General features: G+C 42.0%; 1 protein-coding gene across 1 annotated transcript; it reads left to right on the plus strand.

Moving 5' to 3' along the window:
- The first annotated feature begins 16,542 nt into the window (after positions 1-16,542).
- On the plus strand, positions 16,543-60,696 carry ZDHHC15 (zinc finger DHHC-type palmitoyltransferase 15). Its single transcript, XM_067548256.1, has 12 exons — positions 16,543-16,750; positions 23,934-23,960; positions 27,873-27,967; positions 29,677-29,797; positions 30,868-30,937; positions 31,658-31,690; positions 32,875-32,995; positions 40,527-40,659; positions 42,202-42,328; positions 43,099-43,208; positions 55,499-55,579; positions 57,178-60,696. Exons 1-11 carry the CDS (start codon positions 16,633-16,635, stop codon positions 55,540-55,542), a joined length of 999 nt encoding a protein of 332 aa, XP_067404357.1. The 5' UTR covers positions 16,543-16,632; the 3' UTR covers positions 55,543-55,579; positions 57,178-60,696.
- Positions 60,697-60,948: the final 252 nt, after the last annotated feature.

Here is a 60,948-nt window from a genome sequence, read left to right on the forward strand (position 1 = left end):
AGGAAATTCACACAGCTCTTTGTGGCCATTGCAGATAGGATGAAAGGTGAGCCAGTCTCGGCTCAGAGGATTTCCTCATGGATTACGTTATGCATTCAAGCATGCTAGAGCCTGGCCAAGATTCCGCCGCCGCGGTTAACAGCACACTCTACAAGGTCACAAGCCTCGTGGGCTGCCTTTCTAGCACAGGACCCAATCTTAGACATCTGCAAAGTGGCAACATGGTCTTCCGTGCATGCGTTCTCTTCCCATTATGCACTCACACAACAAGCAAGAAATGATGCAGCCTTTGGTCAGGCAGTCCTCCAGTCAAGTCTACAATGAAACGCCAATCCCACCTCCTGGCGTATGGCTTGGGAATCACTTTAATTGGAATGGACATGAGCAAGCACTCAAAGAAAAGACGATTACTAACCTTTCCGTAACTGTTGTTCTTCGAGATGTGTTGCTCATGTCCATTCCAGAAACCCACCTACCTACCCCTCTGTCGGAGTTACCAGCAAGAAGGAACTGAGGGGGTGACAGGTTGGCAGTTCCCTATATATCACACCATGAAGGCACCACTCCAGGGAGCACCAGAGCTGACCTGGGCAGTACCACTGGGGGAAAAGCTTCTGGCAGTGGTGCACCCGACACGCATACACCTACATTGGAATAGACATGAGCAACACATCTCGAAAAATAACTGTCTTTGTAGAAAAGATGTAACAAAGTGACTTTACAACCGCATTCAAAATTTTTGCCTAAAGTAATTTCTCGATTTCATTTGAAGCAGGAGGTATATTTACCTGTGTTCTTTCCTAAGCTGCTTTCATCTCTGGATGAGCAGCTTCTCCATACGTTAGATGCCAGATGATGTCTTGCCTTTTATCTGGACAGGACTAAACTGTTTCATGCTTCACCTCGTTTGTGTCATATGCAGATTGCATGAAGGGTCAAGCTATCTCTTCAGAGATGATCTCCAAATGGATAACATCTTTCATCAAGACTGCATATGAAATAGTCTCGGCTATGACCCCTCAATGGGTGCAAGCTCATTCTACGAGGGCACAAGCAACATCCATAGCATTGGACATTTGCAGGGCTGCTACATGGTCATTGATATATATGTTCACCAACCATTATGCCATAACCGCTTCTTCCAGGGTGGATACAAACTTTGGTAGAGCAGTCCTACAGTCCTTGTTTAAGTAGACTCTCAGCCCTGCCTCCTGCGTGGGGGTACTGCTTCTGAATCACCTAGGTGGAATACATGGAATCTACTTGAAGAAGAAGAAACGGTTACTTACTGTAACTATGGTTTTTTGAGCTGAGATGCAGACGTATATTCCACAACCCACAGTCTGTCCCCTCTGCACTGGGCATTCAGAGAGAAGGAACTGAGGGAAGGGTAGAGTGGCGCTGCCTCATGTAGCCAGGGGAGGGGCTACAGCCACAAAGCAAGGATATTGCCCTTCTATGGGTATTGCTAGGCAAATTTCTCCAGTTCTGGTGTGCTGGATGCGCACACACCTAAATGGAACACACATCTGCATCTCATCTCAAAGAGCCACAGTTACTGTAAGTAACCGTGCGTTTTTTTTATCCCATTAACCTGTACTCAACTTCAGTAGTAAGTGGTGGTAAGAGTTGTGGATTAATCCAAGCCCTCGAAAATTATAGTTGTTTCATCAATGTATTTCAAATGGGTCTTTGGCACTGGGTAGTGATTCCCTCTCATAGGAGGAAAGTATAGATGAAAGGAGAGCTATCTAAGACACGGTCCAGCTGTGATAAAGTAGTAACAGGAAGTGATGTGCAACATCAACTGTAGCTCCAGCATCTAAATTAACAACTTGTTGAATTAGCGTAAGAGAGAAAGTTAAGGGAGTTGATTGCTCAGTTTATCCATTTCCAGAAGGACATGATTTTAATTTTGAAAATGTGAGTCAATCTAAAAACTGAGTCTCATACCCACTGCATGAGTGATTCTTAGTTTTACTTCAGAGTTTGAAGTTAAGAAAAATATGCACACACCTTTATATCTGGTGCTTTTATGAATCATTTCAAGGAACTGTTACTAAGTAGCAGTAGTAGCTATATCATGGCTACAACATTCTATGAAAAGAAAGAGCTGCACTGCTTATTTAGTTTCCAAAAAAATTGTTTTGTTTTGCATTCCCAGAAGGTACTTTTTTTCTTTCAAATAGGTCAAGCAGGAACATTGATGTAAGTTCTGTTTATGGTGATTTTGTTAGATTTCCAACAATTGCAATGGAACATATTTATAACAAGTATGTTTTTCTCTAGAGTGATACCATTAGTCAAAATAGGTTTTCTCATATTTCCACTACATAAACACAAATATCTCTCAAGAATCAAGCTTACTGGTCTTGAGGATTACCATAGTCACATCTCATAAGTGGTTCATAAGCCCATGCAAGCTGTGGTTTCCTCTCAGGATGGAGAGTGTTTGTTGGGAGAATTAAGTCCTACCAAACTAGAAGGCTTGACAACATAGGAAGATAATATTTTATGTGCTGGCTGGGCTGTGCCTTGATAGAACAACATCTGTGATGAGTCTGATACTTCAAGCATGTGACTTCTGATTGAATGTGCTAAAGAATGTGCTAAAGTTGTATATCCAGGGTACTTCAGTCTCGTTGCTATGTCATGTCATATTTATCTAGCTAAGGTACGTACATGGCTTCAGTGACATAGTGTCTTAGCATCTCATGATCTTTAATATAATGTGCCAACAATGGACCTGCTATCCCAGTGGTTCACAACCTTTTTGGCTTGAGAGCCACAGATATCATTTTTACAACCGTGAAGGGCCACCAGTCTCCACCAGCAGCTGACTCCCCTCCCCCCCTCCCCACTTCAGCCAGATGCAAAGAGTTCAGAGAGAAGGCTCCCTCCCGCCTAGCTGATCTCCCCTCCTCCCGGATGCAGCAGGGAAACCGCACCCTTCCTGTAGCCCTGTCCACTCCATCTGGGTCTCTAGACAGTGGCTCCCTTCTGCAGCCATTGCCAGGGGGACAGGAGATCAGTGTTCTCCTCCCTCTGGCTCCAGTAGGGTCTCCACCACCTAGCGCTTTGCTCTCTGCTGGAGCCAGTGGAGGGGAGCGCTGATCTCCCCTCCCTCTGGCTCCAGTAGGCACCCCAGCGCCTATGGGCCCAGATGGAGCACTTTGTCGTGCTTCCTGCTACAGCCACGGGGAGAAGCGCATTGATCTCCCATCCCCTTGGCTGCAGCAAAGAACCTATACCATCTTTCAGCCCCGCAGCAATGCGCATCGCCTTGGTCCTTAGACAGTGGCTCCATATGCAGCCAGTGGAAGGGGAGCGGCGGGCCACTTTTGGCCCCCAGGCCACAGGTTGGGAACCACTGTACTATCCCTACTGAAATGGAGTGACCATCCTTGCACATGCCCACTTAATTGTAGCGACAGTCTTTGCACACAATTCTGTACCTGCATTCCTAAACTAGTAGAGGCTGTAAAGAAACAAACTTTTCAGTGATTTGGTGAATGTGATGAAAACTAAAGAAAGAGATTTGAGCGATAAAAAGCAAATGACATTATTGGCAAGACAGCAGACTAAAAATAACCAGAAATTCTAAAGCATAGGATTGTAATGACAGAATGAGTTAGCATAAACCACCTTCTGTTCTCAGTCCACAGTCACTTTTATTTAGGTGACCATTAAAATGTATGCTCCCAAGATCAAGAGGCAAATATTGACTGAGATTGCAATGAGTTTGTGGCCCTCCAAAGTAGTAATAACCAACTGAATATGAATAAGTTATAAAAGGAAAATGTATAGGTTCTTAGACACATGAGAAGTCTAAATAGAAGTTGGCTTGAAATGTGCTTTATCTAGCTTGGTGGGAATCTATGAATAGTATAACAACTATTTTTTGAGAATTTCAGAAATAATTAAAAAAACAGATTGGAGCATTATTTTTTTAACCTTTACCTTGTTTCCATCTTTAAAACAGAAATGTTCAAAACCAGAGTCAGACCCTTAAAAATATGCTAAAAGGATCTGTGTCATACATAAACATGTACAACTACATTAAACAAACATGAATAAAACTTGAAGCACCAAAAATGAGCGCCTCCTTCATTCTTCCATGAGTCAAATGCAGCTGCAGACATATGTTTTCCCTTGTTGGGGTCCATTAGCAAGTGTAGTAACTATTTTCTGGCAGTCATAACACTAGTCGATCTATATGTCCATGGATCATAGTGAGCTGAAACAGAATTTCAGGGGTGAAATTCCAATGAATAGCATTAAGGGCGTTGTTATGTATCACCATGTTAATAAAATGAACTACAATTTAGCAGGAACAAAAGTTGGCAAAATATGACTTAATTTAGTCTGCCAGTATTTATGAGCACACTTGGGGCTCATCAGCATTAGGAAAAAGAGGGAACCTTGTGAGTTATATTATGTTCTGAAAATTCCAAGCCAAAACTTGTCATCCACACCGCATTTTTAGAAAATTCTGTTTTTCTCACAGATTATAACTGAATCGATAACAAGTTGTACCTTTCTTGGAGCCATCAGCTATTATTCATTGTCCATTATATTGTTAGCAGTCAGAATCCAGATGAGCTGAAGTTTATATGAAGTAAGAGAAATTTTACTTTGGATGGCAACAGCAGGCTGATCCAGGAGCAGAGTTGCTACACTAACTTTCTGCATTCTGAAGACTTACGGTGATTGATTTTAAAGGGTTGTACTGTGCTTATATGAAGGATAATTATTGTGGGATTAATGATTTTGTGTAAAGAAAAACAGGGAGTGGGGAATATTCGTCATCAGTGTAACTTCACTGTTGTTGATGAAATTGTACCACAGATTAATTTGGCTCATTGTTTAATGGTTGCTATTACTCTGAGGGAAAGCTGAGACAGATTACCTTGTGTATCGAGAGGGAAAAAGGAAAGAACAAAGATTTATGCTAGATAAATAAAGAACAATTTGAAATATATATAACAATCCATAAAATCGTCTCCACTATCTGATTAAATGGAGTATCTCATGAAGAATAATATGGTGGGTAATAAAGACAAAGTATAAAATTACGACACTATTGAAATTGATGGGAGTTTTGCTACTGACTTCAATGGAGCTAGGATTTCACACGAAGTCATGAAGCTAGAAAGGAAGTTCAAGACAAAAATTATACGGAGCATATTCTCTCTCTTTGTGAGTACTTTGGTTACTTCCTCTCTTCCTTCAAAAACCAAGGCTCTACATGAAATTATAAAGATCAAATCTGTATCAGACAATGAAAGTAAAGTGGATGTGCACAAGAATTTAAGAAAACAAAAAAATAAATGAAGAAAGTGGACACTATCTTTAGAATAAATAAGGAAAAGTTCTGGAATAGTTTAGCTGGGGAGCTGTATTAGAAAAGAGAAAGGTAAGTGACGTAAAGAATAATGTCACTAACTGAAAGGGTCTTAAAGGACTATAGAAGTTGTTCTGAAGAAGACATGTCAACTATACATAATGACCCACACGCACACAGCTTGTGGTGGAATACGTCCTTCCCAGCTGAGGTGGAATGACATGAGTGAAAAGCAGGAATGTGATCAAAACAGCAGGCTATGGCAGGAAGAAGGTCATGACTGACTTATGAGAAGAGTTTAAAAGACTAAATAGGTTCTTTTCCTTTGCCAATGACACTGCTTGCACATAACCCAAATCTTAACCCAAATCCCAAACCAGGGACTTTTAAAGAATGGGAGAGCCATGGAATACCAACAGTTGGCCATCTGTTCAGCCAGGAATTTTTCTAATTTATTTGGAAATCAAAACTAACTTTAACTGGTCCACTCTCCCATGGTAACAGTAACTTCAAGTTAGGTATTATATTTCTCAACTTTCTGGAAAAGTTGTTTTATACAAAAAGCTAGCTTTAATAGAAGTGATTGGTGTCTGGTGTCCAGTCAATTAGGAAACAAAAAAAAACCAAAAAACGAATTTATATCAATCTTTGCAGACAATTTTATTAACAAAAAAAAAGTCCATATATGACACGCTGGGAAAAGACAAATTACCTCAGAGGAATGGGATTTGATCTGGAAACGGGGACTGGTAATCTCAGTCCGTAGCACAATAAAAGAAAATTTCTTTAAGATACACTGTTTCAATGGTACTTCACACCAATCAGGGTAAAATAAAGATATAGGTTGAATGAGGATAAATGTTGGAGGAATTGTGGTGAAAGGAGATTTTATGCATATATGGTGGACATGCACAATCATTGGAGTATTGGGGTGTAATTCTTAATCAGATATTACAAATTGTTGGGTATCCCTTACAAAATGATCCTTTGGTAATTATTTTTAAAAATAAATTAAGAATTAATCTTTCAGATGCTAGTTGCTGCTAGACTGCTGATAGCGTCTCACTGGAAAAAGAATAATAGTCCAAAACTAAAGGAATAGTTATAAAATAGGGCAAGTTGTTGTTATGGAAAAAATCAATGCATTAATTATATACCCAGTAAAATAGAGGATAAATAGATATTTGATTACCATTTATTCAATATTCAGACAAAGATCATTAGCCAGAAGAAACAAAAAGCACACCTGTCCAATTTTTTTGAATATTAACATTTTATAAGGTTTCACTCAATTGAATAAAATCACAAGAAACAACATATACTGTGTAGGATAGAGAGGCTCACTCTGATACAGAGGCATCAGATATTTGTATTGTTGCATAATGTTTTTCTAAGCAAAAGCTCAATTTTGTAATGATTATTGTTTTGTCTCTGATATTTACATGGCAATTTTTTGTGAATCTGTTAAAACTTCCTAAATACATTAATAGATTTAAAAAAAAAAAAAAAAAAAAAAAAGACTAAATCAGTATAGTTTGGCTAAATGACAAGGACATAGGTAATCTTTTCTAAATATTTGAAGGGTGTGAATATCCAGGAGAGAGTAGATGTGTTCAATGGGACTATACCTAAGAGTAGCAGGATTAAACTGAGAAAATGATCATTTGAATATCAGAAGAAAAATTGAACTTTGAGGTCTATAGTGGATCAAGTCTTCCTGACAACATCTAATGTGAAATTTATGATTTTGTATGGAGTAGCAATAGTGAAGAGGAATAATGGCACAAGTAGGAAACATCAGAAAGAAGCTTATAGGTGCCTACAAATTAAAATCCACCATTAATAAATTAAATCTCTTCTTTGGGAACAGGAATGCAGTCAAAGGCCACCTCTACAGAAAAAAGACAGGACAGAAAAGCAGTCTTGATTTCCCAGGCTGGGCTCCAGATCAAGTACGTACAGGTAGATAAGCCTAGAAAATTGATTTTTGACATTTAAATGGCATGTACTGTCTATGGGAATATGTACACGGGTAATGAAATCTGCTAACTTTCCACCTCTAGGATGCCAGCTTGATCACAGACCAAATGAGTGAAAGCCATTACCATCTGGTCTTTGGTGACCTATGTGAAGTAAGTTTGCTGACCTCAGTCCAATTCCCAGGGGCTGCTGAGTGTGTGGACCTCCTCCTCCTCAAGCCCCTGCTGCACAATCCCCACCTTCATGAACAGATGGAGAATGGGTTCACTGTGTGTCAGAGTTAGGCTCTGGCCACCAGACTCTGAGACCTCCTGGATTATTGCCAGTGGGAATGGTTGGACCTTGAAGCACTCATGCAGCACATAGGGTTGCCCTTCCCTCATGACCTCTGCCATGTACGTCAGAGGCAGAAAGCTGCCCTGTCCTTTGCCGTATCTTGAGCAGGTACTGAGAGAGGGTCCTCCCATCCACCTGTATCCCTTGGCCCTCTAGAGCTTGATGTCAGGCCCTGTCCCAGAAGCCCCTCTTTCCTCCTCTCCATCCTTGCCCCCTTCTCATGCCTCTGGTGCACCTCCTGGAGAATGGAGGTGGGGGGGAAGGAGGAAGGTACCACCTGGGTCCTAGTGTCCCCTTAGTGGCTGCGTGAGTGAGTAGGTAGTGGGAGAACGAGAGGGAGATTCTTTTTTTAGAGCAATGGCTGATGATATATGAAGTCAGATTCCTGGTCCATTTAGGAACATAGATGATGTTGTTTCATGTGATTCTTCATCCATGCAAACTGATTAGAGAGCTATATTTTAGATGATCATCACTTTGTAAATAGGAAGAGTTCATCACATTTGCAGAACACAAAATATTAACACCAAGCACTTTCCCTCTGGCTGTGCATATCTAGATGTGGAATTATAACGTGCAGCATAACATTTTGTAAGCCCTATGAACAGCAAAATGAAGCCTCCATATCTGTTTGTTCCTCCTACAGCTTCAGTGAGAACTACAAGCACAGCCATGCTGTTCTCCTTCTGTCCTTGAGATTTCTCCTCACTTCAACTGCTTCGGGGTAAAGCTGGCAGTTTGAAATTTATATCCATACTGCCTACTGCTTTCCATACCCATACACACAATCCCCTAGAATCAAAGGCAAAGATACCATTATACTCAGATACTAACAGGCCAGGTGTAGTTAGAGAAATCTAGCAGCATGTTAATAAAAGGCCCTTGTAAGAATTGCAACCACTAGCAAATTTAAAAAATTGCTCATGGAATATGCTGCCTGCCTGAATCCATGAAATGCTTTTTATCATTGAAATAATAGCCATCATATCCAAAGAAAATTGTGTAGGTTGTGGTGAGTTAACAAAGTTGATCCCTGCTAGTAAATCCTGTGCATCACTGACATTGCTATACATTTACTAAAACTTTAAAGTGAACTTTACCTGTATTTTCATCAGGGAAAGACAACATTGAATTTTTTCTTTTTGCCTCATCTCTACTATGGTAAACAGACTTAAGTTTGCAGAAGCTTCATAAGAATCAGAGGATTAAACCTGCGTACATTATGCTAAAATATTGGGAAGGCTACAGTAAGCCATCGGATATAATTGTGTTTACCAAAGCTCAAATACAGCTGTGGGGGAAAAGACTAAAGGAGTTTAGCAAGACCAAATTACAGATTAAAAAAATAATACATGGAATACATATGATCCAGAAAGCACTGCACACGCTCCTGAAGTGCCTACAACAGTATTGGTACAAACCTAGGAACTAAGGGGTGGAGGCATAAAGAAAAAACAAAGAAAGGGTGCGTTTGTTCCCTGTGGCACAGTGGTGAAATACCTATTGATTTCAAAAGACATTTTACCTGCGTAGCTGAGTGCAGAATTGTGTTCACACAGTTATTATAAGGGTTGCTGGTGGTGACCCCTGTATTTAGATTGCCTAAATTTCCATTATAAGATTCTTGTAATGTTTTGGGGCGGTTTTTTTAGAAGTTCTGAGCACCTCCATTTTTTGCAGCAGGCCACTAAAATTCAGCAGGGAGGAAGCCATTGGACTATAGAAGTGCCTTTTCTTTGGCCCTGAAATTCCATTTTAATGTAGCTGAGTCATAAATTGCCATAAATCATCACTTCTCTTCTCTCAAGTGCATGCCTTAGGAAAATTTTGCACATTCTGTAGAGGGAGGGCCACCAAAGCAACAGCAGCAGATGCTCCCCTGGAAAAAGTGGGAACTGCTGTAACAGCTGTAGGAATGGGAGAGAAAAACACTGTATTCCCTGCACCCCAGCTACATCTGCATGACTTGGAAAATGGCCCTAGAATCCCATGCCACCACCACCAGAGGCACCACCTGGGACAAGAGCTCCACCAGCTCCTGGGCAGGTGCAGAGATCTAAGCCATGCTCTCCTCCCTGTAATCCCCTCGGGACATAGCATATTTCCTCTGTAGCCCATTTCCTCCCACTCTGGAGGTACCACATGGGAGAGGATCCCCCATCCTCCCATTGGTCACAGAGAGAAAGCTGGACCAAGTTCTCCCAAGCCAACTATTGGCCCAGCATCCAGAAGGATAACAGCCTTCTGCTGTTGCCAACTAGTGTAATTATTCATATAGATCAAGTGGTAGAAGTCTAAGTCTATGCTGTGATAGGGATATTTAGAATTTAATTGTGTAGGAAATTACATTAAATAAGTATGTTAAAAGAATGTTATTTAGATTGTGAAGTCAAGCACTTAGAAGTTAGTAAATGCTATATTTACGGTTGCAACTGTCTTCTAACTTTCGAGTGCTTGACTTTGCAACCTAATTATCTAGTGCAAGTGTCTCTAAACAGATTTCTTAAACCCCAAGAATATATGACAACAATAATGACAAAACTGTTCTGAGAACTATCACTGGGAAAAGGTATAAAGCATGATAGAATAGGTGGTCTTTTTCAGTATCTAGGATTTATTTTAATGCACCAACCACCACTGAAAACTGCATGTTTAAATTTCATGTTAAAAGAGACCTATCAGCTACTGGACTATGGTAAACTCTTACAGTGAATATTATGTGGACTCCAGCACCCTCTAATTGTCTGTTCATGTATTTTATTAGGGATGTGTTCCTTACGGTTACATGGTTGTTATAGTGTTGTTGCCGTAGCCACACTGGTTCCAGGATATTAGAGAAATAAGATGGGTGAAGTAATATCTTTTATTGGACCAATTTCTGTTGGTGAGAGAGACAAGCTTTTGCGCTTACAGAAAGCTCAAAAGCTTGTCTCTCTCACCCACAGAAGTTGGTCCAATAAAAGATATCACCTTGCACACCTCACCTCTCTTACAGTTACATATACAGTGATCATACTTGTAATATTAGGAGACAAATTCCTGTACTAACAGCCAATTTTCAGTTGGTGCCAATTAATACATTTTTAATACCCAAAGTAGTTTTGCACACAAGTGATACTCACAAAAATTCTGGTGTTTGCCAGAATTACTGTCAAATTATTATAAATTTTAAAGTGGTGGAAGAGAGGACTGAGGACTCTGAAAGAGCAGGAAGCGAAATAGAATAACAAAACCACATCCAGGTGCAAGTAATTTGAATTTAAATGTAAGATAGACTAGAGCATTGGGAAAAACTCAAAACTTTCTAACCTGGGGTGAAAATAAAATAAAAGTGCTAGTTACTGGCCTTCATAGCCTATCTCCTAAGCAGCTCTGCCTCTGCAAGCTGCTATGCCATTTCCATTTGTCTGCAATGCTTAATCTAACCATCCCAAGGATGAGACTTGAGGAAGCTAGGGCCATATCTCCTTCGTATCTGATCCAATCCTCTGGCTCAGTTTAGAAAGTGCTGTAAAGATGCATCTTGCTGTGCACATTTATTGCTGTTACAGGCTCGGGCTTCTTGGCACTCAGCTATCAGGTTTTCTTTGATTCTGTTTATTAACGTTGCAGTAGGGGCTGTTGAGGCCTAGAGCATATTCCCTCCTTATTCTTGGATAACGCTTTTGCTTTTAAGCAAAACTATGTAAAAGTCCCTCAGCTATAAATGTGTGTGATAATGAAAATGTTACTGCTTTGACTTTTTCTCTCTGTGAATATGCACACCAGGTCAACCTATGAAAGAATTCTCTCATTGGACCAAAACCAGGCAAAACTCACATTGACTTCAAAATGAGTTTTCTGAATAAGGTTCTCAAAGGATTTTCATGGATGTTTTTCTTCACAATTACCTCTCCATTTCCCCTCATGCTTATACGTTACAAATGTGAGCTGGTTTCAGGTTGGTGGCATAGTCGTGCGCACAGGGCTCAACAAAACCCTAATGGGATGCAAGCTGCTGCCAAAAAGAAGGACCCCTGTAGTTTTTTCAGCGGCAGGTAAGATGTCGCTAGCTGCCGCCGAAACAGATGATGCAGCGAGTTTTTTCAGCAGAGAATAAGGCAGCGAGGGTAAATCAATTTTAATCCAGTGTGGCCCGAAAATTCCCTGGGTGCACACCCTAATGTAATGTGCTGCGCACACCTATGGTTGGTGACATTTAAAACTCAAGGCATAAAATCTTCCACTTCCTGGATCCTTGGCACCCATGCCAGTCCTCACTATAAGTTTTCCCACTTCAGCCTTACCCAGCTGCTTTCCAAAGACACACACCTCTCACCCTGCTGCCTCACATTCACTCCACATCCTGAGGAAGCCTAAACCAGTTTGAAGCACTAAGGCCCCAATTCTACAAGGATTTACACATACTTTACTTTATGCACTGTGAGCAGAACCACTGAAGTCACTGCACATGCATAAATCCTTGCAGAATTGGGACCTACAATGGTTTAGTGCTAAAAGCTTGTGGCAGAAGGCTGATGGGGGATTGTAACTAAGCTGGGACAGGGTCTGAAGGGAAGGAAAGCTTTTGGTGCATACTTGAGGGTCTTGCTGTGGCAAGCAGTTTCAGAGGACAGTGTAAGGTGGGTGCTATTCCTTGATTATGCTGCAGATAAATAATACGTATTCACAGTGTTCTAGTTTCACATGGTAGCTTTTTTTCCCAAAGCATTTTCTTTACACTGCAGGCAGTTGAATGGTTGTGTAATCAGGTAACACGCCTGTGGAATTTAGAGCCAACATGCCAAGTATATGTGGCTTGGTCAATGCATGTCAGATAAGCTGGTTGAAAGTTTTCAAATGTACCTTGTACCTTCCCAGAATGTCCAGGTCTCCTATGTTTAAACCTGTGAAAACCAGGAAATACAGAATTAAGATATGCACCAGCCCCTAACCCTAATGCTGTGTCACAGCAACATTATGAAGTAATGTCACCACATTTCAGGGTACACCAGAATTTCCATTTTAACGGGTGAAAATGGTCTGCAAATGTTCTCTCTTTTGGGTTAGAACATCATTTTAAATATGTAGTGTAGTTTGTGCACAGCTTGATTTTTCTATAGCATTTTGGAGGGAGAAATATCATTTGAGGTTTGTTATATGACTGTTTTTAAAAGGGCAATGTGACTAAAAATTTTCCAGTGGCTGGTATTTCCTTCAGACCTCTTTTTCATGGGAACTACCACAGTTTAAGGAATGAAATTGATATTGATTCCTTGATTTGTGTAGACTGGATAAACTACTATAGAAAACTGAAATTTGTTTTCTGTTTATATTTCATGATAAATATAAGATACTGTTTTGACCGACAGCAGTATCCTGGTGCTACATAAATCAATGATGACTTTATACCAGTTCTTAGAACTTTACTATGGAGGCAGTTCCCGTAGTTATCCTGTAATCAAGCTGAAATAGTTTTTTCTTTGCTCACACTAAGTCCTGTTCATTAGGAAATTAGTGAGGCACATAATGAACAATTACATTAACCAAATGCTACTGCTGCCTAGTCTTTCTTCTTCTATTTAACAAATGCTACTGTTTGACAATCTTCTCATGTAAAATCTGAGTATGCAGGTGGATGAGCACTTTGAAATATTAGCTTTTAAACTGGAAACTTTGCCCTGAGGACTCAAATTAACCTGTGAGGAATGCAGGCAGGGAGCAAGTAATATGCACAACAGGCATTCTCAGAAAACTGCCAAGGCCAAGCAAGACTCAAAGTTGTGGTACACAGGTGCTGCTCAGGTTCAATAGCCACAGCATGTTACTTTAAAGCACCCATGTACTCTGATGTCAAGCAGCCTGCAGAACACTTTGTCTTAGAATCCCAATAGCCCTGCTGCATGTGCACAAAAGACTTTCTCTAGCCTGTCATCTTGGCTCAAGCTACATTGTAGATCCAACTTGTACCCTGAATAGCTTTCAAAGTATTGGGTCCCCAGAAGGGGAGTGGGTGCCAGAGAGTAGATGAGATCAATCTCAGGCAACTGTTATCAGTTTGGAGAGAATCAGAGCCATAGTTTGAGCCCTCCGTCCGAGTAAAAAAAAAAAGTAGCAAGAATCATAAAATGTTGATGTCAGATGATTTTTTCAGGGGTCTGTTTCATGAGAATGTCTTGCTCAAATGACCTAAAATTTGAACTACTAACCCACTCCCAGAGCCCCAGGAGTTTTAGACAGTCTAGGTAAGCCTGTGCATTTTAGAGGACTTAGAAAAACTGGCTGTTAATAAGTCAGTTAGTTTCAACCTTAACTATACAGTGCTCCTGTCTCACTGTAATGGTAAACTGCTGTTCTCTTTACAGTGTGTTAGTGCTATCTAGTGGAGAGTTTGCTTCCCTGTTGTAAATACCTAGCTACTGAAAAATCCACAATGGATCAGGTGTGCCTCACATTTAATAATTTATCATATGTATCTTAAAGATGAAATGATTTTGCAAGGTATTTTAGTGAGAGATTTATCTCACTGATAATTTTATTTTTAAATCTTATTTGTAAAAAGGAAGTTATTGCTGGTGACTTGTCAGCTCTGGAGACTACATTTATCTTCAGAGCAGGTACAACAGAGGCAGTAGCTCTGCAAGCTCCCCTTCCCCCGGTTTCACCTCTGAATTGCAAGAATCACTTCCAAAGGGTGACACGATTTGTCTCTAGGGCTCATTCAGCTCTCAGCTAACACTGCCAACAGGTGAGCCAAACTGTGCTAATTAAGGTGGTGTGGTCTTGTGCTATAATCATACTTATTTGACACTCACAGCACAGGGGCTATGATATAAATTCTTCCTTTGAAAAATTAATAGTACAGTGTGCTATACAAATTTTCTATAGTTTTGCTTTTATTATTTCATTGAATAATTTGCAAAATACAAAACAAATACTGTGCAAAGTACCCAACAGATCCAGGAGTAGTTGGTGCAGAGGTTTTTTTACGTATGGGAGGTGCATGGGTATTGGTGCTGACAGGTGTTACTTGTTCACTACCAATGGAGAGAGAACAGCAGTTCAAATTCATCATCGTTAGTATAGTTCTAGAGGGGTAGCCGTGTTAATCTGTATACAGCAAAGACGAGAGTTCTGTGGCACTTTAAAGACTAACAAATTTAATATTTGCAGACATAAGCTTTTGAGAGACTTAGCTCTCTTCTTCAGATGCAGTAATACAGAAAATAGGTAACACAGAGGTATCTTATAGGTATCAGGTGCATTGAGAACAATGGGGGAGGTGGAGTCCGGTACTTAAGACCTAATGACGACCATTGAGTAGGAGGTGAGAATGGGTGAGCAAAGTAATTTACTTTCGGTAGTGAGATAGCCATTCCAAGTCTCTGTTTAAACCCAGTTTGAATGTGTCAAGTTTGCAGATCATTTCTAATTCAGCAGTTTCTCTTTGAAGTCTGTTTTTGGAGGTTTTTTGGAGAAGTACAGCAACTTTCAAGTCAGAGACAGAATGCCCTGGGGAATTAAAGTGTTCTCCGACTGGTTTATGGATGTTATTATTTTTATGTCCGATTTGTGTCCATTTATCCTTGTGCGTAGTGATAGTCCAGTTTGGCCAATGTACATGGCAGAGGGGCATTGCTGGCACATAATGGCATATATAACATTAGTGGATATGCAGGTGACTGAGCCCCTTATGGTATGATTGATGTGGTTAGGACCAGTGATGATGTAATTAGAGACGATGTGTGGGCAGAGCTGACAACGGGGTTTGTTGCAGGGATAGGTCCCTGGATAGGATTTTTTGTAGGGTGTACGGTTGCTGGTGAGTATTTGCTTCAGGTTGGGGGGGCTGTCTGTAAGCCAGGATGGATCTGCCGCCCACTGCCTGAGCGAGAGATGGATCATCTGCTAGGATAGGTTGTAGATCTTTAATGATGTGCTGGGGACTGTAGGTGATGGCCAGTACCTATAAGATACCTCGTTGTTACCTATTTTCTGTATTACTGCATCTGAAGAAGAGAGCTACGTCTCTCGAAAGCTTATGTCTGCAAATATTAAATTTGTTAGTCTTTAAAGTGCCACAGAACTCTCGTCATCATCATGAGTGTTTGTTGGTGCTAGTTCATAGGCTTTCATCAAAAGCTCTTCAGAGTCGTCTAGGAACTGTCCAAGCGGAGCTGTGATCTTGTATTTCTTTGACACAGTGTGAGTGTAGGGTTTTTCTCTTGTAAGACAGTGTGGCCATGCATTTCCCTGCTGCTAATACTACCAATTGTATTTCTTTGTTGTTGGTCCCTTCATTGCAGTGCTGCAGCAGGCCCAGGCCAGGCCAGGCCGAATGCAAACTCAGGTGCGACTAATTAAACAAAGGAGGGCCTTTCCTCATGCGGGGTCAGTGCAGCTGCTCCCAGCGCTGCGGGATTTCCAGGGGCTGGCCGAGCTCGCTACAGCATCACTGACGCGGTGGGCGAGGTAAGGGCTGTGGCTAGACCAACTTCTGGGGGCGAGAGACGAGCTCTGGGCTGGGACCTCCCCAGACTCGCCCCGGCCGGGCTGCGCGGCGCTCTCCGACCCAGACACCCTGTTACCCCCTCCGCCCGCCCCCATCCCGGGACCAGCGCGGCTCCCACCGCGGCTCCCACCGCTCCGCAGCCTGCCGCAGGTGGGGCAACGCCCCCAGGGTTAAGGGGAACCAGGCGAAGGGAGAAACCCCGCGGGTCCCGTCTCCGCTCCCGACACAGGCTGCAAACGCCCGCGCCCCCCTCCACTTCACTGCACGCGCCGCTGCTCCGCCTGCAGCAGCAGCGCCCGCGGGCCGGCCGCCTCCCGCATGGATCTTCCCCTCCGCCCCTGCCAGGTGGCGCACGGGCCCGCCGCCGCCGCGGCGCCGCTGCCAGGCTCCTCAGTGGAGTTCCGAGCCGCCGGCTTCCCCGGCCCCGCCCTGCGCCAGCCCCGCTCAGTGGATCCCCGATGCGGACGGGACGGGGTGGAAGATGGCTCTGTCTAGGGGGCTGCGGTGCTGCCAGCGGGTCTTCGCCTGGGTGCCGGTCGTGATCATCACCCTGGTGGTGCTCTGGTCCTACTACGCCTACGTGTGCGAGCTCTGCCTGGGTGAGGGGGCGGCTCTGCCCGGCCGGGCTGGACGAGAGGCGAATGGGGAGGGTGGGGCTGGGTGAGTGGGGGTCGGTGTGGCTGGGGGAGGGGCTGGGTGGGGATCTGGGTGAGTGGGGGAGGGGGAGCTGGGCTGTGCCTGGCCTGGGAGCTGAAGGTGCGAGTCTGGGGGAATGGGGGAGCGAGGCTCCGCCTGGCAGATGGAGGAGCAGGATCCTGGGGGGGGGCACTGGGTGAGTAAGTGTGATCTGTGTGAAGCAGCAACAATAACTTGGGGGGAGGTAGACGCTGAGCCCCCTCCCCCACGTTTCCCACTATCCCATATGTGAGTGGGGTGTGTATGTGGGTCTCCCAGAAGGAGAGGACTGAACAGAGGCTTGTAGGAGGTAAGGGTGTAAATATTTGACTGTAGCCTGGGGGGGGGGCGGGGTCATTGCCTTCCAGATTGGGCAGGCCAGGGGGAGGGGGAGACAAATATTCTATCTCATGATGATGGCAACTTGAAGCTTTAAAAAAAATCACCATTTAGGCCCCCCAAAAAATATGACTCTGTAAAAATAGCCTTTAGGGGATCATGTTCTCAAGCTTTTCCCTGAAACCATGAACCCTAGAATCTTTTTTAAAGAAATGAAAACGGATTCTTACATGATTTTGTGGCTCCAAGAGCTTGGGCTTGACAAAAAACACCAAATACTTTGAGACTTGTGATACCCTGGGAGTTGACAATACTATGGTGTTGGTAAAATCAGCATTAATATAAAGAGTGAGAGCAGCAGTGTTTGTGTTAAGCTGCACGCTTGGCTGTAAATAAGTTCTATGCCCATGGGCCCTTTACATTCTTGTTGGGTAGATTACACGGAAAAGAGACAATCTAGGTGCAGAACAGTTGGTCAGTATCTGTGGTCACTTGGACACAGCATCTGGAATCACTGGTTGTTGCATTGAGTCTCATCTCAGAAGCACAAGACAGTGGGTAGCAGTGACTAACTTTGAGTTTGTATTGTCCCATGCAAGAACAGTAGTATACAAAGACACCGTTAAGTTATTATGGGTAAAGACCCTGACTCCCCTAGTATTACTGTGGCCTGGTCTACACTGGCCATGGATTTCGGTGGCAGTTGACAGGAGATATGCAAGCTATGTACAGTAACTTACGTATAATATCTCCCGTCGATTTTCGTAACATCTACTTACCACGGTGTGTCCACTGCGCTGACAGGAAATGTCTTCCCATTGATGTAGCGCTACGCTTCTTGCCGGGGTGGATTAATGGAGTCAACTTCCAGGTGTAATGTAGACATAACCTGAGTCTTAATAGGATGATTCAACTTGTCTTGTGTTGGCACAGTTGGGTTGAGGTGGCTTTGCTTTTTTCATCTTAGGCTCTGTCTGTAAAGCTGCAGTAGCATGCGTGGGAGGGGGAATATATGTAAACGAGCTGGGGAATCACACCCCAACTCGTACTGTAGCTTAGCCATAGATGTAGAAAGTGACTTGTTCTAATGATAGGCATATTTGTGTTTCCCAATAGCATGCCAATTCCAGGATGGGATTAAATTGGGGAATTTTTGTAGTGCACTGGGCATCCCACTACACTGGATTCATGACTGAGTTCTTTTCTCAACTCATGCTGAGCTGGTATTGTTGGCTGTTGAATGTGGAGCTGGATCTGCATGTTATATTCCCAGATGCCGTGGTGGCGTGTTCAGAAAATAAATATGAATTTGGGTGGGGGAGGGGAGATAGCCCTCCTATGAAATTCCATGTTAATGGACCCTGAACCATATTTAAAGGTGATTTTCCATTTAAATTAAATAAAGGATAGTGAATGCTGCTCTGCAATGGAGACCAATTTCTTTTGTCTCTTTATCTAACCTAGCTTTTTGCTTTTTGAATGACCAACTCATAAGACCAATCAGTGCAGTCAGCACTAAAATGCTTTGTCATAACATTGCCTAGGAAGCTAAAGTGATGATTAGTAATTTGCAGGCAAGTTTAAAATAATATAATCCGGGTAAAAATATTTAACACTTCTATAGCACTTTGTGGTAGGGTGTATGGATGCAATCCATGAAGGTACTGACGTGCTTAAGTCCTGTTTCTAAGCACCTGAGTCCTGTTTTTAAGCACCCCTACAGTCCTTAAAACTCCTGCTTGACTGCTGCTTAACCTCACTCAACACTTAAGTTTCTGCCTCTGTGCATGCACACTGCAGCCTCTCTCCAGGTGCCGCAACCATTAGACTATGGAATATCTTGATATAGGTCTCCCTGAATCTGTCATATTGAAGAGATTCCACTTTAATTTAAATAATGAAATAATTAAATATTAATTGGGCCAGATAAAGTGTTAAAATGACTCCATAGCCTTGTGATTAGAGCACTCGCCTAAAAGGTGGCAGATCCCTGCTCAAATTTCTTCTCCTCTTCAGGAGGAAGGGGGGGACTTGAAGCAGGGAGTCTCCAGCATCCTGTCTACTATACTACATGTTATAGGGGGAGTTCTCCTTGTCCTTCTGTCTCCCTACCATTTTGTTTGGGGCCCCACACATAGCTTCAGTGGTCATGTGCCTGTCTTCCCCCCGTTCATGGATCATTAGTAAAAATAGATGCCTTCTTGCAGCCCAAAGTTAGACACTTATCTCTGTAAGAGGGGCCGGGCATAGCATACACCCCTCTGTTAAGCATCTCTCATTGCCTAGCTTAGATGGCTGCCCGCCTATCATGCTGGCTTTGTGGATCGCAGTCTGAAGTACCTATCCCTCCTCATCCATTGTATAGGGAACTCAGGTGCCTAAATCAGGCTTCCTGGGTCTCAGTGGCATTTGTGTGATTTTTTTCTAAGCACCTAAAAGTTAGCATTACAAAGCCTGAGTCCCTTCATGGGTCGCACTTTATGTGCCTATCCTGTTAACCAAGAAAGAGTTAAACCCCTTCAGTGGGCAGAAAGGAAGACAGGGCACCTGAAAGAGATGGCTGGAGCTGGCAGTCCTGGAAAGAGCTGGCAGCTGTGGTTTGTTAAGCGATTGGGAGGTGGAACTGAAGGCTGTGCCTCTTAAATGGAGTAAAGCCAAATAAAGGAAGCAGAGTTCCTTAAAGAGTTCTGAGATGAGGAAAGAGCTGCTTTCTGCTCCCCTCCTAATGTAGGAGGCTCTTGAATCGGACCCCAATGAGGGGAGTGGAGAAATAGAAGTAATATTTGCTTGGCTTGTACTCAGAAGGGCTATGCTGGTGGTGGCCAGGGCAGTAACCATGGTAAGATCTATTTTTGTTTTTGTACAGTTGTAGGTACAAGGAAATGTCCCTGCATTTGTTGTGTTTCATTTGAACATGTAGTTAAGAGAAGCCATTCCATGACTTTTTTTTATTTTCCTTTCACTGAGATTAGAACAACTTTATTCCTTTTAGGAATTGATTTAAAGGGACTGTAACCCCCAACTGCCCAGAGATGGTCAGTGGTCCTGCTAAGAACCTGTTATCCCAAATGCGATAAAGAAATTAACAAAATATATTGGAGTTTTGGAAAGTGCTTTAATAGAAGGGCTATGTAAGTTTAGGAATAATAATATTTAGTTCTTATTAGGTCTTATCCAACACCCATTAATTCTGCAGTGGGTGAAGCGTTTCAAACAGAGTAATAGTGAGGGAAGAGGACGTTTGTTCCATGTGTTCTTGGCCAAACCATTTACAAATGTGCTTTGGTCTCTTGAAAGCCCATGCAGAGCAGACAGGACCTCATGTCTAAAATTTCATCTGAAGGACACCCCTCTTCTCCCCGCCTCCCCAAACACAATAGCTGTATGCAATTTAGTTCCTGTACAGGAAGAATGATTAGCTGAATTGATGCTCTTTGGATTTGAATCTGCTTTTCCAGGGATTGCACATACCTGAAAACTGATCCTTAGAGCACCAAGTTGTCCCTTCTAAATGCTTAGCATAATACAATTTTTTTTTTCTGTTTCTTTAAAATAAATTCTATCACATCGCTTTTGAAACAGTGTGGCGGTGATGTTATCTATTCCAGAAGGAAAATCTCACGCTATTATCATTGCAGCTATTGCTGGCTGATTTGGATAGGAAGCCATGCTTCAGAGGGGGTCTGGTTCCAGTGACTGGCTAGCGGGTGCTGCCACAACATGAGAATGATAGGGAAAGAGTGTGCTGGAGGCTTGAACATAATGCCACCTCAGGGAGGAGGGAAAAGAACAAACTGTTGCAAAACCACAAGGTTAAAGCTTCCACTCCCACTAAAGCAGAACCCTAGGCTTACGATGCCAGAGCGGGTCCTACTGTGGGTATCAAAATGAGCCTTAGGAGGTAGCCAGGCAGCAGTTGTGTAATGCTAGAGTCGTCCTTTTGCTGATTTTCAAAAAACCAAAGGAAAGGGAATAGAACGTTGCTTATTCAAATGCGAATAGATGATCGTGCACAGACACGTGATCAATTTTGCTGTATTTTTCATCTGTGAAAACTTGACTACTTAGCAGATCTCAAATAGCTTATGGCTCAAAAGTGTCATAGCATTAACAAAAGCCATCTTCATCAACATAAGCAATACATCTCAGTTCCTATTCTAATTTATGTTTTCCATGTGAAGATGAGTGCACAACTGGTTGAAAGACCATACTCAGAGTAATTATCCGTGGTTTGCTGTCAAACTGGGAAGGTGTCTCTAGTGGGGTCCTGCAACAGTCAGACCTTTGTCCGGTGCTGTTCAATATTTTTCATTCATTAATTGGATAAAAGAATGGAGAGTATGCTTATAAAATTTGCAGATGACACCAAGCTGTGAAAGATTGCAAGCCCTGTGGAACAGAGGATTAGAGTTCAAAATGACTTTGACAAACTGGAGATGTGGTCTGGAATCAACAAGATGAAATTCAATAAAATGAAGCGCTGCACCTGAGAAGTAAAAATCAAATGCACAGCTAATAAAGGGGGAAGTGGAAGTAGGTAGAAGTACTGCTAAAAAGGATTTGGTGGTTATAGTGGATTACAAATTGAATGTGAGTCAACAATGTGATGCAGTTGTGAAAAAGGCTAATGTCAGTCTGAGGTGTATTAACAGGAATGTTGTATGTAAGACATGGGAGATAATTGTCCTGTGCTAGTTGGCAGGAGTACTGTGTCCAATTCTGGGGGCCCCACTTTAGAAAAGATGCTGTCAAATTGGGTGGAGTCCAGAGGAGAGCAACAAAAATGATAAAAGGTTTAGAAAACCTGACCTCTGAGGAAAGGTTTTTTAAAAAAAAAAACAAAAAAAAACCTGGGCATGTTTAATCTTAAGAAAAGAAGACTGAGTGGGGGACTTGTTAACTGTCTTCATATATGTTAAGGGCTGTGATCAGTTGTTCTTCATGTCCATTGAAGGTAGGACAGGAAGCAATAGGTTCAATCTGCAGCAAAGGAGATTAGGAAACCTTTCTAACTCTGAGGGTAGTTACGATCTGGAATAGACTTCTGAGGGAGATTGTGGAATCCCTGTTGTGGAGGTTTTTAAGAACAGGTTAAACAAATACCTCTCAGGGATGGTCTAGGTTTACTCGGCCCTGCTGTCAACAGAGTGGGCTGGACTTGATGACTTCTTGAGGTCCTTTCTAGCCCGATGATTCTGTGTACACATTGTGTATGAAAAGTGCTGGAGTGGCAATCCTGGAGACTAATGATCTCTATCCACAATAGATGCATCAAAAGCAAGATTCCCCATGTTTGCCAGCTAATTTGCTGTGTCCCTGCTCTGAAGGGACCCCGGGACAGTCAGGCATAGTAGGAGCTCCTTAATAACACAACATAGTACCAACACTGCTCTTAATTCATCAATATTGCTTTCTGTAGAACCATGTATTTTCCTTGGAGAATTCGCCCTTTTAAATACTGTCTTAACCCTACCAGATTTAGCTTGTTGGAGCAAATGAGATCACAGCCCAAAAGCTTGTAATGTCATGCTAAGTAATGGTTTATTTGTTTACTTATGAGTGTTTGCCAAGGGATGTTGAAACTTGGAAAAAAAAATCTGAGGTGTAATTACACATACTAAGCTGTATCAAACTGTCTGATCATATATATAGAGTTACCTGCACAACCTTATCTTTAATGTCCCAGACGTATTAACTATATTTTTATTCAACAGTCAGTTTTAGAAATACTTGCCATACTTGTAACAGAGTTCAAAAACACTAACATTTCTGCCACAGAAGTTTTAAATCTTGTTCTCTACCTAAAAAGAGAGAGAGAGAGGAGGTAAATTTGGAAATGAGGGAAGTATCGGCTAAAATGACAGGATCTTCTTGGACCTTGGTTTCCTTATTGAGGCTAATGGCACTTGTGCATTTCCTGAGAATTTGTTCTTTTTATCCACTAAAGAGGCTCAGCGTCATAGCCACTAACTGACCAGATCTCCTTTTGCAGCTTGCCAATTTTGCCACTTCTTAAATTAGGGAGTAGGATACTGAGCAACACAATGCTCTTGTCCCTCCTCTGACTAGGCAGGTACTCTTTACTCCAGTCAGGTCAGTCGGAGTATCTGTTGACAATGTACTTCTCCTCCCTGCACGCTGAAGCAGTGAACTCCATAGTGCTCTTGGTGTTCTGTTAATCCAGATTGCAGCTAGATGGATCCAAGTGAAACCGTTGTCTTCTGTCTGTCATTGCAGAGTACCGCTACCTGGCTAGGCCATGACAGTCTACTTTAATGTTACATTGATACAAAATTGACTGTACATCGCTGGGCATTAATAAACAAGTTTTCCAATGTAGAAACGAAAGCAGCTGGAGACTACTTCCAAGCAGGCATGTCTGTAAATAAGTGAAAATGTTATTTGGATAGGCTGTGAGAGGAGCTCTGATGATCTTCCAGGCATCAATTCCATTGGGATTCCTGAGAAAAATTACATTTTGTAGGAATGGAAAATACAGTGCAACTAAGATGATTGAATGTTTTATTATGGAGACCATTCAAGTGAGTAAACAAAAAGAGATGCTTTCCCAGGTGTAGGATTATGTGTGATCGTGATTTAACGATTAAAATTTGGGATAATTTCTTTTTGGTGTTCTAGCATATTGAAATTGAACTCTGGGTTTTGTTTTTTTTTTAATTTCCATTTTATTTTAGAAAAGATGATAGACTATTTTGGGAATTTCATCTGCTGCACAAAAATATACTTTTCTCTTTTTTTTTTTTCCAGTGACTCTAACCAACCCTGTAGAAAAAGGTAGGTGAATTTTCATTAAATAGCTTGGCATTTGGTCCATTGTTCCAAAAGTGCATGAACATCTATTTGAAAGAAAGCAGTTGAAAATCATTTTTGTATGTTTATGTACATACAGCTATCAAGGGAAACCGGGGGGGGGAAGGGCATTGCACACTCAATCTCCAAATAGTGGGATCTTTGAGTCAGATCTTTCAGTAACAAGAACATTTAAAAACAAAATATTTCCACACTCCAGCAGACTACAAATAACTTTGTGTAGAATTCCATTAAACCATCATACTCTTTCAATACTTCCTTCCCCATGATTGCAGATTACTAGGATATATACAGCATGTATCAAGAGAAGTGTTCTAACATCTTTCTGTGCTGGTGAAAGCTGCCAATTGGAAGTAGTAATCCTTTGTTTATTCCCAGAACAAGTACAACATGGGCAACAGGGCAGGCTCCCCTTGCTCCCACAGCACCTTCACACACATCATCCTGCTTTTCCTGTAAAAATACTATCTCTAAAGAGCAGTTCAGTGTCTATGGCCCCACTTAATTTTCTTCATTGCTGTACTGAGACAGCCAATTAATGCCACTTGTAATGGTTTTGTAAAATAGACACACCTCGACCAAGACCACTAAACTCATTTTCCATAGGCCACTGGGCAACCATGGAATGGTATTGACTTTCAGACTACCGTCTCTAGATGAATTACGACTAGCGGCCTAGGGGTGAAAGGTTTTATGTCCCATTACTAGTTCACCACTGCACTCTCCTTGCTGACATACACCTTTTTCAAATTCATTCAGTAATACGAAAGTTTATTCTTGTGGAAGCTGCTCTGATGTCCCAGAAACAGAACTGTGAGGTCACTGAATAAATCAGACAAGAGGAGCTGGTTCATTAGATTAGACAGTGCTACCATTGGCGTGTACTGTCAGTGGGTTAAATTCCAGCCCTGTGAGATGGGCTTAATGGAAGTTTTGCCATTTGACCCTTTGAGCCAGATTCTTTGTCCTGTTCCATCCCTTTTGTGCTACTTTAATGGTAGAAAGGGGATGGAATCTGGTGCTGACTCTCCTGCTGGGATTTCCAGAGCATGGAGGAGTCCCCAGCAAGTGTACAGCTGGCATACATAGCTCCCACACAACCCAGCCGTACAGTCCTGGCATAGGGGATGGGGAGGAGTAGGAGCTTTGGCTATCCTTTCTGGCAAACTGGCCCTTGAGGACCCATGTCAGCTAGTACACACAAGAACAGCTCCCAAGGCAGATAACTGGGGAGCTGTAACTCATTCCCTGATGGCCCCCTCTATCAATGCTGCACCAAGCAGATTCTATTTGCAGCTAAGTACTGTCCCAGTATCTTAAATGGTCACAAAGGAAATGCAGAAAACATGGCAATAGATTAATGATGATCCAGCAAAATATATCTTATTTTTAAAGTCTGCCAGTGAACTTCCAGATTCCTAAAATGATTGTGTATGCAAGTTTCCTGGGGAAAAGAGTTTTCTCACCCTGACCCTTTTTCCTAGTAAAGCCCCACTGTGCCACCTCACCAGCAAAACTGAATCTTGAGCAAAAATTCTCTCCTTAAATGCCAGTTTAAGAATGACTGAGTGTCCTGTCCTGACCCTATTCCACTGGGATACTGCAGAATGAGCGAGAGGCTTGATACTCCAAAATAAGTAGCATCCCTTAGTTACATCTCTTTCATTCTGCATCTGTTGTTTAAAAATGTGTGCCCCCAAAAGCAGTGCAGTGCAGTTCTGAAGTACACTGTTTTATCTGAAGTCAGTGGAGTATTTGGATCTGCCTCACTGGGAGCCATTTCCAGTATGAATTCCAATACTCCTGAGATGCGTTTCTTAAATAAGAATGACTTGCTTAAGACTGCTTTGCATGATCAGAGTCTGATATCACTCAGACACTAATTAAATCCTTGGAAGGAGCAGGGAAAATATCTTGGAAGGGTTGGTAAGTAAACTATGTTATTTCACAGAGAAAGGGAAAGAGCTTTTAGGGCACCTCAGCCTCTCAGAATGTTTTCAGTCCAGCACAGCATGGGTACATACCATTTATATTCTTGTTAAGCACAGAGAATCCTAAATTACTACACTCCAATTCTAGATATATAGTGAATGACACAGGAAAGATCAGTAATGCATGGAAGCTGGCATTCTGTCTACAACAGTGGTCAACATGGGTGCTTCAAAGGAAGATGTAATCTCATATTGCTTAGAATTGTGCAAAAAGCTATGTGAAGAAGGATGGTCTTGTGGGTAAGGAACAAAACCGGAAGTCACGTGACCTGAGTTCTGTTCTCTGCTCTGCAATAAACTTCCTCTTAGTAACTTTTTGTGTGGTTTTTTAATTCTGTGTGTTCCCAGAGGCAGTGTAATGAGCACACTTCAAATAAATAAACTTAAGGTGATAGTAACATACCCTCCCCCAGTGGATAATTTATTATTCACATTGAAAGAGCCACATTTTCAAGTCTGTACTCAGCCTTTACACTAGCTAAATTTCCATAAAATCTGAGTAAGGACACAGGATTTGCCTTGGATTATAGGCTTCTGATTCTTCCTGGGGTGGTGGTTTTAATTCGGAGTTCAGCGTAATAGGGAAAAGCACATATTACATCTATTTAAGTGACACACTTTATTAATAAGGCTTTCTAGTAAATTGCAGATATAATAGTTAATATTGTAGCGGGTTTTGAGCATTTAAAAAGATAACCCACCGATTTGCAAAGTTTGATGCAGAACTGCCCCTTGCACTTCTGAGTTTCTTCATATGCCTCAGGCCTGGTCTACACTAGAGAGTTTTGTCAGACAAAGTCAGCTTTGGTCAACAAAACAGAGGTAGTGTACACACTGCAATCAATCCTCTGCTGACAAAACTGCCATTTTTTGTTTTTTTCAACAAAATAAAACCACCTCAGCGAGAGGTGTAGGGCTTTTGTTGGCATAGTTAGGGCAATGCAGTGTCAGTGTAGACACTGTGTCCAGCAGGTGGCTGATTCCTGCTCCTGGCTGCGAGCTGGGCAAGAAGCCCAGGCTGCTGCTTCTTGCTGCTAGCTGGAAGTGGGGCGAGAAGCCCCAGGATGGCTGGTTTGCACAGCCAGGTCAATTTCATGGCTCAGCAATGTAATTGACAAAGCTGCCCCAGCAGGGAGTACCTGGGAACCAGGGCCAGAAGTCTGGATGCTTCTCCACCTGTTCCTCACCAGGCTACCTTGTCAATTTCACAGCTCAGCCATGTAACTGACATGGCTGCCTGCTCTGGAGGAGAGCCTGGCTCCCTGCAGGGAAAGGTGAGGGTAGAAGCCCCTGGCGGCTTTCCCCGGCTCTCAGCAGGGAAAGGGGAGGGGAGAAGCCCCCGGCGGCCCACAGGAAGCCAGAGCTCTTAGCTTCCCACACTGCCCCTTAGGTCAGTGGAAGTGCTCCTGGTGGAGATGCACTTCACTGACCCAAGGTGGGTAGTGTGGACATCAGCTACCACAGCGATGGCTGTAAATCAACCTGTATTAGGTCAACTTATTTTTTTAAGTGTAGACAAGGCCTCATTTTAATGTCTCGTGTCCTCCCAAATTCCTTCAAGTAAAGAAGTTTGTATATTGAAATAAAATTGATCTGAGGTACCTTGTCTTTCATATGCCAGTGACTTCTCTGATGGATTACAACCCTGCCCTGCAGCTGTGATTGTTCCCCAGTAATCATGGGGACCTGTTTTGCCGAAAAGAGATGTTTTGTTTTGTCATGTGAGCTTTGACTGCTGTTGGTGACACTGCATAAGATACTTGATTTTTTTTCCCAGTGATATAAAATTCCACTGGAGTATTATATTTTTAAAATGAAGAACTCTGAATAGTGAAGAGTACAGTGTGACTTCTGCTTGTGATTCATTATTCTTTTCTTCTCTTAGTGGCCTACCTCATAGTATTCCATGTCCTCTTTGTGCTCTTCGTGTGGACATACTGGAAGTCTATTTTTACTCTTCCACTGCAGCCAGATAAAAAGGTAAGGGCCTGAGCACTTTTCATGCATTGCAAGCCTAAAACAAGGAAAAGAAGAAAGTGAAACAAAGGGAGAATTTAAGAAATCCACCTATATTGTGGCTCAGGACAACTAATCAGTCTTCCTGATTAGATCGAAAGGTGTCTAGTTGTCCATAAAAAAGAGAGCAGTTGAACCATTCTGAGAATTGTTTAAATTAAGCTGTCTGGGGAATTCAAATCAGGCATGGTGATGCTTTACTTTCAGGTGGTTCAGAAGCTAACAGGATTTTAAATGCTTGAGGATAATGGGATTTATTATTATTAACTTACATATTTTAATGTCTTCGATCCCTAAGCATTTAACAAATCCTGAGGTCCTTACTCAGTCTAACTTCACTCCGGTTCTGTAAGAGTTTTTCCAAAGAAAGGACCTTGCGATTTGGCTCCTGTATACACAGCTGAGTGGAACAATATGGAGCCCTAGGCATACCTGTCTGGAAGTCCCCAGGGGGTGCACTGGTAGTGGTAGCAGGGCCTCCTGAGCAGCAGCAGTATTGCGCCCTGAGAGCTATGTCAGACTGTCCTCCTAGAGTGTTTGGCCTTATCTGTCTTAGTGTTGGGTGTGGGGCTAGGTTGTTTTCTGCCTGGTTCTAGTGTTGGCTGGTCTGCCTTCTGTTGGAGTCTGTCTGCAAACTCAGGCAAATATCACTGCATTATTACACTTGCTTCATTTTTTCAGGGGTTTTTGGCAGCCATGAAGGCTTGAAACATATTTTTTCATTTTAAATGAAAGCTGAAATTCTGACACCACATGACTGTGGGATCCAGGCCTGTAAGCATATGCCTATTGTTTAATTTGCCAACCCTTGCCTATATACACATAGGAGACACCTATCTTAGTAGCAACATGTCCTTCTGTGGTGCTAAGCAAGATAGAAAAATCACTGTCCAAGAGCACAGTGAGGGAGAAGAGGCATTTGGAAGAATCACTACACCAAAATGTAGATTGTGATTAATTTACTTACCCTTAAATTGAGAATATGATTTGTTATTTTTTTTTTAATACAAGGAGCATAACTTAATGGATTGAGCACAGGAGTGGGAGCCAGGAGTTCCTGAATTCAAATCCTTGCTCTGTCATTGATTTACTGTCTGACTTCAGTCAAGTCACTTCACTTCTTTGTGCTTCACTGTACTTTATTGATAAAATATTTGGCAAAATACCAACCTCAGAAGGATGTTATGAGGGAGAGTTAATGAATGTTTGTGCAGCACTTCAAAAATACAGAGTTTGAGCTTAGTTACAAAGATGAAAATTAATGTCACTGGTATACTGCAGATTTGAACTAATGTAACTGAGAACAGAATCTGCCTCAAAGTGCAATTCAAGTGCTGCTATTATTATTATCATCATTATTATTTTAGTTATTTAATGAAGAGAAAATATCTAAGGCAACATGAAGCTGAAGGTAGTGAAGCTAATATATTATGCTGTGACCTCAGTTTCAGTTTTGTCTGTTATGAGTAAATCAGTTAGTTCCCCAGCATTTTGTCTGTCCCACAGTGATTACCTCTCCATTTATCTCCTAAACAAGAACCCTTCTAAATCTGATTGATGTTTGTACTTTGGAAGTGGTGGGAGGATAATGGCTTTTTCCAACCAAGCCTGCATTTGAAATATTACCTCTACTACATGTGGATAACTGTTGCTCTCATCACTTCTGCTTCTAGTTCCATATGTCCTATGCTGACAAAGAGCGCTATGAAAATGAAGAGAGACCGGAGGTGCAGAGGCAGATTCTTGTCGAAATTGCAAGGAAATTGCCAGTGTACACAAGAACGGGGAATGGAGGTCAGCTAAGCAGAGGGCTTTATTGATGTAAATCTAATCAATCATGCTAAGCAGTGTATGCTGGCGATCCAGTTTATTTTGTGGAGTAACAGCACATCTCTAGTGCCAAGACATACTGCTAAAGGACTTCGGTGCTAAGAACTGTAATGTTGAGGAAATAATATTAGTTTAAAAGGATTTCTTTCCTGTCTTCTCTCCTTCACCCTTTCTGATTGGGGAAAATGAGAAATTCTTGAATACTCGTCCTATTTCTAAGTGGAGAGCTGGGTGCTTAGTAGCCATATGTTGTCTACCTTTCTGTATTTATAGTTTGGAGACCGTAGCTGGGTTCCCAAATTATATTTATTAATGTAGAGCCGTGGGCGTAATTGGGGGACTAGGAGCATTGCCCCCCCAAACTGCAAGCCTTTGGCAGGCATGTAATTTGCCAAGCCCCATATGGCCCTGTTGGCCTGACTGGAGCACCCCTCTGCTCCCCCTCAACATAGAAGTCAAACTATGCCTATGTGTAGAGCCAAATCTTGTAGCCTTTTTTTCACTTCAAAGAGGGTTTGGCCTGAGTAAGGACTGCAGGACATGGTCCCATAATAAGATCAACAGGTATTGTCCCCCATGGACCTAGTTCTGCAGCCAAATATACATGGAACTCCTGTTGAAGCCTAAAGTAATTCCATGGTTGGAGCCGCTGCAGGATTCAAGCCTGTGTATTCTTATTTGTCAACAATCTTAACATCTGAAGTAAGCAACTGCTGTACTAGGCATTTGTGAAACTAGAGCATTTTTAAAGCCACAACACAAATGTGTATATACACACACATCCTGTTTCTCCATGTCTTTTGACTGCCTTCAAGCTGGATGTACATTTCCCCCCACAAAGCCAGCCCCTAGGGGAATTGTGATCACCATTTATCTATTTTTTGCCTGGCACCCTGAATCAGCTGTAAAGTTGTATAGGAAGCCAATTCTGAGGGAAAGGATCAGAACATGAACAGAGTATTAAGTGTGTGTTCTTTTCTTGCTCATTATTTAACATTAACTACTAACATTAATACCTCTGTGTTTAATTTTAGCTATTCGATTCTGTGATAGATGCCAACTAATCAAGCCTGATCGTTGTCACCACTGTTCTGTTTGTGCTATGTAAGTTACTGGCATGTTTTGACACCATTGAGTTGAACCACTGCTAAGCAGCAAAAATGACAATGTCCTGAACATGTACTTATATGCAGAAAGGTGCCAGATGTTTTCCTATGTTCAAGAACATTCAAACAGTAAGGGGGAAACTGTCAAAAGGACTTCTGCTGGGTCTTTGCTTGTACTTGTGCACATATGTGTGGCAGCACTTTGATGCAAGCACCTGCATGCACAAAAGTTAGCATTTGCACTCTCAAAACACTGTGTCCCTAGTAGGGTTTGTAGTTACGGTTTCTTACACCTGAGCCTTCATGGGTGTGAATCTGGTGGAAGGCGTGCCAGCTTGTGAAAGGCACTAGCCAACATCAGTGCAGTCAAAAAATAATGTGGTTTTTTTAATAGGTCAGGGCTTTACTATGTATTGGTAATGCAAATATTGTAAGCGGCCCAGAGCAGGAACCATCTTCATTTTGTGTCTTGTACGGCACCAAGGATATTGGTAGCTCTTATAATAACAACAAATAGTCCACCTTAAAAATGGTGGCTGCCTTAAAAATGATGGAATGATAGCAGCCATCTTAAGTCTATCTCTTCATAGAAATCCAACAAAAACCGAAGACTTTGTTGCTGATCTGCAGTTGGTGGAAGCTTTGTTTATGAGACTATTTAAGTTCCAAACATAAGGATCCTCTTCGTTGCATTCTTTTTCTTTTTTTCCTTTTGCAGGTGTGTGTTAAAAATGGATCATCATTGCCCATGGTATGTCCAGGATATTGGTCTGTATCTTTCTGAAATAAAGGCTTGTTAGTATAGTGCCTGAATGCCTCTTGCTTTTATCATGGTGGATGTATCTCTTTTTTGTGTTTGGCACTGTATGAAATGGCCATCCTGGGAAGGATTGCCTGGCGCATTTAATTTCTTTTGCGGGACAGATAAGGAATATTCTTGTTTTACTAACTGCATTGTTAGAAGTTGTTATAAACTAATTTGCTCTTAGATTATTAACCAGATTTGTAAAAGTGCCTTTAATTTTGGATACATAATCATTTGGGCAAGCAGTTAGTAGTTGCACCAACAAATATTTGCATGCAATGTGTATATGAAATGCTGTGAGTATGTGATAGTGTCTGCAGAATGGTGCATGAAAAATTAAAAGTCACACTTTGAGAGTTTGACCCTATAAACTTATTTCCCAGAACTAGATAAGTTGAGGTTTTTGAATTACTGTCATTGGGTTTTCCCAGCTCTGCTGCTTTCCACCTTTTACCAGAAAGGAGATTTCAGGAACAAGAGGCAACATAGACATGGTTCTGAAATATGCCCCCATGTCTTAGTCCCAAATGTAGGGGGTTCCAAATGTGAACCCAAATCCAAATGTTAGTCTGGTTTACCACTGATTTACACCTAGTGGAGAGATTTACACATGTGTAAAGAAGGTATAAGATGCTACCACCAATGTGAATGGAGAATTCTGATTTACTACCATTTTGCACTCACTGTACATGTGAAAATTACTCCACATGGCGCAAGTCAGTGGTGAGTCAGACTCAAATGGCCCATACAAACCAAATCAAAATCCTAGATCTGAATACCTTCAGAGTTTGGGATATTTGAAATCCAGACCCAGGTATGAAATTTGCAATATGAGCCCATCCCTATGACAAACTAACAATGGGACCAAACTGAATGAGATCGGATCTTTTGATGTTATCAAATACATTTATCATGTTTTGCTTGGTGTGACTTGCTTGCAGGTAGAATACAAAGTAAACAAGAACTCAGTTACATTTCATTGTTACCACTAAGGGGAGCTATTTATTGAACGGATTGTTTTGTATAATCAAGCATCTTAAGAAAAATTTTAAAAATCACTTTCGTATTCCTTGTCTTTGGACCACATGTGCTGTAAGTATCCTGATTTCAACTTTGCTTTAATTCTCTAGGGTGAATAACTGCGTTGGATTTTCTAACTACAAATTCTTTCTACTGTTTTTAATGTATTCTTTGTTGTATTGCATGTATATTGCTGCAACAGTCTTCAAGTATGTCATCATGTATTGGACAGTAAGTTTTGGAATCATGTTACTTTTATGTATTACTCTTATTGTGGCTTTAAACTCTGCTGTGTTACTTGAGAAAAATATATTGCATTTCAGTAGTAGGGGGCTTTTTCTTAATCTCTGTATGTCAGTTTAACTTCCATTGTGACCTCAATATGCACAAACTGATGGGAAAATAGGCTCCTGTTGTAGAAAGGTTTTGGCTGAAAAATGCTAAACTTGATTTTAAAATTCCTCCACAAATGTTTCCAAATTTGTGCAGGAAGTGCCACATTTTCAGCCAGTCTTTAGGGTCCAGTTTTGCAGCTTAATTTAAGACAAAATATGAGAGATACATAAGCAAGCAGGTTAGCCCTATGGGCTACAGTGTGATTAAACTATAGGAAGGAGTAGGCAATCGAGGGAGAATGAGGGTAATAGTAACACATGGTGTCCCAGAACTAACCTGAGCAAGGTAGCACAGGAAATCAGTGTTGCCAGTTGCAATTTTAGCAGGTTATTTTTTTAACTGTCCTATGTACTGTGTAAGGGGAATGTAAAAACTCACTGAGAGAGATACCAGATATAAGAACTAAGAATGAGTATCAATTATGTCTGGAATTATCTTTGTGACTAGAAAGGTAGAAGTATGAAGCAAGCCAGCATCAGAATCTTATATCTTTGTGGTGATCTTGCAACAGAACACAATGAATCTTCCTAAATCCAACTACAACTATTCTTTGGGAAATGCTGAAAAATCATGTCTGCTCATCTCTTTATATGCTTGTATTGCCTATGGGAAAAGTTACCTCCTGGGTAAAAATTGGCAAGGTATCAACATTTGAAATGTATTAAGTGGCTGCATGAACACTTTGATGCGTCTGGATTAAGGGTGACCATTTCTAATATTTTTTATATCAGTGTTGAAAAATTACAACAAATCTTGCAAAATAGGCCATGTAAGGTATCACTGGAAAAGTTACGATTTACCAAATATGATAAGATCATCTATATGTGTTTATCATCTTTGCAGTGTAAGCTATGAACGTGTTGTATCTAAAACTTGTGCTGTGCTTTGGGGGACGCCCCCAACAGATTAGCTTTATCACTGGCCAGCCTGATTACTATACAAGGAGCTTAGGGAAAGAACCCAGGGGCCACACCTTTTGAGTCATTAGGACGCAGAGTCGCATGCCTATGGACAGGGGACTCTGAAGCTTTTCCATGCCATGTGCTGTGCTGTGCGGCTTTGTTAGGGCAAAAGAACGTACATGGCAGAAACTATAAAATGCAGCTTCACCATCTCCATCTTGTCTTCAATCCTGCTTCCTAACTACCTCTGGATCAACTACTCTACATCTGAAGTGATGAAACAAAGGACTTGGACCCATCCAGGTACTGGATGTACACCAGAGGAACTATACAAGCATGCAAACTCCACAATTCTGCTAAGAAACTGATATATATGGACTTTGAAGTCATTTGTATATATCTGATTGCTTTGATCATTCAACATCTCTTATCTTGTTTGTTTGTTCTTATTTATTATGTGCCATGCATGTTCCTGAGCAGCTGAAGAGGTGGTATTTGCCACTCAGCTTCCTGGGTCCCTTGGATTCCACAGGGAGATTACGGATGAACCCGGGAGGCTGGGTAACAGATACTGCCTCCTCAGCTGCCCAGGCATGGTGCACAATAAATAAGCTTGGCTCAGGGGAGGGGCGGAGAGCACGAGCAGTGGTAGAGGGTCTCGGGGAAAGGGGAGTGTGTGGAGGACAGGAGGATATGTATCTATCCTCCCATCTGCCTGGGTCTTTTTAAATTGCAGGGCCCCTGGGCAGTTGCCCTGCTTTCCTCCCCATCGGCAGGCCTGGCTGGCAGCATGGTATTTTGAGTAAGAACCAAACCTATATTGATCTGGTAATGTCTGACCCTTTGGGGATCAGGAGAACATTTGGGCAAAGGGAATAGAGTTTTTAAATAACTTATCTCTTTACTGGACCTAGTTGCTGATTGGGAGCCAGAGACCGAAATGCAACAAAGGGGACTGTGTATTTCTGGTTATCAGGAAGCCCCATTAAAGGAAGCCCTTTTTGCAGCCTGCCCTGATCTTGGCATTTCCAGGTGGGCTACCTAGGTGCAGATGGGTCACATTGGCATAGTCTGCAGGATCCACAAAACCAGATCATTTGGGTTTTGGATCGGAACCCCGCACTATTCCAAATTAAAAATTTGATACCGAGAGTGTTAAAGATGAAAGTTGGTCACAATGAAAGCAGTAAGGATGCTAGCAGTGAAAAACAAGCAGCAGTTTGAACATGAACTAAAACTGGCTGGCAGAGCTTCGATTGCAAGAAAAGCAAAAGATAGCTGATATGGAAAGAGAAGCTGAAGAAAGAGCCCAGGAATGCAGGAGGATGGAACTGGAAGCTGAGGCAAAAGATTCCAGACTCAAACTCCAAATCAAAGTAATAAAAGAACAGCAGAAACTGTATCATCCTGGAAGTCCAGCTCCTCTCAACAGCAGACTGGGAGAGAATCCATCCAGTTTATAACAATTCTGATATGTTCAATAATGAGATGGTAACAATGTAACCAAGTTGATGTCATAACCCAGTCCCAGAGAGTATGAATGGGAATCCTCCTGTGTTACCTGTAATCAACAGGGAAACTTGTGAAGGGAGCGGGTGATGGGAGAGTGAAGACTCTAAGCAGCTGTCTGTGTTTAGCCAGGTATTCTGTGATAAGGAAAAGAGTGTCTCTAGCCTTGGGATTGTGAAAAACAGCAGCTTGTCTGTTCAGAAGAGCAGTATATCTGCTGAGGGAGAAACTGTCTCCAATTGTTTGTCTGTTGGGAATGGCAATTTGCCTGTTAAGGAAGCCATCCCACTCTCCCAGTGTTTGTGAACAGCCATGTGGGCTGGGACGAGGGATGGGAGAGGAAATCTCAAACTGTTAAATTGCTTTTCTTAACAGACAATGGGAGAGTTGAGTTTGTCTCCAGTCTTCTGTCTGAGGAGCAGAGCAGACAGAATGTGCCTCTCATTTTATGGTGATTGAGAATGTCACTTGTCTCAGAGTTGGTTCTGGACTAACCTGAAACCCAGAAAGAGCCTATTGTGGCGCAGGAAGATGTTTCTCTAGAGCAAGCCCTGGCTGAGAAGGGTAAGGGCAGAATTTCTGTGAAAAATGGTTTGTTTAGAAACATTTCTTAAGCAGGGGTTTTCAAACTGGGGGTCGTGAGGTTATTATGGGGAGATCAGGAGCTGTCAGCCACCCCGTGCATGCTGGTAAGGATGGCCTGGCGTGGGGGGTCATCACAGCCTGAAATATTTCGCAAGGGGGTCCCAGCAAAAAATATTTGAGAACCCCTGTTCTAAAGGAATAAAACCTCATGGTAGCTTTTGCAAACAGTTAGCTGCAAGCCTGCAACTGAGGGATGTGGAAATGAATTGATTGAGTTAGCTCAGGGTGAATCATTACCTGTAGAAAGCAACACACCATTTGTTTTGGGGAAAGATTTGGTTGAGTTTCTAAGGGCTAGTCTACACTTAACTTACAGTGGCACAGCTGCTGTACCAGTACAGCTGTGGCGCTGTAAGAGTGCTTGTCTAACTACATTATGTCGGTGGGAGAGATCTCTCCCGTCAGTATAATAAAACCATGTAAATGAGCAGCAGTAACGATGTCAGAGGGAGAGCATTTCCCACTGACAGCGCTGTCCACACAAATGTTTATGCTGACAAAACTTATATCGCTCAGGGGTGTGTTTTTTCACATCTCTGAGTGACAAAAGTTTTGCCGGCATAAGTGCTAGTGTAGACAAGGTCTGACTGACAGAGGTTTTTCGAGTGTGTTTGGATCCTCTGATGTTGCTGTAGAAAGATCCAGTGTGAATGCCTTAAAGGAAGTTGCAGATGTAATAAAAATTATTAGGGGTTTGAACAGCCATATAATCAAGTGGCTGCGCTGGTCCAGAATACAGGGGAGACAGTGTTGTTGGAATATGAATGTCTCCATGCTGACTTTAAGAGAACTGTCTGTGTTTCAGGTTCAGAGGGGAAATGTAGCTGCTGGATCTACAGAGCAAGACAGCTGTGCACTTGATCTCTCAGGAATACAGGGTGTGGTAGGCAAACTCTCACCTCTAGACATTATGGATATGTCTTGTAGTCTTTTACTGGACTCAGGTACATCTGATTCCATGTGGAAGCAGAGATTGATAGTGAAAGAACATCAGAATCCTGGTTCTAGCATGCTAATGAAAATGGTTGGTATGTCTTTAAGACAGAGTCCAGCCTTAAAATTGGTAACTGAAAATATGAAAACTAGTAAACAAGCTTGTGTGTGTGTGTCTTGCTGCAAGTTACTTGCCTGACTTGGGGGAGGTGAAGCGGGAGGAGGTTTGCGCAGAGCTGTTAGCAAAGGAGACACACCTAACCAGCCAATGGATTCCCTTAGACCAGAGAATCCAAATTTCAAACCGCAAGGGAATAAAAAAAGGAAAAAACTCAATCCTGTACATGAAAGGAACAGGTTAACCCTGAAATACCAAAACCCCAAGGATGAAATTAACCTACAAAGAACTGTCAGGTAAAAGAAAAGCTACTAGCTAAAAGTGTTCAAAAATTCAAAAAGGGTATTAGAGAAACTGCCCTAATGACAAATAATCTGAATAGAAGGCGTGGCATGACAAAAATGATTATAAGCGCACATTCGATTAAATTTGATGTTGATGTTAACTCTTGTAACTAATGCCAAAAAACTGCAAAAATGTATCGTGTGTCATCGTTTGAAAAACCTTGAACATATTAGAAGCTGTAATAGTACAAAACCAAGAATGAAAAATTCCGGTGATGCAATCATTCAGCAATGTCTGTGGACACTCGATTCTGCATCAGTTTTGTGTGAGGGATATGACACTGTCTGGATTAGGAGTGACCATTTATAATATAATTGAGATCAATATTGCAAAATTACAACAAATCTTACAAAATTGGCCATGTAAGGTATCATTGGAAAAGCTATGATTTACTGAATATGATAAACTAATCTATATGTTTCTATCATCTTTGTATTGTAAGCTATGAACATGTGTGATACTCTATAGCTAAAACTGGTGCTGTGTTCTGAGTGACACCCCCAACAGATTAGCCTCAGCACAGGCCATCCTGATTAAACGCCAATCAACCATGAGCCCAGAGAGAGAACCCAGGGGCAACACCTTTGAGTCATCAGGACATGTGGAACATGCCAATGGACTGGGGACTCCAAGGCTTTTCCAGACATGTGCTGTGTGGCTTTGTTTGGGACAAAAGAATGTACGTGGCAGAAACTATAAAATGAAGCTTCCCCATCTCCATCTTGTCTTCATTCCTGCTTCCTACCTACCTCTGGATCAACCACTCTACATCTGAAGCGATGAAACAAAGGACTGAGACCCATCCAGGTACTGGATGTACACCAGAGGAACTATACAAGCCTGCAAACTCCACCACTCTGCTAAGAATCTGATGTATATGGACTTTGAAGTCGTTTGTATGTATCTGATTGCTTTGATCATTCAACATCTCATCTTGTTTGTTTCTTTCCTTTTACAAACCTTTAGTTTTAGTTACTAAAGGATTGGCTGGCAGCGTGGTATTTTGGGTAAGAACCAAACCTATATTGATCTGGTACTGTGGCTGACCCTTTGGGGATCAGGAGAACATTTGGGTAAATGGAATAGAGTTTTAAATAACTTACCTCTTTACTGGACCTGGTTGCTGATTGGGAGACAGAGACTGAAATGCAATAAAGCGGACTGTGTATTTCTTTCTGGGGATTCCTGATAACCAGTGTGGGAATCAGGAGCACTATTTGTGACTGGTTGGGGAATCTAAATTCAGTGTTAGTCACCAGTTTAGGAGAATCTGCTCTCCTTTTTTGCAGCCTGACTTTTTGGCATTTTCAGGTGGGCTATTCTAGGCACAGACAGGTCACAAATATCACATACGCATTTTCAATAGCATTACAGGAACTATTCAGTGGGGTAGATTCTTTTCTGTGACTTATGCTTTGTTTCCTGTAATGTCCAGACCCACTTTCTCTGAATCCTTGTTCCTGTGGATCAAGTCTAGTGTGTTAAGGGAGTAAGAAAAGAGGAAGAGTAAATTAAACCTACTTTGGTGTTAGCTATCGTGGTGGTACTGTGCTGCCTTGTCTCTATAAGCCTAGTTCCTGCAGTATACTTTTCCTCCTCTTTTCTGCTCTGAGAACTAATATAAAAAGCTTTGTCCTCCTATTGATCTACACACATTGATTTTAGGAAATGGCATTTAAAGAAATTGCTTTGACCTTCATTGTCTCCTGAGCACTACTTTATATTACAGTTGTTTTTTATGGAGGCAGTGTCAGCTGACAGAATAGGAGATTGGGACTCACAACTCTTATTTTCTAATTTTTTAGCATTGTTTTCTAATGCCGATTCACTTTGTGACTTTGGCCATGTCACTTAGGGAATGTCTACGCTGCAATAAAATGCCTGCGGCTGGCCTGTGGCAGCTGACTCAGGCTGCGGAACTATAGAATTACAGTGTAAACATTGGGGCTGAGGCTGGAACCTGGGCTCTGGGTCCAGCCCGAACCTGAACATCTACGCTGGAATTTTATAGCTGCAGCCTGAGTCAGCTGACGCAGACCAGCCATGGGTGTTTTATTGCAGTGTAGACATAGCCTTAATCTCTCTGGGCCTCAGATTTATAAGGGATGGTGTTGTAAACCATACCTCCGACCTAAACCCCCATGTGGGTCGCTAAGGGGGATTAGTCCACATGCTGAGGAGGGGAAAGGCATTGTAACTCTCCCTTAGGCTAGGTAGGACTTGTAAGGTGGAGGAAGGCTTTTGCACATTTGTTCACTTGCAGGGGCTCAGTACAGTCCCTTTCTAAACTGCAGGAGTTAAGTGCTGGAGAGGGCCTCGTGCTCACACAGTTTAATGTGGAATGAAGCATTTTCAGCCACCTGTAAGATTTTCTGGGCTTTTACTCACTCTGTAGACAGCTGTCACCAGGATTTGGTGAACCTGCTTGTTGCTGTGATAGCTGCAAGAGAGAGAGTTCAAATTTCTTATCCTCTTCTGAATTGGAATGTAGCCATTGGGGAAGATGGCAGTATATTAATGTGCATCCAGGAAAATGTGAAGATTAAAGGAACTCAGCAGAATGTGAACAGGCTTTCTAAGCACTTGTTATTGCCTGCCAAATTCATTGTGGGCATAAGAGACACTTCTCATACCCATATGGGGGACTGTGAACATACTGGCCCTGTTCCATACAAAAAATTAATAACAAAGCCCCACTGTATATCTGCATTGGAAATGATGGGGGAAAGACAGCTTATTTCTTCTTTGTCTTGTCTATTCATTATAGGGAGAAGTGATCTTTGTTTCTGCAAGTCTGAAACCCCCATCCTACATATCCTTAGTAGATACAGTGTAACATCTGATTACTTTAAGAACCAAGATTTGTGTGTCTCTGTTTTTCGTATCCTTTATCCTTTTTTGCTTTTCTTTCTAGGATGAATTGACCAATGGACGTTCCAAGTTCCATGTGCTTTTCCTTCTTTTTGTTGCAGTCATGTTCTTTCTAAGCCTGATGTTTCTTTTTGGCTACCACTGCTGGCTCGTCAGTAGAAATAGGTCTACTTTGGGTAAGATTCCATGTGTACATCATAAAGCAATGTTCTAAAAAAGCATGTGCTGCTCACCTCTAGGTATACCACCAAATATTTGAAAAAGCATTTTAAAAAAAGATTTTGGATTCACACTCCTGGGGTTTTTCCTCCTCAGCTGACAAAATCTCAATTGGAGACATGGAGAATGTAAAATGGAAGGACCCAATCCTGCAAATGTTTATGCCTGTGTGCTGCTTTACTCACTGAAGTCAGTAGGACTACATGGGAGTAAAATTGCTTGTGTATGTGTTTGCTGGAGCAGGCCCTAAAACAGCATGTGAGTTTGAGCAAAATGACATCCATCCTTTCTGACAGTAGGTGAGGGTAAGGCTATGTGGGATTGGACCCGTTTTGTGAAAAAAATTTGAAATTCCATGTTTTTTCAGCCAAAAAATTTCCAAGTTTCAAAAATTGAAACTGCATTTTGATGAAGATCAGGTTTCACATCAGAGCACAAAATATCCCATGTTTCAATGTGGATACTTCCATTTTGTGAAATTTTTGAATGACAATGTGGTTCAAAACAAAATTGAAATTTTTTTTCAAAGTTCCACACAAAATTAATCTCTCTTGCACAGACCTAGTTTAGGTGTGGCTTTAAAACTCGACACTAGAACTCATCCACGGGCCTTTTCTCTGGTCTGAAACATCAGATCTCTGCACAGCAGTGTAGAAGGTAACTTTAAAAATACTGTATCTAATACCCTCTATTTTATCATTTTCTCCCTGCATCATTTTTCTCTCTCAACACAGCAAAGAGCCTGTCTGTATATCCTGCCCTAACTCTTATCTATTAAGTGTTAATTCATCGGGCAATCTGAATTTCCAGCATCACACCTGAGATGATTTGGAGAAGGAAGTTTGTTTCTGTCTTATGCTTCCAATCTTCAGATTAGAAATTCTCCAATTTTAGTGTGTTTCCAGTGGAATTCATAGCGAGTCTTATGAAAATATGTTAAACACATTAAATGATAAACTTTTCTATAATTTTTTGTTTTGAGGATTAAATGAAAACATCATTCATTGGTTTTATGATCATTCTATGTGATTCATCTGAGAAACTAAATCCATGCCATCAATTTTAAGATAAGAGAAATAATAAGGTAAAGATTTATAGGCATGCCAAAAAAAAAAAAAAAAAAGCCTGCCATCTCCATGGTCATTCCTGTAACTTTTCCATTTTGTTCTGTGGTGTGGTATGTTTAATTGCTTAGTATCCTCAGAGGTATAATATATGCACAGTAATGTTACTGTGCATTGACTAAAATATGCATTATTTTCCTAATAGTCAAAATGGGCTTCCTTTCAATTGTGATGAAATTTACGTGAGTGAGTAAGGACCTCAGGATTTGTCCATTGTAAATTCTCATGAGGGTACAGTGCCATTACTTTAAAAATAATGTGCAACAAAGCAAGATTTTGAAAAATCTTAGCCACTTCATGCTGTGGACCCAGTGTAAAATATTTTATTTAACATTTGCTTCTTTCATTTTCTCCTATAATGCTATCTGTCCATAGAGGCTTTTTCAACTCCAGTGTTTCAAAATGGCCCAGATAAAAATGGATTCAATCTGGGCTTCGTAAAGAATCTTCAGCAAGTGTTTGGAAAAGAAAAGAAGCTGTGGTTGCTACCTATTGTATCCAAGTAAGTGGTGGTCAAAACAATGGAAAGGAAGCCAAAACTATGAACTGAGGGCCAAATCCTGGTCCCTGGGTTTAGCCTGAGTGTTGACCAGCTATGTATAGCAGAGTTCTGCATGAGTCAAGAGGAGCTGGTATCCTCCCATGTAGATGGAGGAGTGGCTAGGGAGCCACTCCTAAGCAACAGCTGCTGCAGCCTAATTGCTATGCCTCCATCTGTACTGCTGACTGGACAATGGTTAGGCTGTCATAGACTTACCGGTAAAGATGTTTGCCTTGTTCCTCAATGCTTCCTGATACCGTGGGTGAATGAAACTGCCACAGAGCAAAACTCCATAGTGTACAGGTGGTTCGCACCTTCTATGTGGACGTGTCTCACATACACGCTCTCTAGAACCATGCTGGTTCCCCAGTCTATCATAATGTAACCATAACAACTAACTATGTATCTTAATTGTGTTTAAATGATTGGACTAACGTCAGCTCCATTGGAATTATACCAGGAATGAATTTGAACTAGTCTTTATCCTACTGATCTTTTGCAAGAATTCAAGATCAAAGTCACTTTAAAACATGGTCTATGAGCTGCTGTTAAAACAAGGTTCCAGAACTGAACCCACTATGTTCTAGAACGTAGTCCTTTAAAAGTAATCTCTGGACATTCAAAGACTTGCTTTGGGTTTGAGTCAAACCTAAAAAAAGGAGTAAAGTGGAATTTCAGCCTTCAAATGAAGCAAGTCTGAAGTAGCTTATTTTCTGCCTTTGTCTCCCCAGCCAGGGTGATGGACATTCCTTCCCAATGAGAACGTTGTGTGAAGCTCAAAATCCGCTGCTAGCAAATGAAGAGCAGTGGGAAGATGATGGATTGGATGAAGAGAACCATGGTAAGGTAACCTAAAGGGAAATTAACTGTGTTTTGAACTAAAGTAACCCTTGTGTGGATTCAAAAATAATCACTGAGAACCCACCATGAAAGCTGTTCTTATGAAAAAGCAGTTGGCTAAGTCACTGACAGGCCTGGCTTGCTTAATGAACATAGAACAAACATAAGGGCCAAGTTTGAAATGAGCGTCTCATTTTGCAGGAGCAGTTCTGCTCCTACAAATAATTGGTTGCAGTTTTGCACCCACAAGTTGCAGGCAGAAATGGTGACTTTTCCATATCAAGCTATCTGATTGCTCCCACAAATTAAATAGGTAGCTCTGTAAATGCTACTCTTTGCGCCATGTCTGCAGTGTAGTTGTAGCTGTGTCAGGCCCAGGATATTAGAGAGACAAGGTGGCTGAGATAATATCTTTTACTGGACCACCTTCTGAGCTCTCTGTGGCTCCAAAGCTTGTCTCATACCAACAGAAGTTGATCCAATATAAGATACTACCTCATTCTCTATTTGCACTCAGTTATTTGGGACATGAAACTGTGCTTGCACAATGAGAAGTTTACCCAGTGTACATATAAGTGTGTGTAACTTGAGCAGTGTGAATCAGTCAGTTATGATGCCTACCTATGCTTTGCCTTAAAGTGAGACTGTAACATAGGTACCACCAAAACAAACCTGTCCATGCTGCTGTAATTGGTGTTAAAGAAATGCATGTGCCTACAGGAATTATAGGTGAAATAACAGGTTTGTACAACAATTATAGTTTTGGATTAATTAAAAATTAATTTTTGGATTAATGGAAATAAGACTTGATAAATCTCTAAAAACACATATACCCTTCTTATGCTATAATGTTCCTGTGAAATAGCCTCTGCCAATATGTCTGCTGTCTGCTTGCTTTTGTTCTGGTTAAGATACCTCTACAATCAGTTTCAGAATAATTCAATGCTTCTGCCTGTTGAATCATAATTTTTCTCATGTACTTATTGACTCCCAAGGTCTAGCCTTCAAACAGAATGACAAGCATCAAAACATGCTTGTGCCCTGTAAAGCTGCCTGCCCTTGAAGTTTTAAGGTTCTAAAATATTGTCACTTAAGTGTCTTGAAGCAGGTTCTTTCTGTATGGGGCAAGGATAGCCACATTCATGTGTAGAAAGGGTAACAATAAAGACACAGAGATTCCATCCTGGCAGGAAAGCTCACCGGATTCCTATTTAAAGAATTGGATCATAATTTTTTTCTATAGGAATGGTGAAAGCATAATAAACACTTGTTACCATAATTTGTGAATTGAGCAAGCACAGGTGAAGAGCTTGCTAATGCAGATTTAGTGCTGTAGAGACTAGGCTTTCTTTAGGAACTCTGCTTTGGTATCATGTTAACTAGTTCCAGGCTTAACACAAGACCGTTAGTGCTAAAGTTCACTTTCAGGAAGCACGATTTAGTTATTTTAGACAGTATATGCTTGGGGACTTGTGTGGATACAGTCGCTTTGTTTAAAAAATAAAGCTTATATAAGGTTTTATAAGTGAGTGCTGCCTTGTGTGCTTACAGAGCACTGAAAGGGGCTAGAGGAAGGATGGTCCAGTTGTTAACCTGGATCCTAGGGTAGTTCCTTAAGTTCTCTGCTCTTCCTATGTGATCTTGGGCAAGTCATTTAGTTCCTGTTCCTCATTGGTAAAATGGGGATAATAGAACTACCTTACCTCATGGGGTGTTGGGAGGATAAATATGTACGAGACTGTCAAGGACTTTGAGATCTACTGATGAAAATTGTGATCTATGATCTCAGTATTTTTTATATTTTGACTCCACAGCACTTGCAGGCTTATTGTCCCCTGGTTTCATGCTAGCTTGCGTTCAAGTGTTTTTGTGGTGGGGATGTTTCATTGCAAAATAAATAAAAGGAGCCTTGTCCAAGTCACACTTCAGACACTAGCAGTCCGGGTTTTATGAACAGGGCTGAAGAGGCTTATTTCAATATTGATTCAGATAAGTGACTTCAAGTGGCCTTTGTACGTGTGCTGAAAAAACATCTGCTATGACGTGTATATTTTGGTGCAGCTAATCGATCTGACATAGTGATGCTAATGGACTTTTAAAAATAACAGATCAGTGCTTTTCTATGTACTATTTGTAACAATTAAAAAAAAATCAATCAGTCCCTTCAGGAATGGTTCCCAAGTCCCCCCACCTTTTACAAAGTGTAATGGTCTCTGAATAAAAAATCTGCTTAGCTCTCTAAATATGAGCATAAGCATGCATAAGAATGAGATTAGCTTTTGCCAAGTCAGCTCCAAAATCTGAGTTTCGAGCCTTTATGCTGAAGTTTTATGATTATAGCGCTCATAAAATGATCAGTGACCGCTAGATTCTTTCCCAGTGAAGAAAGTGGTGTGTGATCATCTTGTTCCAAAACTTTGTGAAGTTTTGTTTAGCACCAATAGGAGTTGTATTCCTTCCTAGAACATAAAAACCAAACTAAGAGCATTACAGAGTTAAAGATCAAAATGAAAAAACAAAGTTGGGTTAATTGTGTAGCTAGATATGTTAGGAGTTGGAACCTCAGTCCACAGTCATCCGAGCTGGAAGGTTAGTTTTCCCCTCACTCATCTTGGGAGTGGATGGGGAGCTCTTTGAGTTTAATGTGTAATTGCTGTAATTTATCCAAATAAAGGTTTGCTTTGGGTCTGTGAATCAAAGACCTTTTCTGGTAAAGACATTCTGTATCCCCCATCTGTACTGTTTTATACAAAGATGCCTCAATATTGGAATTCAGGTGCTTAGACCCAGGAAGTGCAGAGCATGCTCTTCCATTCTTCTCCCATAAGAGCAAATCCTCTGTCCCAGTTCCGAGCCTGAATAACTGGGTTTAGCAATGAAGATCCCACAGGGGTACAGCATCTTCCCCCTAGGTCTTTCTTTGGCCACTACTGCAGCATAGGGAATGGCCAGTAGAGTATTGTGTTTATGCCAGCCTACTACACAGGATGGTCATGTCCCCTATCCCAGGTTCCACTACACTGTGCTGCAGGAAATCTTCATAGAGAAGTTCCACAGCATGCAAGGATATTCAAATCCAATTTCCATGCAGCTGAACTGCATCAGGTCCATGATGTCTCTGGTCCTCCATGGCCACTGAGAGAGGTCAGGATTTATCTGGTAATGAATGATATGAAAGGTCCTTGTTGGATAAGCAGCACTCAGTCCTGGAGTAATTCCATCCCTTGAGAAGCATGTTTTCTCCAGACCTTGAATTGTTGCACCATTTCTTGTTAATGTAGATAGCAAATTTCTGAATGTTTATAGCTTCTAACAATACTAAAATGTTTGTAGAGAAAAGATGAGAAGAGATAGTGAGGCTTTGTTCTTGCTTTACCCCTCATTGCTTAAGACACTAATTGACTTGTGCCAACGCTAGAACTGATAGAACATGAATTTCCAGCAACTTTGATCATGCTATCTTAGAAAATGGCACTGCCAGACGCATCAAAAGCAGGAATGATTCCCCGCCGATGTATTTAAGTGGTGTGTTTCTCTTGAACCTTCTCCAGTACACACCTGTGATTGCTTGTACACCTGCACTTTATGACAAAAATAATAAGAGCTGTTCTCATTATCAGAGTCCCTCCTCTAGCTATCTGCAGAAGAGGAAGTGACATGCCACAGAGATGATCAAGCGTTTTTCTTTTTTTTTAATTAAATTAAGTGTTGCTATATAATGTTCTCCTTTCTAATCACAACACTACAATCTATTGCCTGTGCTGTGGTTGAGTTTTCTGTACATAAACAAAGTGAACACCCAGCATAATCCTAAAGCCAAAAGCAAAAATTGCGAAGGCAAACCACCTGTGGATATAGTTTGAAAATCAATTTTAGGAGGAACTGGGAGACTTGTGAATACAAGATACACATTACTGAAATTCAGGAGGGGAGGGAACACCGTGACCTGGACTAGAAAGTGTGTGGAAGCAAATATTCTCAGTTGCCTTTATGTTCACTGTAAGATTGTGTCCTCAGCTTGAAATGGGTGTTCACCTTTGCTCTGACTTTTTTGAACATAGATTTGCTAAGGATTATAACATTTCAGTTAGAATGAATTGAGGAGAGATTAGTAAAACTGGGACTTTTCAGCTTGGAAAAGTGATGGCTAAGGGGGCTTATAATAGAGATCTATAAAATCATGACTGGTGTGGAGCAAGTAAATAAGGAAGTGTTATTTACTCCTTCTCATAACAAAAACAAAGGGTCACTCAATGAAATTAATAGGCAGCAGATTTAAAACGAACAAAAGGAAGTATTTCTTCACATAATGCACAGTCAACCTATTGAACTCCTTGTCACAGGATGTTGCGAAGGCCAAGACTATAACAGGGTTCAAAAAAGAACTAGATATCATGGAGGATAGGTCCAATAATGGCTATTAGCCAGGATAGGCATGAATTGCTGTTTGTCAGAGGCTGGGAATGGGCAATGGGATGGATCATTTGATGATTACCCGTTCTATTCAGCCTCTCTAAAGCACCTGGCATTGGCTACTGTTGGAAGACAGGATACTGGGCTAGATGGGCCATTGGTCCCAGTATGGCCGTTCTTACTGAAAAACATTAAGGTAACACACTTCTGAGTTTCCTTTATCAACCAGAAAACAAGAACACTTGCTTCCAAATGCACTTTAATTCTAAATTGTGGCATTTTTCTAGTTTTATTAATGCTGTCCTTTATTCACAAACATATCATCTCTCTAATCTGTCTAGTCAGGAAGTTCCCCCAAATGACATGTTCTGGCAGATTATAAAATAATCTTATCAATTTTTTCTAAAAAAATCATCTTGAATGCACTTAATGTCCAAGTCCTGAATGGGTTGGTGCTATGTATGCTTGGATTGTTTGCCCCATAGTAACAAGATAAGTCTGTGGACAATAACTTTTTAAAACTCTATGTAGTATATGATGTTAAAGACTAATCAGACAGGTGGACTTAAATGTACATTTCAGGGCAAGTCAAATTCAAGATCTAATTAATCATATGTAGTACTTGGACCCAGTAAATTCAGGAGCATGATCATGGGTAGAATTCTCCCTGAATTGATCACACTTTCAATATTTGTCATCTACTATTAAACCACATCTTTCCAGCCTATGGCAGACTCCACTATATTCTGTTTAATAGCTGGAAGGTGATAAATACAGATTATCACATAAAGCTTCAAATGTTGGAAGGCACCTGATTTGAATTTAAATACTACTCATTAGGAAATACTGTATGCATGAGAACTGCATTGACTGCAGTTGAGGAACCTGCTGCACTGCTCTGACCCAGAGGAATTAAATAAAGAGAAAACCTCCCCATCCTGAGAATCATCAGTTAATTTGCATAAATCCTTGAAACAAAGCTAATCACCTCTTTTCATTGTAGGGATTAAATTCCAATCCATGCAGATGTGTTAGAAAGCTAGTCAAATGTCTAAAACAGGCAGGTTCATTCAGATACTACAGTGTTGAATACTGTATAAATACTTCAGACAAAGGACTAGATTTAAGCCTCTCATAAACATGGAAGTTGCATCTATTTTGCTCAACTTGGTTACAAACAGATTTAGTTAAACCACTGCTAACCGCAGTGTAGATAACGGATACACTTATCAGTTTAAAATTAGTTATATCTACAGGGAGTTTGCATGAGTTCAACTAAATCTGTAATCAAGTTTAGTTAAACTGGTGCAGTTCTGTGTAGACCACACATGAGACCACTATGTCAGTTAGACCACCAAATAGCTATCATTGGCTCTCAGTTTTGAGATCCTCCAGGGCCTATTGCCCCAGAGGTAAATATCCCCTTACCAATGCCCCGAGACATTTAATCCAGATTTTACATTTTCCTAAAAGCATGGGGAGAGAGACTGCTGTTCTAAGGCAGAAGTGTATAGTTTGTGCAGTATATTGTGCCCAATAAGATGAATGTTGAACAAATTCTGATACTAGAAATAGCAGAGATTCTGCTTGTCTGCGGGCTGGAAAGGAGAGAGGCCTGTGACAGAATTTTGTTTAACAAAGGAACCCACACAGAGAGAACTCACCCGGAAAACCTAAATGTCGTTGATTGAAGGACTGATCTGTGGTTACCTTGCATTTAGTTGTCAGGTACCATAAAATTGGCACAACATTTTAAAACCTCACAGCTCAAGAAAAAATACAGGAGATTCAAAGGACAGCAAAATTCAGCATCTTCTGGTGTCTTGATTATTTCAGTCATTGAGGAAACCTGAACGTGCAAGTTTTGGGGTCAATCTGGGTTCTGTTCCTGGATCTGCCAGAGACTCATCTAGTGACCTTAGGCATGTCACTTTTACATCCCTGTACCACTTTCCCTGCCAGTAAAATAGGGATTATAAGTTGCTTTGAGATCCTGGGATATACAGCACTATAGTAGTAATGCCTACGTCTAAAGTAGGACAAAGTATTAGTGTATCTCAGTCAGTAAGAAGGTGCCTTGCACTTTTTATATTTACGCCTAATATTTCAGAGGAGGAATAAGCTGCTGTCAGACAGAGTTCCAGCCTAGATTGACTATTTCATTTTTTTCTCTGGTGTAGCAGTTCCTGTGTTCCTTATCTGAGGGCTCGAGTCTAATCACATATTCTACTGCATTGTGCCTGCCTCCTCTGTGATTTGCATATTCACATGATGATTTTATTTTGCAAGTAAAAATGCTATAGGAATAAATTATTACACGCCCAGAATATTTCTGTTAATTTTCTCAATACAGTGGGAATGAAAATTATCAATCATTTTCAGAGAGCCCTAAGAACATATCACCTGCTACCTTAAGCTGCTTCTTCGAGTGCTTGCTCATGTCCATTATGTGTTAGGTGTGCATGTGCCACCTGCACCGGTGCCAGAGATTTTTCCGTCAGTGTATCTGTAGTGCCTGCTCTACTAACCTCTGGGATTGCGCACATATGTGCTGGTATATAGAGTGCCACGGCCCCCCTCCCTCTCAGTTCCTTCTTATCTCATGTGATGGTGTTGGAACGTCCTCTTGCTTTGGCAAGCTCTTCTAACCCTGTGGCTCTCTTCTTAGAGTATATAGTTAAAGTTAGTTAGTTTGTTAGCGATTCATTTACTCTGTATTGTAGATTCAGTGGGGGACGCAGTCCCAGGGACAGGGCATGCCCCGGTCCCCAGGCTTCAAACCTTGCGCCTCGTGCAAGAAGCCTATGCTAGTGAATGACGCTCACCAGAGTGGTCTAAAGTGCCTGGGAGAGGCTCATGTGAGAGACAAGTGCAGGATCTGGAAAGGATTCAGATCTCACACTAAAAAGTAACAAGACATCAGGCAGAGAGCACTTCTAATGGAGTCAGCTCTTAGACCGCCCTCTGAGCCGGGCCGTTCATACTCGGTGCCGAGTACATTAGCACTGGTGCGGAGCGGCCCTCCGCCTGCTCCCGGCACCGAGTTGTTCCCGGCACCAATCACCGTCCTTGGTACCTAAGAAGAAGCTCAAGAAAACATATACCAGAAGAGGGCACTCACTGGCACCAAGGAGGGACAAAAGCGGTACAGGAGACCAAGCAAGATCCGTGGCCACTCATCTCTACTGGGCCTTGGGTTGGCAACAACCTCACCCCTTAGGGTTCCCTAAGATGGGGAACTGACCAAACTCAGGGCCCCCGCATCTCACGGTACCATCCACTCCGGAGGCATTCAAGCTGTTAAGGACCTCCTGATGATCCCTGTGCCAACACCTTGAGAAGAGAGGCCCCGCACCAGGACTCCATGTCAGTACTATCAACTGCGGGACCATCCAAGGGCAAGCCCGCAATGAGGCCCCACAGCAATCCCTGATGCCAAGACATCGCGCTCTGGCCCCATGTGGGTCGTCAACGCCCCACTAGCAATTACCGGGGCACCAGTCCCCAGAGTTGCATTGCCGATGGTCGGACTCACAGGGCCAGTCTCCAGACCCACGTTATTGGTCTTCAGAGTTGTGACACTGGTCCCCAGAACACCGTCACCAGTCTCTGGAATCTTGGCACCAGTCCCCAGAATTCCAACACCAATCTCCAGAATCTCAGCTCTGGTCCCCATTTCACCATTATCAGTTGCTGAAAGATAGTAGCCAGTCGCTGGACGTGCAGCACCCAGGTCCCTGGCACCACTCCTTGGTACCAAGACACCGCTTCTCCTGGCACAGTGGGGAAGTGGAAGCAACTTCAGTGCCTCCGTGGTCTCTGAAAGAGGACTCTATGGACTCAGAAGGGGGGGAGGTGGTCCTGCCCAATGGACAGACATCCACTTCTACAGCTACGGGATTCCCCCTGGAACTCCCTGTGGGGGCTTGGCCACAAGGGCAATGGCGTATACCATGGCAGTTTTGGAACCTATGGGGATTTCCCCCTGTCCCAGGGTCATATATACAGTCATTCTCGGGCCTCTCCAGATGAGGCGGTAGTAGGTCCCTCTGCCGCTATCCGGCATGATGACTTTAGAGCTCGACAAGAGCTGCTCAAGGAGAGCCTCAAACCTGGGCCTACAGGTGGAGGAGCTGAAAGATCCTGCTGACGAACTTTTCAATATCCTGGCAGCAGCGGCCCCATCTAAGGTGGCCCTTCCGGTCCACAAGGGGGTGATAAACCTAGCCAAGGCCCTGTGACAGACCCCCGCCTCCCTGCCTCGTACATCTAAGTGGGCTGAGAGAAAATATTATGTACCTGCAAAGGGATTCAAATATTTGTACACTCATCCCTCCCCGGGGTTGTTGGTAGTAACGCTGCCAACAAAAGAGACCAGGCAGGTGAGTTCAATCCCCAAGAATAAAGGGGCAAAGAAATTAGACCTTTTCGGTAGAAAGGTTTACTCAACCATGAGTCTGCAACTATGCATATTAAACCAGCAAGCCCTGTTGGGGAGATAAGATTTTAACGTGGCATTCCATGGTTAAGTTCAGGGACTCCCTGCCTCAGGACTCCAAACTGGAGTTTGAGGCTATACTGGAGGAGGGGAGGACAGTGGCCCTAGCCTTCCTCCAGGGAACCTCTGACACAGTCAATTCGGCGGTTAGGACAATGGTGTCGGCTATATTGATGAGAAGAGCCTCGTGGCTTCAGGCATCTGGTCTGTCCTTGGAGGTCCAACAATCCATTCAGGACTTCCCATGTGACAGTGCAGCTGTTTGCAGATCAAACGGACACAAGGCTGCATGGTTTAAAGGAATCTCTATACCCTGTCAACCTTCAGGAGGCACTTAAGGCCACAACAGCCACAGAGATTCAGGGGCCAGACCAGGAGCGAGCCTTACAAAAAGAAAAATAGGGGTTATAAAAGACACCAGGGCCGGGTTCCTGCTACCGCCTCTCAATCAGGCTCAAGCCACTACCCCTCTGGGGGTAAGCATGCCTTTGGAACATGCACCCAGAATCCAACCTCCTTTTTATTTTCTGACCTCCTTGCACCTTCTTCCCAGCCTGGACTGCTATAATGTCAGACAAATGGGTGTTAAGTACTGTAACAGTCGGGTACACTCTTCAGTTCATTCACTTCCACTTTCCCATCCCTGTCCCTCTTCAGAGACCCTTCTCACGAGCAATCTCTCACCCAGGAGAGCCTTCCTGTGGGTGGACACTGTAGAGGAAGTTCCTTGAGAGTGGAGAGGGAGAGGGTTCTACTCCTGTTACTTTCTGATCCCAAAGGCTAACAGGGGCTTGCAGCCCATTCTGGACCTGTGTTGCCTCAACAAGTATCTCAAGAAGTTGAAATTCCACATGGTCTTCTTGACCTCCATCATCCCCTCCCTGGATTCTGGCAACTGGTATGCTGCCCTCGACTTCCATACTTCCATATTTCTGTCTTTCAGACTCACAGAAGATTCCTACGATTTGTGGTAGAAAAGCAGCTCTACCAGTTCACAGTACTCCCCTTTGACCTATCAAGTGCCAAGGATGTTCACAAAATGCATGGCGTAGTCGCAGCCTACCTCAGACGGTGGGGCATACAGGTCTTCCCCTACCTCGATGACTGGCTCATCAAGGGCCACTCGAAGGCTCAAGTCCAACATAGCTGTTGGACTTATTGTACATGCCACCTGTCAAGCGCTGGGCCAGCCAATAAATGAACAAAAATCAACACTGGTACAGTACAGAAGATAAAATTCATAGGGGTGGTCCTCCACTCCACACAGGCCAGATCACTCCTACCCAAGGCCAGATTCTTGGCCATATCAGAACTTATAGCCCAGGTCCCCGCTCACCTCCTCACGACAGCGTGAGTATGCCTCATGCTGTTAGGGGATGCAACAGCTTGCACCTACATGGTCCAGCATGCAAGGTTACACCTCAGTCCTCCGCAAATATGGCTGGTGATGGTTTACTCTCCAGCCAGACACCACTTGGACATAGTTCTCACAATCCCTTCACCAATACTTACCTCCCTAGCATGGTGGTTGCAGCCACATCATGTGTCAAATGGGGTCCCCCGCAGCCAAGACTGCTCCTGGTATTGGATGCTTCAGATTTAGGATGGGAGGCCCACCTTGGCGCCCTCAGGACCCAAAGCCTTTGCTCCAAGGAGGAGCTGGCACTATATATAAAGGTCAGGGAGCTCAACAGGGTCTGGCGTTATCAATTAAGGTTCACTTGGCAGCCATATCAGCCTTCTATCCCCCTATCCAAGGCAGATAAGTGTTCTCTCACAAGATGACAGCCAGATTATTTTAAGGGCCTGGAGAGGCTCTTCCCGCCGGTACAAGACCCAATCCCTCTATGGGAATCTCAACCTGGTCCTATCAAGGTTCACTGGGCCCCCCCTTAGAGCTCCTGGTGTCTTACTCTCTTCGCCTATCATGGAAAGTTACCTTCTTGATAGCGGTCACTTCAGCAAGGCAAATGTTGAGGAGCAAGGCTCTGACTTCTGAACCCCCTTACACGGTGTTCTACAAGGACAAGATCCAGCTGCACCCTCACCCAGTATTCTTGCCAAAGGTGATATCGCAATTTCATGTCAACCAAGCTATTTTCTTGCCAGTCTTCTTCCCGAAGCCCCACAACTCTGACGAAAGGCATCTCCATATGCTTGACGTCAGGCGAGCTCTGGCTTTCTACGTTGATGGAACTAAGCCTTTCCGCAGATCAACACCACTGTTCATCGTGATTGTTGATTGGATGAAGGGTCTGCCAGTGTCATCCCAAGGGATTTCATCCTGGATCACCACCTGCATCCGAGCCTGCTACGAGCAGGCGAGGGTCATGCCTCCAGCTTCGCTGACTGTTCATTCTACAAGAACCCAAGCATTGGCGGTAGCCTTCCTGGCTCAGGTCCTGTTACAGGAAATCTGCAGAGCCGCGACTTGGTCATCAGTCCATGCCTTCACAGACCTTTACGTCATTATCCAACAGGCCTGGGATGACGCAGGCTTTGGCAGAGCAATCTTGCAATCGAAACATCCATGAACTCCTGGCCCATCTCCGGAGACATTGCTAGTGAGATACGAAATGGACATGAGCAAGCACTTGAAGAAAGAACAGTTACTGACCTTCTACTGTTGTTCTTTGAGATGTGTTTCTCATGTCCATTCCACAACACCCACCCTCTTTGTCAGAGTTCTGGCAAGAAGGAACTGAGAGGGAGGGGAGCCGGTGGCGCCCTATATACTGGTGCGTATGCGCACGACCCCAGAGGATGCTAAAGCCAGCCCTATGAATACCGCTGAGGGAAAAATCTCCAGCATCAGTGCATGTGGCTCTCACACACGTAACGTGGAATGAACATGAGCAACCCATCTCGAAGAACAACAGTTACGAAGGTCAGTAATCGTTCTTTACTCAGTGTAGTCCTCTCCATGTGATAAAAGGGGATGGACGTATTTGAGACACAACTGTTATTGCTTTGCAGTCTCTCCTTTTCTAGCCATCTCTTTCCTTCCTATTAATGTACCGACAACTAAAGTGCTATAATAACTAAGTATTTGGATTACATCTGGTGCAATAACAGTGAGACAGTATAATTTTCTGACTAGTCACACCTAAAACATGCCATTAAAATTGGAAGATCTTTAGTTGTCATAGTGGCTGTTAAGCCTGCGCATGGATTGTGAATCAATCAGATAATGCCAATAAACAAACTCTCAGTTTAGAAATCAGCAGGGTTACTCCTGATGGGGATGAATGTTTTTGTTTAAAATGGCGCTTAAAAATTGACAATCTACAACGTTTAATAGCTAAAGGTGTATTCAGACCATAAGGATGAGAAGAACACTATTTTATCTATCTTTAACCATTTTGTTTTCAATTTTATAGATTACCATGAAGGTTCATCTCTTGCCATAGAAATGGAGACATAGCAGTTTGCAAATCTGATGGTACAAAACTCAGAGACAGGTTAGCACTTTATTTTCACGTGATTTGAAGGGGTGTTGTGCAGGCAGTCTGGCTCTAACATGGGACGACGACTTAGGCCTTCTCTTTTAACCTGTCTGTCTGTTTCCTCTTCTGTGAAATAGGATAATAATGCCTCACAGGGACACTGTGAGGATTAATAATGGCGTGTTTGTACAGAGCTTTGAACAGAAAAGTGTGAGATAAGGTAATGGAGGTTGGAGTTTGGGGGGGGGTTATTTTATTTTTTAACCTCTATTCTGAATAAATTTCCAAGGACTGTGTAAACTGTCAGTGTGGAGCACTGAGTGTTGTCTACAGTATTTACTGTTCTTGTTGAGACATCTAGAAAGTAAATTTTATATATCTCTGACTTGTATGAGCTAAAAGAACCCAGAGAAACGGCAGATATCTGATTTCACATAGGTCCGCATGCTCCACTCAGTTTACATACCAGAGAACTGAAAGGCATTTAACTTGTAGGAAAGGATCAAAGAGTGGTGAGGTGTTTAGTGATGGAATGTGGCTGGGCAGCATATTCCCTACCATTTAATCACGTCTCTCCCCTATGTGACCACAGGAATGAAATTGCATTTCAGAAAGCGGCAGGTAGGATCTATGGAGTAGGGGAGGAGTTGGGAATAGCCATGCTATGTGGTAAATTCCTCTTCCAGGCAGTCAAGACTAAATTACTGACTTGAGCATTGCAATTTACTGTAGTGACTCTCCCATCTGGCTTTTTCTCACCCTGGAGGGGCACGGTCTGGGAGAGGAGTCAGTCAGGTCCTTCATGTCAGAATGTCACTGATCCATCAACTTACCTCCCATACATTCTGGCCTTCACGATGTTGGGAGGACATCCTCTCACAGCTCCATTCAGTTATGTCCTCCTCAAGTCTCCACAAAGGAACCATGCAATGACACAGCATTGACCTAGGAGCCAGGGATCTATTTCTCTTTCTGTTCTGTATGTAGGGCAGTGGGTAGACAGAGGACATTTAACCCTTAATTTGCTCAGCATGTTGAGTAATTTTAAACTCTGTTAATGCAGCATAATCCACAACCTAGTTCTGTGCATCAAAGAGGTTTAAGGCCAGGTCTACACTTGAGAATTATATCAGCAGAACTACATCACTGAATGGGGTGTGAAAAATCCACACCCCCTAAGTAGTGTAGTTATCACCCCCACTATAGACAGCACTATGTTGACAGGAGAGCTTTTCCCATCAACATACTACTGCCTCTTGGGGAGGTGGATTAGCTCTGCTGATGGTGTAGTACCGTCTTCATGAAAGTGCTGCAGCAGTGCAACCCCTAAGATTATTTGGTAAAGTATTTTTGTTACATCTTTTGACTATGCATCCGCTTTCTTCTAAGGAGGCAGATGCTAACAACCCAGGAAGGAAATGTTGCTAATCTTGATAACTATTGAAAGCCCTACACCCATGGAATGTGCTAGTGAGAAGGCAAAGTGTTTCCTCGCAGTCTGCATGATTTAAAATAAAGAATGTTGAATCCAGTATAAAGGCTGAAGCAGGCAGGTGTCAGTTGCTCCGACAGAACAATATTTAAATTATTTTTCTTGTTTCTTTAAATTTCAGCTTCCATCTCAGGAGCTAGCATCTTCTCTTTGCACAGACTTCAGAATTGAAGATCAGGAAGCAAATGAATCTTCAGGATAAGAAAACACCATGTTTATCTGACTGGAATCCTAACATTTTAGACTGATTGTCCAGAATACCTGCTGGGCAGATCTTTCAGGGTTTTACAAGTTTGGGGGGTTTTAAAGTTAACGTCTGAGTGGGACAGTTTCCTAGAGAGTGGGCCAGGGAAGACTGGCCTTAATCATTCTCTTTTAATAGCTAATATATATCTCTATATATATATTGTATCCGTAATAGGTGAAAAGTGTTGGTGTAAATGCATTTCCACAGGCCTTTCCACTACTGCAAACATCCAGGCACTCTAAATCTCCAAGTACTTCAAGCCTTTATATTCCCAGGCAGGCTGTTTATCTTGGGCCTGATTCTTCAGCCTTTACTCACGGTGAGTAAAACTTACACATCATCAACAGGATTTCTTGAGTAGGTTCTACTCTGTGAGAGTCAGATTTGCCAAATCAGGGTCTAAATTGGTAGATCCTTTTGTGTGTATGTGCAGTGTATATTTAGTTAACATGCATATACATTTGCAATTGTGTATGTGCATAAAATACCTGCTCATGCTGACAGAATTAAGGTTAAAGAATATGCCAAGACCACAGATGCTTTTGTCTAGAACTGCTTCCTCCTCAGTAGAATTTTGAAGTTTACTGGCCTTAAAGCACAATCCTTGTTGCAGGTATTCAAATGTTAAAGGGAATTTTAGACAACATAATGACTTTATTTAATTCCTCGGCCTAAAGTATGGGAATCTAACTATCACACAAAGCATATTCTTCCGCCTCCCACCGGGATCCGCATTTTACGAAGGTACTTAATCGCTGTTTTCAGTTCCATAAGCATTAATCTAGAAGCAGGTAAACTGGAAACTTGCATTGAATGTACAGCTCCAGCGGCTGCGATTGGAGCTAAGCCTCAGCAAAGATGATTTTAGCTCCATAATGCTGAAGACACAGCAGCTGACGTATTATATTAGCTCAAACTTCCGCCTAATTAAATGTATTGACTGGTGCTTTCATGATTTTCAACACCAAGCTGTGATCAAATTTTCCAGTTGTTTTGCATTCCTTTGACTGCACAGCATTGTCCCAGATTTTTTTTTTTAACTAGTTTTGCAATCAAGAATTTTTTATAGTAGGTAATGGAATTGAGAGTTTTGGTTTGTAGATTGTATGCAGTTCTTCGGTCCAGGTCTGAATTTTCTCCTTCCACCTGTAAGATTCAGGCTTGGCAGCTCCATCATCATCCATGCTGGAAATTTAGATGCCTGTTTTATAATACTGATGTACGGACAATGCTAATGTTAGTCCTTAAGCTTAGTTCATAAAATCAGTCGTCATACATATAGTATAAATAGCTTTTTTATTTAATATCAGTCTTTTCTTTCCTGTTGACAGTCCCTGAAACAGCAAGTGTGGATGTGGTGAGAAACCGCTTGATAAATGTCTGTTCAGTGACAAAGGCCTTGTCTACAGAATAGACTTTTTTTCCCCTAAAATTTCTCTATTGATGCTATGAAAGGGAGGATACACCAGTAGTAGCAGCAGCAGAAAATCATAGAGAAAAGAACTTGATGTAGATAATACTCCTCCCACTTTCTGTCACGGATATAAACCACTGCTTTTGGGAGAGACATCTTACACTAGTCTTTCATCTCTGTATTTAAATCCTGAAGCTGGTAATCAAACTCTTGCTTTCAGTGGCAACATATTTTACAAACACCCATACTAGAAATTTAACTCCTAGAAGCTGGGGTAGGTGGGACTTCAGAGCACATCCATATGCTAGTGTGGTTATTCTTCTCATCTCTTTTTTGTGTTAGCTAATTAATTTTTACATGTTCCCATCTGACGGGACCTCAGATGCCTCTTTTGGTGGCTGTTCTGTTACCAGGTGGCTCTTGGGTACCAAGATACTTTTTTATCAAATGTAAATCTACCTTTCTTTAGTTTAAGCCCATTACTGTTTCTAATGTGTCGTTAGTCAACTTCTGTTAAGGTTTTCTCCTTTCATTAAGGAAAGATGGCAGTGACATCAAAGTAATTGCCTAATCTCATGCAAAATGTGTTTAAAGGGAGAAATGGCAGTTTGTGCCTTTAAAAATCTTCCCCTAAATCACTAATAACTCTTTAAAATGCCCTCTATATAAAAAATTTGACAATAAGGAATGAAGCAGGAAGTTGCAATGATGTCTGTTAGTTTGATTGTATCCATCAGTGCAGGAAGAACAGAGCTATAACCAGAGCCACATGGAACTCCTGGAGTTTTCTAGGTAGGTCCTATATCTCATTTTGTTTCTGTTTACAGCTGTCTAATTCTTTTATTTCTTGCCCAAACTAGATGTATAGTGGTAGCAGAAGTGTCTACAAAGAGCTCTAGAAGCGGCTGCTGTTTGCTCTCTGGCTGCAGCTGTGGTAGACCACATCAAGCTGCATTTCCTGTTGCAATTATCATTAAAATAGCAGGCCTTCAGGGGTTAAACACCTGTCCAGTTCATAAAGGGGAGAATCTGAAGTATTTTCAGGTATTTTGAAATACTGTTTTGAAATTTCTGTGCTTAATTTACCTCTTCTGATTTAAAAAGCTATTCTGTAGCTAGGTAAGGCTGCAGATTTCCTTTTTAAGGTAACTTGGCAACCATCTCCAGTCCAGAAAGAAACACAGTTTCTCAGAGGTTCAAAATGCTTTTTAAAAAAATCAGTGCCTAACATTCTCAGCAATCAGTTTTTAAAAGACGCAAAACTAAATGTGCTTAGAGAAAATAAATGCTAAAGTTCAATCAAAGTGAAGCATGTACGCAGCAGGAGTGTCTGAGTGACAAAATAAACCAGTTTTCAGGCTTGCCTATTTGCCTTTAGAAGAAATGCTCATATTATGATTGCAGATCTAACTTGTGGATGCTACAGTCCCATACAACAGAGTGGAGTTCTGCAAACACTTGATATCCCAAGACAGAAGCTGAATACAGAAAACTATATTATATCCAAAAATGTGCCTTTATTTCCTTCCCTGGAGACATTCTGCATCTGCCTTCTTCAAGGTTCCTTGTAGATGAATAACCAGGTCCTCTGGGGAAACTTAGCCCCTCATAAAATATTTCTTTTGAGGTTTCCCTGCTTTGATGATGTATCCAGACTACAGCTCTACTCCTAAAGTCACGGATGATGACATACTAAGAAATGTAATACTTTCCGTCAGTATTTTTCACCATTTAAAAAGGATTCTGTCAGCTTGAAATCAGTTGAGTTAAATAGTTTTGACAATACTTGTCATTTGTTGTGGTTTTGTAGTCAGTTTCCTATTTATTTTTTAAAGTGGTTTTCCCCTTCCCTGTTGCTGTAGGAAAGTCGCACAGAGACATCAGGGGAAATGCACAACGTACACAGTGCTATGAAAAGCACTAAGTAAATGCACTGAAAAAACAGACACTGTTTTTCTAATGATTGTTTTAGGTGACAAAATGAGGTAAAATACTCAGCCAGGAGTGTGTGTGTGCTTTTTTTTTTTTTTTTTTTTTTTTTTTTTTTTTTTTAAACATTGATCTCCCTTTAAATTTAAAGGAGATGTGCATTTTCTCTTCTGCTGATGCTATCTGCTGGGCATATTTTTATGCTGCATCACAGAAAGAGACATTTAAGTCCTGTGATATCAGGACCCAGTTGTGTCATTTCTTGCCAAGGAAAAGAATGGGTTTTACAGCTGTAAACTGAA

Source organism: Emydura macquarii, unplaced genomic scaffold (assembly GCF_026122565.2).
Source record: "Emydura macquarii macquarii isolate MOO-44397 ecotype Brisbane River unplaced genomic scaffold, CSIRO-AGI_Emac_v2 contig_1253, whole genome shotgun sequence".
In the NCBI taxonomy this organism is placed as follows: domain Eukaryota; kingdom Metazoa; phylum Chordata; order Testudines; family Chelidae; genus Emydura; species Emydura macquarii.

Coding starts and splice junctions, on each gene's coding strand:
- ZDHHC15 (XM_067548256.1), top strand. CDS start 16,633: ATGGCTCTGTCTAGGGGGCTGCGGTGCTGCCAGCGGGTCTTCGCCTGG. Junction 27,968..29,676: donor CACTGCAGCCAGATAAAAAG/GTAAGGGCCTGA, acceptor TTCTGCTTCTAG/TTCCATATGTCCTATGCTGA. Junction 42,329..43,098: donor TTGCTACCTATTGTATCCAA/GTAAGTGGTGGT, acceptor TTGTCTCCCCAG/CCAGGGTGATGGACATTCCT.